Genomic DNA, 72,089 nt, shown 5'->3' with positions numbered 1-72,089 from the left:
CAGTTAGAAGTACCTGCACACATCAGACTCTTGAAGGGAGAGACTTGATCACAATGAATCACAATATTATATGGGTATTTTTCTTTAAAACACTTCTGGGGTCGTTTTAACGTCTACTCGTTTTGTCTGCACCCAAGACAGTTTTTTTCAACTTGCCTGCTTCAATATCTAGAGCTTGTGTTTTTTCAATTACTTTTTCCATTCATTTTATTTAATTGTTACATTTTTATTAAAATGTTGTCATAAAAAAAACTAACAACAAATAAACAATACGGCCCCCTCATGCATTAGGACAATATTTAGTCAACAGAAGCAAGCATGTGTGTCTTCAATGAGTCTTAACACGGTTAAAATGGAGCTTGGCGTTACAATGGCATTGTGGGAATTTATATAGGGAGGGGGCGTGTCTGATTAAAAATGAATACCATCTCTAAATATTGAATCAAGGAACTCTCTTGATTCAATATTTTGTGCACAAAACAAAGCCTGAGTAGATGTTAAAATTGCCCCAGAAGTGTGTTCAAGTGGAATACTCCTTTTTAAGATGTAGCTATAAACGGCTCCATTTTGCCCCAAGGTGTAGACATTACAAACTCCCTAAATGTTTCAAAATCCAGTTCAAAACCTGTATTACTGGTCTCATAGTTATTTCAACCATGAGCTCAGTCAACCAATTTTATAATGAAATGGGGGGGGGGGGGCGCACATTACAGATATCATCCGCATCCAGCTTCAACATGCATTTATTGAAACTGCTGTCTCATACTGTAAAGTTGAAGTATCAACATTATAAGTCCAGTACTCGGGCTGCTGTAATGACCTACAGTACTCGCAAAATCTTAGCTTGGCCTTAAATTTTTGCTGGCATGTTGTGTGCACATCCGAAATTGTAAAACCACGTTCTTGACACTAAAAGGCTAAAGGCAATGAAAAAAAGAATAACGGATATACACACCAACTGGACTGATGCCCCACTTTTTAAGTGATTTAATTCAGAAATATTTCACGCTCCGTTTGCTTCCGCTGCAGCCAGTTATATAGCGTTAGTAAAGACCACTGAACCCCTGGGCCGTGTACACATACATACCCCCAGCTGGTCCAAGGAGTGACCTTAACCTTAACCTCGCACTCGTCTGTCCTCATTTGACTCTTGCCTTGGGCAGAGTGACATGCTTTTTACGGACAGTGATGGCTGTTGGTGTGTGCGTTTGAAAGATCACGGTGTTAAGCCCCTACACGCCCGCACACGCGTGTCCGTCGGGATGCCTTGTGTCGTGTTTTTTTAAGTGTCGTTGAGCAAGACACCCAACGGCCCTGCATGCTCAATCACTGGCTGAGTGGAAGCATCAGCTAGTTGCCTTAAAAAAACGTCAAATGGACAAAGCCGCTGTGGAGGCATTAATAAAGCACAAAGTCGGAGTGTCAGTCCAGTACGCGGCTGTGTTTTGCGATGCCTTTTTAAACTTCTGAAACATTCTACTGTCTAGATGGGATATACGTTGAAATGTTGGGAACCATTGAGAGTGACTGACAATGACTTGAGAAAACATTTTTATAGATACAAACAAGTTTAATAAAGGGTTTTAATACACTTGCTTTAAGAGTATGTTAGCCTTCTCAAGGTGTAAAAGAAGGAAAATAAACCTGACTGAGCCAAGTTCTTAACATTAAAAAACTGTATACTTCAATTGAGTTTATTGTTTTTACCATTCCACTGAAACGTATGGCCACGTGTCCACCGCTGCGTTTTCTTTTCGTCTCTGTCGGGTGGAAACCCCCATATGTCCAAAACGGTTGCTTTTCAGGATTCAAATGCCAAAAATAGCAAAAGGAGCAGATCGACGAGCTCAAAACGCGCCGCTTCGAGTCACGCTTCGAGCTTACAGATCTGCTACTTTTGATACTTTTGTGCGATGCTGTGGTATGATCAAGTAAAACACACACAAAATATGGAGATAAGAGGTTTCTGCCCGACGGCAACATTTTCTTTCTTTCTTTTTTGTTCTTGCCCAAACACCCAGAGCTGAAAACATTTAAATTCTGTGCGACGTGAACGTGCAGCACAGACCAGATGCTCAGTGCATCATCACCAGTGTTACCAGATTTTGCAAGAGAAACAAGCCCACAAGAAGGGACTAGGAGGCCACGTGATCACACACACAAGTGTCCCCAGCAAAACGTGTTAACCCATTAAAACCGGGAAAGCATCTGTGTCACTTTAGATTTTAGCGTTGGCTATTAAAAAAAATAGCAGATATACTTCACAGCGTGTCACTTGGTGCCGCGCTGTGAGCTTGTACATCTGCTATTTTTGTGTGTGAAACGTTTTAACTACACAAATCATAAACAAATGGGAGTACCACAATTTAAACAACATTAGGAAGCAAGCCCAAATAAGCAACTACACTTTAGAAACGAGCGCAAAAAAAAACACAACCCCACAATTACCAATATTTACAAGCAACTTTACAGAAAAACAAGCCCAAAGTTGCTTATATTGTAAGCAGACATGGCAACACTGATCATCACGCTGTTGTTGTTTCCAGTATAGCGTAAATACGCGGCACACCCGTTGAAAACAATTGAAAACGTACGCTGCGCTCAGGAAAAACGCATCAGTGGATACAGCCCCTAAGTTTCTCTTTACACGCTGTGGGTAAATTACTGATTAGCATTTTGTTTGTTGAGCAGAAACCTCTTCTCCATATTCTAACCTTTTTGTGTTTTTTCGTAAATTAACGCTCTACTTGATCATACTACAGCGTCACACAAAAGCATCAAAAGTAGCAGATCTACAAGCTCGAAACACAGCGCGAAGCGACGCGTTTTGAGCTTGTCGATCTGCTGCTTTTGCTATTTTTAAATTTGAATTCTGAAAAGTAAGAGTTTTGGATATATGAGGTTTCCACACGACAGAGACAATTTGGTTGATGGTTTTATTATTTGTCAGACAGCCGAAGCACTAAAATATAATTATTTTGCAAATCGACTTTGTACAGTGTATAAACAAATATTAAAAGCTGAGAGCGAGAGAGAGATCATTAAGTTAATTGTTAATTATTTATACAGAACTGTTGATGTGTTGTTTATAATAAAAATACACGTCCCTTGTCTGTCATCTTGGTTTATTTTTTATAATAGGTGTGTACACAAAAGATGCTGTGAACTCGGTTGTTGATGTTGAAGTTGTACATTTTGGATATATTTCCATATAGATTTAGAGTGCTACCGTTTACAAATTCATTGACACATGGATATTGACCAATGGCCATAAGATAATGCATCTACTGTAGTTAAACGCCATTCACTTGTTTGACTTACAAGAGTAAATGATTGTGAAAGCATAAAAATATGCTCTTAAAAACAGTGTGTCACTTTCAACACATCAGCGTGTTTAACAGTTTGGGACTTCTAAACACAATGGCAACACAAAATGATACGAAATTGCTGTAGCGTTGTTCTGAATTGTAACACCAGTTGTGCTGTAAATGGACACTTACAGATTCGGCCTCATTTAAAATAAACTCCCCTGCCACCCACCGTGTACGCTGCTTTAGGCTCTATGCACAGCAGCCATATTGTGAATAAATTCACAGGTGTTGCCAATAATACTAATGAAGGCTCTGTTCCATTCTGGTCAAACAGACTCAGGGTGCTGATGTTGTGCATGTTGGCTCACTGGAAACACTCTGCTACACCAGTGGGTCTAACATTGGGGTCCAGGCCATGGTTCCTTGAGGGGGTTTCAAATGGCTCCTTACGGGTGTGTAACTCTGAGAGTTATGGGGGTCGTGGAAATTAAAAAGTCTGAGAACCACTGTGCTACTGTACACTAAATGGAACAGAGTCTTCATTAGCATCATTGGTAAAACATGTGAAGGAAGTGACAATATGGCTGCTGTGCATAGAGCCTATTACAATTCCCCTTCATCCCACAGCATAAAGGCTGACTGGTGCTTAGCTATTCCAACAATGCTTTGCTGGCAGTCTTGTTCAAGGGCTGATAAGAATAGCCCACGACACAGGTCCATGGGCTCTGGTGACAAAAGTGAGGTAGGAGCACACTTGGGAGGCGTCTGGATTTGACAGCAGGCTGTGAGAAATCATGTACTTTTGACACGGAGTGTGGGCAGGGGTGAAACCTCTCTACTGGCGTTGGGAGTCCAGTCCACAAGATTTGTGACATTGGAGAAAAGGGATTCGTGGAGACAGTTCAGAGCTGTTTTCTATGGGATTGCCGTTCAACTTGAAACAATGACAAAGATGGGAGCAGTGGAAGTACTGGTCGTCACGATAAGTCACAATGTGTCCTTCATGGGTAGGTACATCAGTGTTTGACTGTATAACAAAAAGAAAATGTTTCTTGTGTGTTAGTGAATCCATCAAAAACAAATTGGCTCAGATCTGATACAAAACTCACAGTAAAATACTGATCATTCAGTGTTAAATGAGTGTAAGTATTTCACAAAAGCAAAAATGCCAAATGTTGCAATAAAATGAAATCTCCTCTATGATTCCAGGTAAGATGTGGTGGATGGTAATGGTAGTCGTGCGACTCTTCGTGGTGCTGCTGGCCGGCTTCACGCTCTTCGGCGACGAGCAGGAGCGCTTTGTGTGCAACACCATCCAGCCGGGCTGCTCCAGCGTCTGCTTCAACGGATTCGCTCCTGTCTCCCTCCTCCGGCTCTGGCTGTTCCACCTCGTCCTCCTCTGTCTCCCTCACGTGACGTTCGCCACGTACGTCACGCACGAAGCTTTGCGGAGCCACCGCGCCGCCGCCGCCGGAGCCTACGGCCGTGACGGCGGTCGGGTGTGCTCTCGTCGCACGTCGACCGAGAACTCGAGCTCCTCGAGAGAGGCCTCCCTCAGCAAGGCGCCTCTTCGGGCGGCGTGCCCGCCGTGTGACTGTGCGGCGGCCAGCTTCCACGGCGCTTACTGCCTGGTCGTGGTCCTCCGGCTCCTCCTGGAAGCTGCGTTCGCCGGGTGCCAGCTCTTCCTCTTTGGTTTCTCTATCCCCGAGAGCTTCCTGTGCTACGAGGCGCCCTGCACCTCGGGAGTCCAGTGCTACGTTTCGAGACCCACCGAGAAGACCCTGATGCTCAACTTCATGCTGGGCGCCGTGGCCGTGTCCGTCCTGCTGAGCCTGCTCGACCTGGTGATCTCCATGAAGACGGAGACGGAGAGACGGAGGGCGCGGGGGGAGAAGCTGATGGAGGAGATGAGCAGAGGAGAGCAGAGCAGCGTTTTCACCAGCATGAGCGGGACGGAAGACACCGACGTTCTTCTCGTTAAAAGAGCCGTCCGCAGCGGGAGCTTAATGAGCGACGGCAAGAGCGGGGAGGCCCACGCCGCAGGCAACGCGGCGAATAGAGTGGTTCCCAGTGCTAGGTTCAACGGTGGGACCAACCTTAAGACTGGTGTTTCTATCGTCGAAAAAGCCTCGATGGGCAGGGATGACAAATTGGAGGCGCCACACCCTTCCAAACCCACGGAAACACCGTCTCTTGGGCGCTTCATGAATCACAACCACCTGAGGCCACCTCTGTCCCCTCAGCAGGGTAGAGGACCTGCACAAAGCTCTGCGGATCCCACGTCAGGTGGCAGAAAGGTGGGCCAGTACGCCTCAGCGAGCATAGATTCAGACCAGCAGTCTGACTACAGCAATATCAGCGATGCTAAAGACAACAGGGCATGGGTGTGATGTGTTCTGGGTCATACCAGAGCACTGGGAGACTGGCCGAGGGTGGTTGTTTATCGAAAAGCACGCATGGTTTCAGTGAGATTATTCTTATTAACCCATTACGGCCTGAGGTTCCCATTCTACAAATGTCTTCTAAATCCTAAAACATTTTTCTGAAAAACGTATGTTGTTATATCAGTGGTTCTCAAACTTTTTCATGTCAATGACGTCCAAAATGATATGTATTTGGGCCGCGGACCCCCATCTCAAAATATTTTGTTCCAGGGACCCCCAGAAGCAAAGATTTGAGTTAAAAATGTTTGCAAGCTCATAGCGTGGCACTTGGTGCCGCGCTATGAGCTTGTATATCTGCTATTTTTGAATAGCCAAAGTATAAAATAATGGTTTAAGTGGTTACACAGATGCTTTCCCGGTTTTAATGTTAACATCTCCTCTTCTCAAAATAAGCGTTATCTGTTATTTTCATGTCAAACTTGAGCCACTCAAAGAAATGCAAGGCTGAGCTCGTTAGAACTGTAGTTACAGTGCTCAGCTGCTGTCTGGCTTTTATGTGACTTCAGTCACAACAGACACACTGACCTGACCTCTGACCCCAGAGTGGCTGTAGCCATGACCTGACCTGACGGAAGCCAAACCTTCTCAGGTGACACAAAGAAGACTCCAAACATAACTTAGTGAGGCCAATGGTTCTCGACCTTTTTTTCTCGACACCTCAGTCACATTAGCATTTTTTCATAAAACTCAGGTCAGGATTTAGAAGACGCTTTTAGAATCCGCCTCAGGTCTAAATAAATACCATGAATCTTTTTTTTTTCTTTTACACGTTTTTTTACACGTCAGATTCAATGTTTTATTTTCACTACTTTTTATTTTCTATATTTCAATTGTTTATCTCTTAACCCTTTAAGACTGGGAACGTGTCTGTGTCATTTTAAGATTTCTTTGGCTATTCAAGTGAAAATTTGTGCAAATCTTTTGAATATATATATATTTTAAAGCGAACATTTTTAACTCTGTTACAACTTCTGGGGGTCCCTGGAACAAAGTATTTTGAGATGGGGGTCCACAGCCAAACACATTTTTTTAAAACTGTTAGGATTTAGAAGACACTTGTAGAATCCCCAGAAGCAAAGATTTGAGTTACAAATATTCACTTTAAAAATATATATATTCAAAGATTTGCACACATTTTCAATATTTTTTTTTTTCAAAAATAGCAGATCTACAAGTAGATCTGCTATTTTTGAATAGCCCAAAGAAGTCTTAAAATGACGGGTTTAAAGTCGGGTTCCCGGATTGAATGGTTTAAGTTGATTGTAAAATTTGAAAACGTAATAAACATTGAGTCATAAAAATAAATAAAAGACAAGACAACAAGACATTCCCTTTGTTATGTTGGCGTGCGAGCATTCCTTTCGTCGTCTCGTTTTACATTGGCATGCAGAGGTGCTGGGGAGGTGAAGAGACACACGTAGGATGACAGGTGAGCAGAGGAAGAACCACTGTGTTGTCAATGGTTGCAGTCCGAGGTGAAAAGGGCAGCTTTTCACAGACAAACAAACCTAGTGACCCTAAACACTCGCATACACACAGTATTTGAGCACACGTGCATAAGCCATACCGGTAGCACTTTACAATAATGACCCGTTATAAAGCATTTATAAACGTTTATAAGTAGTTTGTAGACTATTAACAAATCATTAACAACCTGTTTGTTGACATTCGTAAATGATGAAGGGCGGAGCCAGAGAGGAAGGGGCGGAGCTAGAGAGGAAGGGGTGGAGCTAGAGGGGAAGGGGCGGTGCTAGAGAGACACTATAATATAGACACTGACACTATATATAATATAGACACTATATTATAGTGACACTAACACTATAATATAGAGACACTATAGTATAGTGACACTAACACTATAATATTGACACACTAACACTATAATCTATAATATAGACACCATTAGTAAGTATATCAGTTAGTTATATATTAGTATTAGTAAGTATATTAGTTATGCGATAGTAGTTAGTTATATATTAGTATTAGTAAGTATATTAGTTAGTTATATATTAGTATTAGTAAGTATATTAGTTAGTTATATATTAGTAAGTATATTAGTTAGTTATATATTAGTAAGTATGTTAGTTAGTTATATATTAGTATTAGTAAGTATATAGAAAAACAAGTTAAAACCGTTTCTGTAAAATACATTTTACCGAAACGAAAATAACCAATCAACTCTAAATTGCCTGAAACGTACTCCTAACAGGTTTTTGGAGGGAGTATTTTGGCCTCCACACTTAGTGATTTTTTCGGATTTAACTTTAGTTTCGGTAGTGACAAACTTTCGTTTCGGTAGTGACACAATGGTGAAAAAATAAATGTACTAAGTCCAGAGCTCGATGAATGTTAGGGACCAAATAAAGTCACTACAAAGTTCTACCAATCAACTCTAAATTGCCTGAAACGTACTCCTAACAGGTTTTTGGGGGGACGATTTTGGCCTCCACACTTAGTGACTTTTTCGGATTTAACTTTCGTTTCGGTGGTGACCAACTTTCGTTTCGGTAGTTTCATTACAAAATGTAAGTTGTGTAAAAAATAATCTGTCTATACTAAGTTGTTATTTGTTTGTTTAAGTCAGGCTATACTCTTCTCAGAGTCATAAGTTTACAAAATGTACTAAAGTACAGTGAACGTCTGTGCGGTTTGTCTTCATCACTGAAAATAACGTACATGTAAACTGATATAAAACTGCTGTCATGTGCAGTTGGGGTGAAGAAACACAACCATTTCACTCCTAATAATACCTATTTGATTTGACATCCTGCTGTAGCTGAGGCTTGAACCTGTTACCTGTGGCTCACTAGTCAGTGACTCTATCCATTCACCTACAGCTGTTTCCTTGGAATCTGTGGTTCTGAAACGTTTTGTTGTCAACCCCCCAAATTGACATGTATTTGGGCAGTGGACCCCAATGTGAAAAGATGTAGTGTCAGGGCCCCCCATGAAAAAGATTTATATTTATGCTGTAACGCATTTTTTAAAAGTTATTTGTCTTGTTTGTTGTTCAAGTCAAAGCACCAGGAAGGCTGCACTTGTCAGCCATCTGTTAGCTCAATGGGTTGAGACGCAGTATTCATGATCCAGAGGCCATGAGTTCAAAACCCATTGATGTCTTTCCTATGATTCTTTCCTTTGCAGACTGGCTTCCAGAAGATCAAGTGAAAACTACCAGGAAGGCTATATTTGTCATCCAACTGTTAGCTCAATGGGTTGAGACGCAGTATACATGATCCAGAGGCCATGAGTTCAAATCCCATTGATGTCCTTCCTATGATTCTTTCCTTTGCAGACTGGCTTCCAGAAGATCAACTGAAAACTACCAGGAAGGCTGTACTTGTCAGCCATCTGTTAGCTCAATGGGTTGAGACGCAGTATTCATGATCCAGAGGCCATAAGTTCAAATCCCGTTGATGTCTTTCCTATGATTCTTTCTTTGAGTGGGTTCGATTCCCACTCCGAGTCATGTGTCCCCGGTAACTTGGGGCAACGGATAAATTGACTGATATTCTTTGTGATGCTTCCCTTTGCAGAATAACTTCTAGAAAAACAAGTTAAAACCACCAGGAAACCTGTAACTCTCAGCCAACAGCATAGCTCAACTGGTAGAGCGTCTGTTCAATAACATGACTTGACTTGAGTGGGTTCGATTCCCACTCGAGTCAAGTGTCCCCGGTAACTTGGGGCAATTGATAAATTGACTGATATCCTTAGTGATACTTCCCTTTGCAGACTGACTTCTAGAAAAACAAGTTAAAACCACCAGGAAACCTGTACCTCTCAGCCAACAGCATAGCTCAACTGGTAGAGCGTCTGTCCAATAACATGACTTTTATAACTCTCTAGTTGGAACAGTCTTTTAGGGGAGCAACAGATGGGCCAGTGCAATAGAGCATTTAATTTGCCTTTTTAAACCACACAACTCAATAAAACCTACTCTTCCCCCGGGCCCTACTCCTCCCCCTAGTCTGGGCCCTACTCCTCCCCCTATCCCTACTTCTCCCCCTACTCTGGGCCCTATTCCTACTCCTCCCCCTACTCCTACTCCTCCCCCTACTCTGGGCCCTACTCCTACCCCGGGCCCTATTCCTACTCCTCCCCCTACTCTAGGCCCTACTCCTCCCCCTATTCCTACTCCTCCCCCTACGCTGGGCCCTTCTGGGACCTACTTCTACTCCTACTCCCCGACTATATTCCCTCTTTACTCTACCCCTACTCTACTCACTACTCTACTCCGCCTACTCTACACACCCTCTATCTATCTCAGTAACTGAGACCGAATTGGCCAGATTCGGTTTCAGTTACTAAGGTGGTGACTGGATTTGAACCAGGACACTCCTACAAGTTATTCTACGGATATCAGTCAATTTATCCGCTGCCCCAATTTATCGGGGACTTGACATTAGTGGGAATCGAACCCAGGACCGCTCGGTCCTGGGTTGTACTGGATTTGAACCAGCACACTCCTACAAGTTATTCTACGGATATCAGTCAATTTATCCGTTGCCCCAAGTTACCTGGGACACTTGACTCGAGTGAGAATCGAACCCACTCAAGTCAAGTCAAGTCATGTTATTGGACAGACGCTCTACCAGTCGAGCTATACTGTTGGCTGAGAGGTACAGGTTTCCTGGTGGTTTTAACTTGTTTTCTAGAAGTTAGTCTGCAAAGGGAAGCATCACTAAGGATATCAGTCAATTTATCCGTTGCCCCAAGATACCGGGGACACTTGACTCGAGTGGGAATCGAACCCAGTCAAGTCAAGTCAAGTCATGTTATTGGACAGACGCTCTACCAGTCGAGCTATGCTGTAGGCTGAGAGTTACAGGTTTCCTGGTGGTTTTAACTTGTTTTTCTAGAAGTTAGTCTGCAAAGGGAAGCATCACTAAGGATATCAGTCAATTTATCCATTGCCCCAAATTACCGGGGACACTTGACTCGAGTGGGAATCGAACCCACTCAAGTCAAGTCAAGTCATGTTATTGGACAGACGCTCTACCAGTTGAGCTATGCTGTTGGCTGAGAGTTACAGGTTTCCTGGTGCTTTTAACTTGTTTTTCTAGAAGTTAGTCTGCAAAGGGAAGCATCACTAAGGATATCAGTCAATTTATCCGTTGCCTCAAGTTACCGGGGACACTTGACTCGAGTGGGAATCGAACCCACTCAAGTCAAGTCATGTTATTGGACAGACGCTCTACCAGTTGAGCTAAGCTGTTGACTGAGAGTTACAGGTTTCCTGGTGGTTTTAACTTGTTTTTCTAGATGTTAGTCTGCAAAGGAAAGCATCACAGTAAAGACACCAGTGGGATTTGAACTCATGGCCTCTGGATCATGTATAATGCGTCTCAACCCATTGAGCTAACAGATGGCTGACAAGTACAGCCTTCCTGGTAGTTTTCAGTTGATCTTCTGGAAGCCAGTCTGCAAAGGAAAGAATCATAGGAAAGACATCAATGGGATTTGAACTCATGGCCTCTGGATCATGTATACTGCGTCTCAACCCATTGAGCTAACAGTTGGATGACAAATATAGCCTTCCTGGTAGTTTTCAGTTGATCTTCTGGAAGCCAGTCTGCAAAGGAAAGAATCATAGGAAAGACATCAATGGGATTTGAACTCAAGGCCTCTGGATCATGAATACTGCGTCTCAACCCATTGAGCTAACAGATGGCTGACAAGTACAGCCTTCCTGGTAGTTTTCAGCTGATCTTCTGGAAGCCAGTCTGCAAAGGAAAGAATCATAGGAAAGACATCAATGGGATTTGAACTCAAGGCCTCTGGATCATGAATACTGCGTCTCAACCCATTGAGCTAACAGATGGCTGACAAGTACAGCCTTCCTGGTAGTTTTCAGCTGATCTTCTGGAAGCCAGTCTGCAAAGGAAAGAATCATAGGAAAGACATCAATGGGATTTGAACTCAAGGCCTCTGGATCATGAATACTGCGTCTCAACCCATTGAGCTAACAGATGGCTGACAAGTACAGCCTTCCTGGTAGTTTTCAGCTGATCTTCTGGAAGCCAGTCTGCAAAGGAAAGAATCATAAGAAAGACATCAATGGGATTTGAACTCATGGCCTCTGGATCATGAATACTGCGTCTCAACCCATTGAGCTAACAGATGGCTGACAAGTACAGCCTTCCTGGTGCTTTGACTTGAACAACAAACAAGACAAATAACTTAAAAAAAATGTGTTACAGCATAAATATAAATCCTTTTCATGGGGGGCCCTGACACTACATCTTTTCACATTGGGGTCCACTGCCCAAATACATGTCAATTTGGGGGGTTGACAACAAAACGTTTCAGAACCACAGATTCCAAGGAAACAGCTGTAGGTGAATGGATAGAGTCACTGACTAGTGAGCCGCAGGTAACAGGTTCAAGCCTCAGCTACAGCAGCAAGTCAGGATGTCAAATCAAATAGGTATCATTTAGGAGTGAAATGGTTGTGTTTCTTCACCCCAACTGCACATGACAGCAGTTTTATATCAGTTTACATGTACGTTATTTTCAGTGATGAAGACAAACCGCACAGACGTTCACTGTACTTTAGTACATTTTGTAAACTTATGACTCTGAGTAGAGTATAGCCTGACTTAAACAAACAAATAACAACTTAGTATAGTCAGATTATTTTTTACACAACTTACATTTTGTAATCAAACTACCAAAACGAAAGTTGGTCACCACCGAAACGAAAGTTAAATCCGAAAAAATCACTAAGTGTGGAGGCCAAAATTTAAAGTTGATTGGTAGTGACTTTTTTTTTGGTCCCTAACATTCATCGAGCTCTGGACTTAGTAATTTTTTTTCCGTTTCGGTAGTGACACAACGAAAAAAAAATTGTTCCCCCAAAAACCTGTTAGGAGTACGTTTCAGGCAATTTAAAGTTGATTGGTAGTGACTTTTTTTTTGGTCCCTAACATTCATCGAGCTCTGGACGTAGTAATTATTTTTCCGTTTCGGTAGTGACACTACCGAAACGAAAAAAAAATTGTTCCCCCAAAAACCTGTTGGGAGTACGTTTCAGGCAATTTAAAGTTGATTGGTAGTGACTTTTTTTTTGGTCCCTAACATTCATCGAGCTCTGGACTTGGTAATTTTTTTTCCGTTTCGGTAGTGACACAATGGTGTCACTACCGAAACGAAAAAAAAAATGTTCCCCCAAAAACCTGTTAGGAGTACGTTTCAGGCAATTTAAAGTTGATTGGTAGTGACTTTTTTTTTGGTCCCTAACATTCATCGAGCTCTGGACTTGGTCATTTTTTTCCCGTTTCGGTAGTGACACTACCGAAACGAAAAAAAAAATGTTACCCCAAAAACCTGTTAGGAGTATGTTTCAGGCAATTTAAAGTTGATTGGTAGTGACTTTTTTGTGATTTTTTTTTTTCGTTGAAACGAAAAAAAAATTGTTCCCCCAAAAACCTGTTAGGAGTACGTTTCAGGCAATTTAAAGTTGATTGGTAGTGACTTTTTTTTGGGTCCCTAACATTCATCGAGCTCTGGACTTAGTACATTTTTTTCCGTTTCGGTAGTGACACTACCGAAACGAAAAAAAAAAAATGTTCCCCCAAAAACCTGTTAGGAGTACGTTTCAGGCAATTTAGAGTTGATTGGTAGAGACTTTTTTGTGATTTTTTTCCCCGTTTCGGTAGTGACACTGCCGAAACGAAATAAAAATTGTTCCCCCAAAAACCTGTTAGGAGTACGTTTCAGGCAATTTAAAGTTGATTGGTAGTGACTTTTTTTTTTCCGTTTTGGTAGTGACACTACCGAAACGAAAAAAAAAATGTTCCCCCAAAAACCTGTTAGGAGTACGTTTCAGGCGATTTAGAGTTGATTGGTAGTGACTTTTTTGTGATTTTGTTTTCCCGTTTCGGTAGTGACACTACCGAAACGAAAAAAAAAATGTTCCCCCAAAAACCTGTTAGGAGTACGTTTCAGGCAATTTAGAGTTGATTGGTAGTGACTTTTTTGTGAATTTTTTTCCCCGTTTCGAAACGAAAAAAGAATTGTTCCCCCAAAAACATGTTAGGAGTACGTTTCAGGCAATTTAAAGTTGATTGGTAGTGACTTTTTTGTACATACAATATTTGCCTCTGAGATGTAGTGGAGTACAAGTAAAAGTGCTTAAAAAGAAACTGGAAATACTCCAGTAAAGTAACAGTACAGTAGTACAGTACTTGAGTAAATGTACTTAGTTACTTGACACCACTGGGCACTTATGAGCACTTTAAAGTTAAATAGCTACTGTATACATTGAACAAAACATTTTCAAAACTCTTGCAATAAATTGTGGAATATTTTAAACATTCTAACAACATAAAACATTCATGAAAATGTTTGAGAACCACTCGTTTAAATAATAATGTTTTTTTTGTTTAGGAAATAAGCCTAAACAAGCAACTACACTTTAGAAACTTCGCTTATAATAAGCAGACTTGGCAACGCTGGTCAAAGTATTTCAGGAGCCACCAGGCGCTGTTGGGCTTTGTTGCTTTGTGTCGCCCCCTGGTGGAGAGTAGTGGTGTAGAGTAACCAAGTACATTTACTCAAGTACTGTAGCCTTAGTAGTAGTACCGTGCTTATAAGCACGATTTTGAGATGTTTTTTTTTTACTTTCCTGGAGCATTTCCAGTTTTTCAGTGCTTTTACCTCTACTCCACTACATCTCAGAGGCAAATATTGTACTTTTACTCCACTGCAATTATTGGAAAACTTAGTTACTAGTTACTTTGCAGATGCTGGTGCAGATGCTGGTGACGAAAAAATGCTGGTGACAAAAAATGACGAAAAATGCTGGTGACGAAAAAAATGCTGGTGACGAAAAAATGCTGGTGACGAAAAATGCCGAAAAATGCTGGTGACGAGAAAATGCTGGTGATGAAAAATGACGAAAAATGCTGGTGACGAAAAAATGCTGGTGACGAAAGATGACGATAAATGCTGGTGACGAAAAAATGCTGGTGACGAAAAATGACGAAAAATGCTGGTGACGAAAAATGACGAAAAATGCTGGTGACGAAAAAATGCTGGTGACGAAAAATGACGAAAATGCTGGTGACGAAAAATGACGAAAAATGCTGGTGACGAAAAAATGCTGGTGACGAAAAATGACGATAAATGCTGGTGACGAAAAAATGCTGGTGACGAAAAATGACGAAAAATGCTGGTGACGAAAAATGCTGGTGACGAAAAAATGCTGGTGACGAAAAATGACGAAAAATGCTGGTGACGATAAATGCTGGTGACGAAAAAATGCTGGTGACGAAAAATGACGAAAAATGCTGGTGACGAAAAATGCTGGTGACGAAAAAATGCTGGTGACGAAAAATTACGAAAAATGCTGGTGACAAAAAATGACGAAAAATGCTGGTGACGAAAAAATGCTGGTGACGAAAAATGACGAAAAATGCTGGTGACAAAAAATGACGAAAAATGCTGGTGACGAAAAAATGCTGGTGACGAAAAATGACGAAAAATGCTGGTGACGAAAAATGACGAAAAATGCTGGTGACGAAAAAATGACGAAAAATGCTGGTGACGAAAAAATGCTGGTGACGAGAAATGACGAAAAATGCTGGTGACGAAAAATGACAGAAAGTGCTGGTGACGAAAAAATGCTGGTGACGAAAAATGCTGGTGACGAAAAATGACGAAAAATGCTGGTGACGAAAAATGACGAAAAATGCTGGTGACGAAAAAATGCTGGTGACGAAAAATGACGAAAAATGCTGGTGACGAAAAAATGCTGGTGACGAAAAATGACGAAAAAATGCTGGTGACGAAAAATGACAGAAAGTGCTGGTGACGAAAAAATGCTGGTGACGAAAAATGCTGATGACGAAAAATGACGAAAAATGCTGGTGACGAAAAATGCTGGTGAGGAAAAATGACGAAAAATGCTGGTGACGAAAAATGACGAAAAATGCTGGTGACGAAAAATGACGAAAAATGCTGGTGACGAAAAATGCTGGTGACGAAAAATGCTGGTGACGAAAAATGACGAAAAATGCTGGTGACGAAAAATGACGAAAAATGCTGGTGACGAAAAAATGCTGGTGACGAAAAATGACGAAAAATGCTGGTGACGAAAAAATGCTGGTGACGAAAAATGCTGGTGACGAAAAATGCTGGTGACGAAAAAATGCTGGTGACGAAAAATGACGAAAAATGCTGGTGACGAAAAATGACGAAAAATGCTGGTGACGAAAAATGACGAAAAATGCTGGTGACGAAAAATGACGAAAAATGCTGGTGAAGAAAAAATGCTGGTGACGAAAAATGACGAAAAATGCTGGTGACGAAAAATGACAGAAAGTGCTGGTGACGAAAAAATGCTGGTGACGAAAAATGACGAAAAATGCTGGTGACGAAAAATGCTGGTGACGAAAAATGACAGAAAGTGCTGGTGACGAAAAAATGCTGGTGACGAAAAATGCTGGTGACGAAAAATGACGAAAAATGACGAAAAATGCTGGTGACGAAAAATGACGAAAAATGCTGGTGACGAAAAAATATTGGTGACGAAAAATGACAAAAAATGCTGGTGACGAAAAATGCTGGTGACGAAAAATGACGAAAAATGCTGGTGACGAAAAATGACGAAAAATGCTGGTGACGAAAAATGCTGGTGACGAAAAATGACGAAAAATGCTGGTGACGAAAAATGACGAAAAATGCTGGTGACGAAAAAATGCTGGTGACGAAAAAATGCTGGTGACGAAAAATGACGAAAAATGCTGGTGACGAAAAATGACAGAAAGTGCTGGTGACGAAAAAATGCTGGTGACGAAAAAATGCTGGTGACGAAAAATGCTGGTGACGAAAAATGACGAAAAATGCTGGTGACGAAAAATGCTGGTGACGAAAAATGACGAAAAATGCTGGTGACGAAAAATGATGAAAAATGCTGGTGACGAAAAAATATTGGTGACGAAAAAATGCTGGTGACGAAAAATGACGAAAAATGCTGGTGACGAAAAATGACGAAAAATGCTGGTGACGAAAAAATGCTGGTGACGAAAAATGACTAAAAATGCTGGTGACGAAAAATGACGAAAAATGCTGGTGACGAAGAAATATTGGTGACGAAAAATGACAAAAAATGCTGGTGACGAAAAATGCTGGTGACGAAAAATGACGGAAAATGCTGGTGACGAAAAAATGCTGGTGACGAAAAATGACGAAAAATGCTGGTGACGAAAAATGACGAAAAATGCTGGTGACGAAAAATGCTGGTGACGAAAAATGACGAAAAATGCTGGTGACGAAAAATGCTGGTGACGAAAAATGACTAAAAATGCTGGTGACGAAAAATGACGAAAAATGCTGGTGACGAAGAAATATTGGTGACGAAAAATGACAAAAAATGCTGGTGACGAAAAATGCTGGTGAAGAAAAATGACGGAAAATGCTGGTGACGGAAAAATGACGAAAAATGCTGGTGACGAAAAATGACGAAAAATGCTGGTGACGAAAAATGATGAAAAATGCTGGTGACGAAAAATGCTGGTGACGAAAAATGACGAAAAATGCTGGTGACGAAAAATGCTGGTGACGAAAAATGACGAAAAATGACGAAAAATGCTGGTGACGAAAAAATATTGGTGACGAAAAATGACAAAAAATGCTGGTGACGAAAAATGACGAAAAATGCTGGTGACAAAAAAATGCTGGTGACGAAAAATGACGAAAAATGCTGGTGACGAAAAATGACGAAAAATGCTGGTGACGAAAAATGCTGGTGACGAAAAATGACGAAAAATGCTGGTGACGAAAAATGCTGGTGACGAAAAATGACGAAAAATGCTGGTGACGAAAAATGCTGGTGACGAAAAATGACGAAAAATGCTGGTGACGAAAAATGCCGAAAAATGCTGGTGACGAAAAATGACGAAAAATGCTGGTGACGAAAAATGCTGGTGACGAAAAATGACGAAAAATGCTGGTGACGAAAAATGACGAAAAATGCTGGTGATGAAAAATGACGAAAAATGCTGGTGACGAAAAAATATTGGTGACGAAAAATGACGAAAAATGCTGGCGACGAAAAATGACGAAAAATGCTGGTGACGAAAAAATGTTGGTGACGAAAAATGCTGGTGACGAAAAATGACGAAAAATGCTGGTGACGAAAAATGACGAAAAATGCTGGTGACGAAAAATGACGAAAAATGCTGGTGACGAAAAATGCTGGTGACGAAAAATGCTGGTGACGAAAAATGACGAAAAATGCTGGTGACGAAAAATGACGAAAAATGCTGGTGACGAAAAAATGCTGGTGACGAAAAATGACGAAAAATGCTGGTGACGAAAAAATGCTGGTGACGAAAAATGCTGGTGACGAAAAATGCTGGTGACGAAAAAATGCTGGTGACGAAAAATGACGAAAAATGCTGGTGACGAAAAAATGCTGGTGACGAAAAATGACGAAAAATGCTGGTGACGAAAAATGACAGAAAGTGCTGGTGACGAAAAAATGCTGGTGACGAAAAATGCTGGTGACGAAAAATGACGAAAAATGCTGGTGACGAAAAATGCTGGTGACGAAAAATGACGAAAAATGCTGGTGACGAAAAATGTCGAAAAATGCTGGTGACGAAAAATGCTGGTGACGAAAAATGACGAAAAATGCTGGTGACGAAAAATGTCGAAAAATGCTGGTGACGAAAAAATATTGGTGACGAAAAATGACAAAAAATGCTGGTGACGAAAAATGCTGGTGACAAAAAATGACGAAAAATGCTGGTGACGAAAAAATGCTGGTGACGAAAAATGACGAAAAATGCTGGTGACGAAAAATGACGAAAAATGCTGGTGACGAAAAAATGCTGGTGACGAAAAATGACGAAAAATGCTGGTGACGAAAAATGACGAAAAATGCTGGTGACGAAAAATGACGAAAAATGCTGGTGAAGAAAAAATGCTGGTGACGAAAAATGACGAAAAATGCTGGTGACGAAAAATGACAGAAAGTGCTGGTGACGAAAAAATGCTGGTGACGAAAAATGACGAAAAATGCTGGTGACGAAAAATGCTGGTGACGAAAAATGACAGAAAGTGCTGGTGACGAAAAAATGCTGGTGACGAAAAATGCTGGTGACGAAAAATGACGAAAAATGACGAAAAATGCTGGTGACGAAAAATGACGAAAAATGCTGGTGACGAAAAAATATTGGTGACGAAAAATGACAAAAAATGCTGGTGACGAAAAATGCTGGTGACGAAAAATGACGAAAAATGCTGGTGACGAAAAAATGCTGGTGACGAAAAATGACGAAAAATGCTGGTGACGAAAAATGACGAAAAATGCTGGTGACGAAAAAATGCTGGTGACGAAAAATGACGAAAAATGCTGGTGACGAAAAATGACGAAAAATGCTGGTGACGAAAAAATGCTGGTGACGAAAAATGACGAAAAATGCTGGTGACGAAAAATGACGAAAAATGCTGGTGACGAAAAATGCTGGTGACGAAAAAATATTGGTGACGAAAAATGACAAAAAATGCTGGTGACGAAAAATGCTGGTGACGAAAAATGATGAAAAATGCTGGTGACGAAAAAATGCTGGTGACGAAAAATGACGAAAAATGCTGGTGACGAAAAATGACGAAAAATGCTGGTGACGAAAAATGACGAAAAATGCTGGTGACGAAAAATGACGAAAAATGCTGGTGACGAAAAATGACGAAAAATGCTGGTGACGAAAAATGACGAAAAATGCTGGTGACGAAAAAATGCTGGTGACGAAAAATGACGAAAAATGCTGGTGACGAAAAATGACAAAGTGCTGGTGACGAAAAAATGCTGGTGACGAAAAAATGCTGGTGACGAAAAATGCTGGTGACGAAAAATGACGAAAAATGCTGGTGACGAAAAATGCTGGTGACGAAAAATGACGAAAAATGCTGGTGACGAAAAATGATGAAAAATGCTGGTGACGAAAAAATGCTGGTGACGAAAAATGACGAAAAATGCTGGTGACGAAAAATGACGAAAAATGCTGGTGACGAAAAATGTCGAAAAATGCTGGTGACGAAAAAATATTGGTGACGAAAAATGACAAAAAATGCTGGTGACGAAAAATGCTGGTGACAAAAAATGACGAAAAATGCTGGTGACGAAAAAATGCTGGTGACGAAAAATGACGAAAAATGCTGGTGACGAAAAATGACGAAAAATGCTGGTGACGAAAAAATGCTGGTGACGAAAAATGACGAAAAATGCTGGTGACGAAAAATGACGAAAAATGCTGGTGACGAAAAATGACGAAAAATGCTGGTGAAGAAAAAATGCTGGTGACGAAAAATGACGAAAAATGCTGGTGACGAAAAATGACAGAAAGTGCTGGTGACGAAAAAATGCTGGTGACGAAAAATGACGAAAAATGCTGGTGACGAAAAATGCTGGTGACGAAAAATGACAGAAAGTGCTGGTGACGAAAAAATGCTGGTGACGAAAAATGCTGGTGACGAAAAATGACGAAAAATGACGAAAAATGCTGGTGACGAAAAATGACGAAAAATGCTGGTGACGAAAAAATATTGGTGACGAAAAATGACAAAAATGCTGGTGACGAAAAATGCTGGTGACGAAAAATGACGAAAAATGCTGGTGACGAAAAAATGCTGGTGACGAAAAATGACGAAAAATGCTGGTGACGAAAAATGACGAAAAATGCTGGTGACGAAAAAATGCTGGTGACGAAAAATGACGAAAAATGCTGGTGACGAAAAATGACGAAAAATGCTGGTGACGAAAAAATGCTGGTGACGAAAAATGACGAAAAATGCTGGTGACGAAAAATGACGAAAAATGCTGGTGACGAAAAATGCTGGTGACGAAAAATGACGAAAAATGCTGGTGACGAAAAAATGCTGGTGACGAAAAATGACGAAAAATGCTGGTGACGAAAAATGACAAAGTGCTGGTGACGAAAAAATGCTGGTGACGAAAAAATGCTGGTGACGAAAAATGCTGGTGACGAAAAATGACGAAAAATGCTGGTGACGAAAAATGCTGGTGACGAAAAATGACGAAAAATGCTGGTGACGAAAAATGATGAAAAATGCTGGTGACGAAAAAATATTGGTGACGAAAAAATGCTGGTGACGAAAAATGACGAAAAATGCTGGTGACGAAAAATGACGAAAAATGCTGGTGACGAAAAAATGCTGGTGACGAAAAATGACGAAAAATGCTGGTGACGAAAAATGACGAAAAATGCTGGTGACGAAAAATGCTGGTGACGAAAAATGACGAAAAATGCTGGTGACGAAAAATGCTGGTGACGAAAAATGACTAAAAATGCTGGTGACGAAAAATGACGAAAAATGCTGGTGACGAAGAAATATTGGTGACGAAAAATGACAAAAAATGCTGGTGACGAAAAATGCTGGTGACGAAAAATGACGGAAAATGCTGGTGACGAAAAAATGCTGGTGACGAAAAATGACGAAAAATGCTGGTGACGAAAAATGACGAAAAATGACGAAAAATGCTGGTGACGAAAAATGCTGGTGACGAAAAATGACGAAAAATGCTGGTGACGAAAAATGCTGGTGACGAAAAATGACGAAAAATGCTGGTGACGAAAAATGACGAAAAATGCTGGTGACGAAAAAATATTGGTGACGAAAAATGACAAAAAATGCTGGTGACGAAAAATGACGAAAAATGCTGGTGACAAAAAAATGCTGGTGACGAAAAATGACGAAAAATGCTGGTGACGAAAAATGACGAAAAATGACGAAAAATGCTGGTGACGAAAAATGCTGGTGACGAAAAATGACGAAAAATGCTGGTGACGAAAAATGCTGGTGACGAAAAATGACGAAAAATGCTGGTGACGAAAAATGCCGAAAAATGCTGGTGACGAAAAATGACGAAAAATGCTGGTGACGAAAAATGCTGGTGACGAAAAATGACGAAAAATGCTGGTGACGAAAAATGACGAAAAATGCTGGTGATGAAAAATGACGAAAAATGCTGGTGACGAAAAAATATTGGTGACGAAAAATGACGAAAAATGCTGGCGACGAAAAATGACGAAAAATGCTGGTGACGAAAAAATGTTGGTGACGAAAAATGACGAAAAATGCTGGTGACGAAAAATGACGAAAAATGCTGGTGACGAAAAAATGCTGGTGACGAAAAATGACGAAAAATGCTGGTGACGAAAAAATATTGGTGACGAAAAATGACGAAAAATGCTGGTGACGAAAAATGACAGAAAGTGCTGGTGACGAAAAAATGCTGGTGACGAAAAAATGCTGGTGACGAAAAATGCTGGTGACGAAAAATGACGAAAAATGCTGGTGACGAAAAATGCTGGTGACGAAAAATGACGAAAAATGCTGGTGACGAAAAATGATGAAAAATGCTGGTGACGAAAAAATATTGGTGACGAAAAAATGCTGGTGACGAAAAATGACGAAAAATGCTGGTGACGAAAAATGACGAAAAATGCTGGTGACGAAAAAATGCTGGTGACGAAAAATGACTAAAAATGCTGGTGACGAAAAATGACGAAAAATGCTGGTGACGAAGAAATATTGGTGACGAAAAATGACAAAAAATGCTGGTGACGAAAAATGCTGGTGACGAAAAATGACGGAAAATGCTGGTGACGAAAAAATGCTGGTGACGAAAAATGACGAAAAATGCTGGTGACGAAAAATGACGAAAAATGCTGGTGACGAAAAATGCTGGTGACGAAAAATGACGAAAAATGCTGGTGACGAAAAATGCTGGTGACGAAAAATGACTAAAAATGCTGGTGACGAAAAATGACGGAAAATGCTGGTGACGGAAAAATGACGAAAAATGCTGGTGACGAAAAATGACGAAAAATGCTGGTGACGAAAAATGACGAAAAATGCTGGTGACGAAAAATGCTGGTGACGAAAAATGACGAAAAATGCTGGTGACGAAAAATGCTGGTGACGAAAAATGACGAAAAATGACGAAAAATGCTGGTGACGAAAAAATATTGGTGACGAAAAATGACAAAAAATGCTGGTGACGAAAAATGACGAAAAATGCTGGTGACAAAAAAATGCTGGTGACGAAAAATGACGAAAAATGCTGGTGACGAAAAATGACGAAAAATGCTGGTGACGAAAAATGCTGGTGACGAAAAATGACGAAAAATGCTGGTGACGAAAAATGCTGGTGACGAAAAATGACGAAAAATGCTGGTGACGAAAAATGCTGGTGACGAAAAATGACGAAAAATGCTGGTGACGAAAAATGCCGAAAAATGCTGGTGACGAAAAATGACGAAAAATGCTGGTGACGAAAAATGCTGGTGACGAAAAATGACGAAAAATGCTGGTGACGAAAAATGACGAAAAATGCTGGTGATGAAAAATGACGAAAAATGCTGGTGACGAAAAAATATTGGTGACGAAAAATGACGAAAAATGCTGGCGACGAAAAATGACGAAAAATGCTGGTGACGAAAAAATGTTGGTGACGAAAAATGCTGGTGACGAAAAATGACGAAAAATGCTGGTGACGAAAAATGACGAAAAATGCTGGTGACGAAAAAATGCTGGTGACGAAAAATGCTGGTGACGAAAAATGACGAAAAATGCTGGTGACGAAAAATGTCGAAAAATGCTGGTGACGAAAAAATATTGGTGACGAAAAATGACAAAAAATGCTGGTGACGAAAAATGCTGGTGACAAAAAATGACGAAAAATGCTGGTGACGAAAAAATGCTGGTGACGAAAAATGACGAAAAATGCTGGTGACGAAAAATGACGAAAAATGCTGGTGACGAAAAAATGCTGGTGACGAAAAATGACGAAAAATGCTGGTGACGAAAAATGACGAAAAATGCTGGTGACGAAAAAATGCTGGTGACGAAAAATGACGAAAAATATTGGTGACGAAAAATGACGAAAAATGCTGGTGACGAAAAAATGCTGGTGACGAAAAATGCTGGTGACGAAAAATGCTGGTGACGAAAAAATGCTGGTGACGAAAAATGACGAAAAATGCTGGTGACGAAAAAATGCTGGTGACGAAAAATGACGAAAAATGCTGGTGACGAAAAATGACAGAAAGTGCTGGTGACGAAAAAATGCTGGTGACGAAAAATGCTGGTGACGAAAAATGACGAAAAATGCTGGTGACGAAAAATGCTGGTGACGAAAAATGACGAAAAATGCTGGTGACGAAAAATGTCGAAAAATGCTGGTGACGAAAAAATATTGGTGACGAAAAATGACAAAAAATGCTGGTGACGAAAAATGCTGGTGACAAAAAATGACGAAAAATGCTGGTGACGAAAAAATGCTGGTGACGAAAAATGACGAAAAATGCTGGTGACGAAAAATGACGAAAAATGCTGGTGACGAAAAAATGCTGGTGACGAAAAATGACGAAAAATGCTGGTGACGAAAAATGACGAAAAATGCTGGTGACGAAAAATGACGAAAAATGCTGGTGAAGAAAAAATGCTGGTGACGAAAAATGACGAAAAATGCTGGTGACGAAAAATGACAGAAAGTGCTGGTGACGAAAAAATGCTGGTGACGAAAAATGACGAAAAATGCTGGTGACGAAAAATGCTGGTGACGAAAAATGACGAAAAATGCTGGTGACGAAAAAATGCTGGTGACGAAAAATGACGAAAAATGCTGGTGACGAAAAAATGCTGGTGACGAAAAATGCTGGTGACGAAAAATGCTGGTGACGAAAAAATGCTGGTGACGAAAAATGACGAAAAATGCTGGTGACGAAAAAATGCTGGTGACGAAAAATGACGAAAAATGCTGGTGACGAAAAATGACAGAAAGTGCTGGTGACGAAAAAATGCTGGTGACGAAAAATGCTGGTGACGAAAAATGACGAAAAATGCTGGTGACGAAAAATGCTGGTGACGAAAAATGACGAAAAATGCTGGTGACGAAAAATGTCGAAAAATGCTGGTGACGAAAAAATATTGGTGACGAAAAATGACAAAAAATGCTGGTGACGAAAAATGCTGGTGACAAAAAATGACGAAAAATGCTGGTGACGAAAAAATGCTGGTGACGAAAAATGACGAAAAATGCTGGTGACGAAAAATGACGAAAAATGCTGGTGACGAAAAAATGCTGGTGACGAAAAATGACGAAAAATGCTGGTGACGAAAAATGACGAAAAATGCTGGTGACGAAAAATGACGAAAAATGCTGGTGAAGAAAAAATGCTGGTGACGAAAAATGACGAAAAATGCTGGTGACGAAAAATGACAGAAAGTGCTGGTGACGAAAAAATGCTGGTGACGAAAAATGACGAAAAATGCTGGTGACGAAAAATGCTGGTGACGAAAAATGACAGAAAGTGCTGGTGACGAAAAAATGCTGGTGACGAAAAATGCTGGTGACGAAAAATGACGAAAAATGACGAAAAATGCTGGTGACGAAAAATGACGAAAAATGCTGGTGACGAAAAAATATTGGTGACGAAAAATGACAAAAAATGCTGGTGACGAAAAATGCTGGTGACGAAAAATGACGAAAAATGCTGGTGACGAAAAAATGCTGGTGACGAAAAATGACGAAAAATGCTGGTGACGAAAAATGACGAAAAATGCTGGTGACGAAAAAATGCTGGTGACGAAAAATGACGAAAAATGCTGGTGACGAAAAATGACGAAAAATGCTGGTGACGAAAAAATGCTGGTGACGAAAAATGACGAAAAATGCTGGTGACGAAAAATGACGAAAAATGCTGGTGACGAAAAATGCTGGTGACGAAAAAATATTGGTGACGAAAAATGACAAAAAATGCTGGTGACGAAAAATGCTGGTGACGAAAAATGATGAAAAATGCTGGTGACGAAAAAATGCTGGTGACGAAAAATGACGAAAAATGCTGGTGACGAAAAATGACGAAAAATGCTGGTGACGAAAAATGACGAAAAATGCTGGTGACGAAAAATGACGAAAAATGCTGGTGACGAAAAATGACGAAAAATGCTGGTGACGAAAAATGACGAAAAATGCTGGTGACGAAAAAATGCTGGTGACGAAAAATGACGAAAAATGCTGGTGACGAAAAATGACAAAGTGCTGGTGACGAAAAAATGCTGGTGACGAAAAAATGCTGGTGACGAAAAATGCTGGTGACGAAAAATGACGAAAAATGCTGGTGACGAAAAATGCTGGTGACGAAAAATGACGAAAAATGCTGGTGACGAAAAATGATGAAAAATGCTGGTGACGAAAAAATGCTGGTGACGAAAAATGACGAAAAATGCTGGTGACGAAAAATGACGAAAAATGCTGGTGACGAAAAATGTCGAAAAATGCTGGTGACGAAAAAATATTGGTGACGAAAAATGACAAAAAATGCTGGTGACGAAAAATGCTGGTGACAAAAAATGACGAAAAATGCTGGTGACGAAAAAATGCTGGTGACGAAAAATGACGAAAAATGCTGGTGACGAAAAATGACGAAAAATGCTGGTGACGAAAAAATGCTGGTGACGAAAAATGACGAAAAATGCTGGTGACGAAAAATGACGAAAAATGCTGGTGACGAAAAATGACGAAAAATGCTGGTGAAGAAAAAATGCTGGTGACGAAAAATGACGAAAAATGCTGGTGACGAAAAATGACAGAAAGTGCTGGTGACGAAAAAATGCTGGTGACGAAAAATGACGAAAAATGCTGGTGACGAAAAATGCTGGTGACGAAAAATGACAGAAAGTGCTGGTGACGAAAAAATGCTGGTGACGAAAAATGCTGGTGACGAAAAATGACGAAAAATGACGAAAAATGCTGGTGACGAAAAATGACGAAAAATGCTGGTGACGAAAAAATATTGGTGACGAAAAATGACAAAAAATGCTGGTGACGAAAAATGCTGGTGACGAAAAATGACGAAAAATGCTGGTGACGAAAAAATGCTGGTGACGAAAAATGACGAAAAATGCTGGTGACGAAAAATGACGAAAAATGCTGGTGACGAAAAAATGCTGGTGACGAAAAATGACGAAAAATGCTGGTGACGAAAAATGACGAAAAATGCTGGTGACGAAAAAATGCTGGTGACGAAAAATGACGAAAAATGCTGGTGACGAAAAATGACGAAAAATGCTGGTGACGAAAAATGCTGGTGACGAAAAATGACGAAAAATGCTGGTGACGAAAAAATGCTGGTGACGAAAAATGACGAAAAATGCTGGTGACGAAAAATGACAAAGTGCTGGTGACGAAAAAATGCTGGTGACGAAAAAATGCTGGTGACGAAAAATGCTGGTGACGAAAAATGACGAAAAATGCTGGTGACGAAAAATGCTGGTGACGAAAAATGACGAAAAATGCTGGTGACGAAAAATGATGAAAAATGCTGGTGACGAAAAAATATTGGTGACGAAAAAATGCTGGTGACGAAAAATGACGAAAAATGCTGGTGACGAAAAATGACGAAAAATGCTGGTGACGAAAAAATGCTGGTGACGAAAAATGACGAAAAATGCTGGTGACGAAAAATGACGAAAAATGCTGGTGACGAAAAATGCTGGTGACGAAAAATGACGAAAAATGCTGGTGACGAAAAATGCTGGTGACGAAAAATGACTAAAAATGCTGGTGACGAAAAATGACGAAAAATGCTGGTGACGAAGAAATATTGGTGACGAAAAATGACAAAAAATGCTGGTGACGAAAAATGCTGGTGACGAAAAATGACGGAAAATGCTGGTGACGAAAAAATGCTGGTGACGAAAAATGACGAAAAATGCTGGTGACGAAAAATGACGAAAAATGACGAAAAATGCTGGTGACGAAAAATGCTGGTGACGAAAAATGACGAAAAATGCTGGTGACGAAAAATGCTGGTGACGAAAAATGACGAAAAATGCTGGTGACGAAAAATGACGAAAAATGCTGGTGACGAAAAAATATTGGTGACGAAAAATGACAAAAAATGCTGGTGACGAAAAATGACGAAAAATGCTGGTGACAAAAAAATGCTGGTGACGAAAAATGACGAAAAATGCTGGTGACGAAAAATGACGAAAAATGACGAAAAATGCTGGTGACGAAAAATGCTGGTGACGAAAAATGACGAAAAATGCTGGTGACGAAAAATGCTGGTGACGAAAAATGACGAAAAATGCTGGTGACGAAAAATGCCGAAAAATGCTGGTGACGAAAAATGACGAAAAATGCTGGTGACGAAAAATGCTGGTGACGAAAAATGACGAAAAATGCTGGTGACGAAAAATGACGAAAAATGCTGGTGATGAAAAATGACGAAAAATGCTGGTGACGAAAAAATATTGGTGACGAAAAATGACGAAAAATGCTGGCGACGAAAAATGACGAAAAATGCTGGTGACGAAAAAATGTTGGTGACGAAAAATGACGAAAAATGCTGGTGACGAAAAATGACGAAAAATGCTGGTGACGAAAAAATGCTGGTGACGAAAAAATGCTGGTGACGAAAAATGACGAAAAATGCTGGTGACGAAAAATGACGAAAAATGCTGGTGAAGAAAAAATGCTGGTGACGAAAAATGACGAAAAATGCTGGTGACGAAAAATGACAGAAAGTGCTGGTGACGAAAAAATGCTGGTGACGAAAAATGACGAAAAATGCTGGTGACGAAAAATGCTGGTGACGAAAAATGACAGAAAGTGCTGGTGACGAAAAAATGCTGGTGACGAAAAATGCTGGTGACGAAAAATGACGAAAAATGACGAAAAATGCTGTTGACGAAAAATGACGAAAAATGCTGGTGACGAAAAAATATTGGTGACGAAAAATGACAAAAAATGCTGGTGACGAAAAATGCTGGTGACGAAAAATGACGAAAAATGCTGGTGACGAAAAAATGCTGGTGACGAAAAATGACGAAAAATGCTGGTGACGAAAAATGACGAAAAATGCTGGTGACGAAAAAATGCTGGTGACGAAAAATGACGAAAAATGCTGGTGACGAAAAATGACGAAAAATGCTGGTGACGAAAAAATGCTGGTGACAAAAAATGACGAAAAATGCTGGTGACGAAAAATGACGAAAAATGCTGGTGACGAAAAATGCTGGTGACGAAAAAATATTGGTGACGAAAAATGACAAAAAATGCTGGTGACGAAAAATGCTGGTGACGAAAAATGATGAAAAATGCTGGTGACGAAAAAATGCTGGTGACGAAAAATGACGAAAAATGCTGGTGACGAAAAATGACGAAAAATGCTGGTGACGAAAAATGACGAAAAATGCTGGTGACGAAAAATGACGAAAAATGCTGGTGACGAAAAATGACGAAAAATGCTGGTGACGAAAAATGACGAAAAATGCTGGTGACGAAAAAATGCTGGTGACGAAAAATGACGAAAAATGCTGGTGACGAAAAATGACAAAGTGCTGGTGACGAAAAAATGCTGGTGACGAAAAAATGCTGGTGACGAAAAATGCTGGTGACGAAAAATGACGAAAAATGCTGGTGACGAAAAATGCTGGTGACGAAAAATGACGAAAAATGCTGGTGACGAAAAATGATGAAAAATGCTGGTGACGAAAAAATATTGGTGACGAAAAAATGCTGGTGACGAAAAATGACGAAAAATGCTGGTGACGAAAAATGACGAAAAATGCTGGTGACGAAAAAATGCTGGTGACGAAAAATGCTGGTGACGAAAAATGACGAAAAATGCTGGTGACGAAAAATGCCGAAAAATGCTGGTGACGAAAAATGACGAAAAATGCTGGTGACGAAAAATGCTGGTGACGAAAAATGACGAAAAATGCTGGTGACGAAAAATGACGAAAAATGCTGGTGATGAAAAATGACGAAAAATGCTGGTGACGAAAAAATATTGGTGACGAAAAATGACGAAAAATGCTGGCGACGAAAAATGACGAAAAATGCTGGTGACGAAAAAATGTTGGTGACGAAAAATGACGAAAAATGCTGGTGACGAAAAATGACGAAAAATGCTGGTGACGAAAAAATGCTGGTGACGAAAAAATGCTGGTGACGAAAAATGACGAAAAATGCTGGTGACGAAAAATGACGAAAAATGCTGGTGAAGAAAAAATGCTGGTGACGAAAAATGACGAAAAATGCTGGTGACGAAAAATGACAGAAAGTGCTGGTGACGAAAAAATGCTGGTGACGAAAAATGACGAAAAATGCTGGTGACGAAAAATGCTGGTGACGAAAAATGACAGAAAGTGCTGGTGACGAAAAAATGCTGGTGACGAAAAATGCTGGTGACGAAAAATGACGAAAAATGACGAAAAATGCTGTTGACGAAAAATGACGAAAAATGCTGGTGACGAAAAAATATTGGTGACGAAAAATGACAAAAAATGCTGGTGACGAAAAATGCTGGTGACGAAAAATGACGAAAAATGCTGGTGACGAAAAAATGCTGGTGACGAAAAATGACGAAAAATGCTGGTGACGAAAAATGACGAAAAATGCTGGTGACGAAAAAATGCTGGTGACGAAAAATGACGAAAAATGCTGGTGACGAAAAATGACGAAAAATGCTGGTGACGAAAAAATGCTGGTGACGAAAAAAGACGAAAAATGCTGGTGACGAAAAATGACGAAAAATGCTGGTGACGAAAAATGCTGGTGACGAAAAAATATTGGTGACGAAAAATGACAAAAAATGCTGGTGACGAAAAATGCTGGTGACGAAAAATGATGAAAAATGCTGGTGACGAAAAAATGCTGGTGACGAAAAATGACGAAAAATGCTGGTGACGAAAAATGACGAAAAATGCTGGTGACGAAAAATGACGAAAAATGCTGGTGACGAAAAATGACGAAAAATGCTGGTGACGAAAAATGACGAAAAATGCTGGTGACGAAAAATGACGAAAAATGCTGGTGACGAAAAAATGCTGGTGACGAAAAATGACGAAAAATGCTGGTGACGAAAAATGACAAAGTGCTGGTGACGAAAAAATGCTGGTGACGAAAAAATGCTGGTGACGAAAAATGCTGGTGACGAAAAATGACGAAAAATGCTGGTGACGAAAAATGCTGGTGACGAAAAATGACGAAAAATGCTGGTGACGAAAAATGATGAAAAATGCTGGTGACGAAAAAATATTGGTGACGAAAAAATGCTGGTGACGAAAAATGACGAAAAATGCTGGTGACGAAAAATGACGAAAAATGCTGGTGACGAAAAATGTCGAAAAATGCTGGTGACGAAAAAATATTGGTGACGAAAAATGACAAAAAATGCTGGTGACGAAAAATGACAGAAAGTGCTGGTGACGAAAAAATGCTGGTGACGAAAAATGCTGGTGACGAAAAATGACGAAAAATGACGAAAAATGCTGGTGACGAAAAATGACGAAAAATGCTGGTGACGAAAAAATATTGGTGACGAAAAATGACAAAAAATGCTGGTGACGAAAAATGCTGGTGACGAAAAATGACGAAAAATGCTGGTGACGAAAAAATGCTGGTGACGAAAAATGACGAAAAATGCTGGTGACGAAAAATGACGAAAAATGCTGGTGACGAAAAAATGCTGGTGACGAAAAATGACGAAAAATGCTGGTGACGAAAAATGACGAAAAATGCTGGTGACGAAAAAATGCTGGTGACGAAAAATGACGAAAAATGCTGGTGACGAAAAATGACGAAAAATGCTGGTGACGAAAAATGCTGGTGACGAAAAAATATTGGTGACGAAAAATGACAAAAAATGCTGGTGACGAAAAATGCTGGTGACGAAAAATGATGAAAAATGCTGGTGACGAAAAAATGCTGGTGACGAAAAATGACGAAAAATGCTGGTGACGAAAAATGACGAAAAATGCTGGTGACGAAAAATGACGAAAAATGCTGGTGACGAAAAATGACGAAAAATGCTGGTGACGAAAAATGACGAAAAATTCTGGTGACGAAAAATGACGAAAAATGCTGGTGACGAAAAAATGCTGGTGACGAAAAATGACGAAAAATGCTGGTGACGAAAAATGACAAAGTGCTGGTGACGAAAAAATGCTGGTGACGAAAAAATGCTGGTGACGAAAAATGCTGGTGACGAAAAATGACGAAAAATGCTGGTGACGAAAAATGCTGGTGACGAAAAATGACGAAAAATGCTGGTGACGAAAAATGATGAAAAATGCTGGTGACGAAAAAATATTGGTGACGAAAAAATGCTGGTGACGAAAAATGACGAAAAATGCTGGTGACGAAAAATGACGAAAAATGCTGGTGACGAAAAAATGCTGGTGACGAAAAATGACGAAAAATGCTGGTGACGAAAAATGACGAAAAATGCTGGTGACGAAAAATGCTGGTGACGAAAAATGACGAAAAATGCTGGTGACGAAAAATGCTGGTGACGAAAAATGACTAAAAATGCTGGTGACGAAAAATGACGAAAAATGCTGGTGACGAAGAAATATTGGTGACGAAAAATGACAAAAAATGCTGGTGACGAAAAATGCTGGTGACGAAAAATGACGGAAAATGCTGGTGAAGAAAAAATGCTGGTGACGAAAAATGACGAAAAATGCTGGTGACGAAAAATGACAGAAAGTGCTGGTGACGAAAAAATGCTGGTGACGAAAAATGACGAAAAATGCTGGTGACGAAAAATGACAGAAAGTGCTGGTGACGAAAAAATGCTGGTGACGAAAAATGCTGGTGACGAAAAATGACGAAAAATGACGAAAAATGCTGGTGACGAAAAATGACGAAAAATGCTGGTGACGAAAAAATATTGGTGACGAAAAATGACAAAAAATGCTGGTGACGAAAAATGCTGGTGACGAAAAATGACGAAAAATGCTGGTGACGAAAAAATGCTGGTGACGAAAAATGACGAAAAATGCTGGTGACGAAAAATGACGAAAAATGCTGGTGACGAAAAAATGCTGGTGACGAAAAATGACGAAAAATGCTGGTGACGAAAAATGACGAAAAATGCTGGTGACGAAAAAATGCTGGTGACGAAAAATGACGAAAAATGCTGGTGACGAAAAATGACGAAAAATGCTGGTGACGAAAAATGCTGGTGACGAAAAATGACGAAAAATGCTGGTGACGAAAAATGCTGGTGACGAAAAATGACGAAAAATGCTGGTGACGAAAAATGACGAAAAATGCTGGTGACGAAAAAATATTGGTGACGAAAAATGACAAAAAATGCTGGTGACGAAAAATGACGAAAAATGCTGGTGACAAAAAAATGCTGATGACGAAAAATGCTGGTGACGAAAAATGACGAAAAATGACGAAAAATGCTGGTGACGAAAAATGCTGGTGACGAAAAATGACGAAAAATGCTGGTGACGAAAAATGCTGGTGACGAAAAATGACGAAAAATGCTGGTGACGAAAAATGCCGAAAAATGCTGGTGACGAAAAATGACGAAAAATGCTGGTGACGAAAAATGCTGGTGACGAAAAATGACGAAAAATGCTGGTGACGAAAAATGACGAAAAATGCTGGTGATGAAAAATGACGAAAAATGCTGGTGACGAAAAAATATTGGTGACGAAAAATGACGAAAAATGCTGGCGACGAAAAATGACGAAAAATGCTGGTGACGAAAAAATGTTGGTGACGAAAAATGACGAAAAATGCTGGTGACGAAAAATGACGAAAAATGCTGGTGACGAAAAAATGCTGGTGACGAAAAAATGCTGGTGACGAAAAATGACGAAAAATGCTGGTGACGAAAAATGACGAAAAATGCTGGTGAAGAAAAAATGCTGGTGACGAAAAATGACGAAAAATGCTGGTGACGAAAAATGACAGAAAGTGCTGGTGACGAAAAAATGCTGGTGACGAAAAATGACGAAAAATGCTGGTGACGAAAAATGCTGGTGACGAAAAATGACAGAAAGTGCTGGTGACGAAAAAATGCTGGTGACGAAAAATGCTGGTGACGAAAAATGACGAAAAATGCTGGTGACGAAAAATGACAGAAAGTGCTGGTGACGAAAAAATGCTGGTGACGAAAAATGACGAAAAATGCTGGTGACGAAAAATGCTGGTGACGAAAAATGACGAAAAATGCTGGTGACGAAAAAATATTGGTGACGAAAAATGACAAAAAATGCTGGTGACGAAAAATGCTGGTGACGAAAAATGACGAAAAATGCTGGTGACGAAAAAATGCTGGTGACGAAAAATGACGAAAAATGCTGGTGACGAAAAATGACGAAAAATGCTGGTGACGAAAAAATGCTGGTGACGAAAAATGACGAAAAATGCTGGTGACGAAAAATGACGAAAAATGCTGGTGACGAAAAAATGCTGGTGACGAAAAATGACGAAAAATGCTGGTGACGAAAAATGACGAAAAATGCTGGTGACGAAAAATGCTGGTGACGAAAAAATATTGGTGACGAAAAATGACAAAAAATGCTGGTGACGAAAAATGCTGGTGACGAAAAATGATGAAAAATGCTGGTGACGAAAAAATGCTGGTGACGAAAAATGACGAAAAATGCTGGTGACGAAAAATGACGAAAAATGCTGGTGACGAAAAATGACGAAAAATGCTGGTGACGAAAAATGACGAAAAATGCTGGTGACGAAAAAATGCTGGTGACGAAAAATGACGAAAAATGCTGGTGACGAAAAATGACAAAGTGCTGGTGACGAAAAAATGCTGGTGACGAAAAAATGCTGGTGACGAAAAATGCTGGTGACGAAAAATGACGAAAAATGCTGGTGACGAAAAATGCTGGTGACGAAAAATGACGAAAAATGCTGGTGACGAAAAATGATGAAAAATGCTGGTGACGAAAAAATATTGGTGACGAAAAAATGCTGGTGACGAAAAATGACGAAAAATGCTGGTGACGAAAAATGACGAAAAATGCTGGTGACGAAAAATGTCGAAAAATGCTGGTGACGAAAAAATATTGGTGACGAAAAATGACAAAAAATGCTGGTGACGAAAAATGCTGGTGACAAAAAATGACGAAAAATGCTGGTGACGAAAAAATGCTGGTGACGAAAAATGACGAAAAATGCTGGTGACGAAAAATGACGAAAAATGCTGGTGACGAAAAAATGCTGGTGACGAAAAATGACGAAAAATGCTGGTGACGAAAAATGACGAAAAATGCTGGTGACGAAAAATGACGAAAAATGCTGGTGAAGAAAAAATGCTGGTGACGAAAAATGACGAAAAATGCTGGTGACGAAAAATGACAGAAAGTGCTGGTGACGAAAAAATGCTGGTGACGAAAAATGACGAAAAATGCTGGTGACGAAAAATGCTGGTGACGAAAAATGACGAAAAATGCTGGTGACGAAAAAATGCTGGTGACGAAAAATGACGAAAAATGCTGGTGACGAAAAATGACGAAAAATGCTGGTGACGAAAAATGCTGGTGACGAAAAAATATTGGTGACGAAAAATGACAAAAAATGCTGGTGACGAAAAATGCTGGTGACGAAAAATGATGAAAAATGCTGGTGACGAAAAAATGCTGGTGACGAAAAATGACGAAAAATGCTGGTGACGAAAAATGACGAAAAATGCTGGTGACGAAAAATGACGAAAAATGCTGGTGACGAAAAATGACGAAAAATGCTGGTGACGAAAAATGACGAAAAATGCTGGTGACGAAAAATGACGAAAAATGCTGGTGACGAAAAATGACAGAAAGTGCTGGTGACGAAAAAATGCTGGTGACGAAAAATGACGAAAAATGCTGGTGACGAAAAATGACGAAAAATGCTGGTGACGAAAAATGACGAAAAATGCTGGTGACGAAAAATGACGAAAAATGCTGGTGACGAAAAAATGCTGGTGACGAAAAATGACGAAAAATGCTGGTGACGAAAAATGACAAAGTGCTGGTGACGAAAAAATGCTGGTGACGAAAAAATGCTGGTGACGAAAAATGCTGGTGACGAAAAATGACGAAAAATGCTGGTGACGAAAAATGCTGGTGACGAAAAATGACGAAAAATGCTGGTGACGAAAAATGATGAAAAATGCTGGTGACGAAAAAATATTGGTGACGAAAAAATGCTGGTGACGAAAAATGACGAAAAATGCTGGTGACGAAAAATGACGAAAAATGCTGGTGACGAAAAATGTCGAAAAATGCTGGTGACGAAAAAATATTGGTGACGAAAAATGACAAAAAATGCTGGTGACGAAAAATGCTGGTGACGAAAAATGACGAAAAATGACGAAAAATGCTGGTGACGAAAAATGACGAAAAATGCTGGTGACGAAAAAATATTGGTGACGAAAAATGACAAAAAATGCTGGTGACGAAAAATGCTGGTGACGAAAAATGACGAAAAATGCTGGTGACGAAAAAATGCTGGTGACGAAAAATGACGAAAAATGCTGGTGACGAAAAATGACGAAAAATGCTGGTGACGAAAAAATGCTGGTGACGAAAAATGACGAAAAATGCTGGTGACGAAAAATGACGAAAAATGCTGGTGACGAAAAAATGCTGGTGACGAAAAATGACGAAAAATGCTGGTGACGAAAAATGACGAAAAATGCTGGTGACGAAAAATGCTGGTGACGAAAAAATATTGGTGACGAAAAATGACAAAAAATGCTGGTGACGAAAAATGCTGGTGACGAAAAATGATGAAAAATGCTGGTGACGAAAAAATGCTGGTGACGAAAAATGACGAAAAATGCTGGTGACGAAAAATGACGAAAAATGCTGGTGACGAAAAATGACGAAAAATGCTGGTGACGAAAAATGACGAAAAATGCTGGTGACGAAAAATGACGAAAAATTCTGGTGACGAAAAATGACGAAAAATGCTGGTGACGAAAAAATGCTGGTGACGAAAAATGACGAAAAATGCTGGTGACGAAAAATGACAAAGTGCTGGTGACGAAAAAATGCTGGTGACGAAAAAATGCTGGTGACGAAAAATGCTGGTGACGAAAAATGACGAAAAATGCTGGTGACGAAAAATGCTGGTGACGAAAAATGACGAAAAATGCTGGTGACGAAAAATGATGAAAAATGCTGGTGACGAAAAAATATTGGTGACGAAAAAATGCTGGTGACGAAAAATGACGAAAAATGCTGGTGACGAAAAATGACGAAAAATGCTGGTGACGAAAAAATGCTGGTGACGAAAAATGACGAAAAATGCTGGTGACGAAAAATGACGAAAAATGCTGGTGACGAAAAATGCTGGTGACGAAAAATGACGAAAAATGCTGGTGACGAAAAATGCTGGTGACGAAAAATGACTAAAAATGCTGGTGACGAAAAATGATGAAAAATGCTGGTGACGAAGAAATATTGGTGACGAAAAATGACAAAAAATGCTGGTGACGAAAAATGCTGGTGACGAAAAATGACGGAAAATGCTGGTGAAGAAAAAATGCTGGTGACGAAAAATGACGAAAAATGCTGGTGACGAAAAATGACAGAAAGTGCTGGTGACGAAAAAATGCTGGTGACGAAAAAATGCTGGTGACGAAAAATGACGAAAAATGACGAAAAATGCTGGTGACGAAAAATGACGAAAAATGCTGGTGACGAAAAAATATTGGTGACGAAAAATGACAAAAAATATTGGTGACGAAAAATGACAAAAAATGCTGGTGACGAAAAATGCTGGTGACGAAAAATGACGAAAAATGACGAAAAATGCTGGTGACGAAAAATGACGAAAAATGCTGGTGACGAAAAAATATTGGTGACGAAAAATGACAAAAAATGCTGGTGACGAAAAATGCTGGTGACGAAAAATGACGAAAAATGCTGGTGACGAAAAAATGCTGGTGACGAAAAATGACGAAAAATGCTGGTGACGAAAAATGACGAAAAATGCTGGTGACGAAAAAATGCTGGTGACGAAAAATGACGAAAAATGCTGGTGACGAAAAATGACGAAAAATGCTGGTGACGAAAAAATGCTGGTGACGAAAAATGACGAAAAATGCTGGTGACGAAAAATGACGAAAAATGCTGGTGACGAAAAATGCTGGTGACGAAAAAATATTGGTGACGAAAAATGACAAAAAATGCTGGTGACGAAAAATGCTGGTGACGAAAAATGATGAAAAATGCTGGTGACGAAAAAATGCTGGTGACGAAAAATGACGAAAAATGCTGGTGACGAAAAATGACGAAAAATGCTGGTGACGAAAAATGACGAAAAATGCTGGTGACGAAAAATGACGAAAAATGCTGGTGACGAAAAATGACGAAAAATTCTGGTGACGAAAAATGACGAAAAATGCTGGTGACGAAAAAATGCTGGTGACGAAAAATGACGAAAAATGCTGGTGACGAAAAATGACAAAGTGCTGGTGACGAAAAAATGCTGGTGACGAAAAAATGCTGGTGACGAAAAATGCTGGTGACGAAAAATGACGAAAAATGCTGGTGACGAAAAATGCTGGTGACGAAAAATGACGAAAAATGCTGGTGACGAAAAATGATGAAAAATGCTGGTGACGAAAAAATATTGGTGACGAAAAAATGCTGGTGACGAAAAATGACGAAAAATGCTGGTGACGAAAAATGACGAAAAATGCTGGTGACGAAAAAATGCTGGTGACGAAAAATGACGAAAAATGCTGGTGACGAAAAATGACGAAAAATGCTGGTGACGAAAAATGCTGGTGACGAAAAATGACGAAAAATGCTGGTGACGAAAAATGCTGGTGACGAAAAATGACTAAAAATGCTGGTGACGAAAAATGACGAAAAATGCTGGTGACGAAGAAATATTGGTGACGAAAAATGACAAAAAATGCTGGTGACGAAAAATGCTGGTGACGAAAAATGACGGAAAATGCTGGTGAAGAAAAAATGCTGGTGACGAAAAATGACGAAAAATGCTGGTGACGAAAAATGACAGAAAGTGCTGGTGACGAAAAAATGCTGGTGACGAAAAATGACGAAAAATGCTGGTGACGAAAAATGACAGAAAGTGCTGGTGACGAAAAAATGCTGGTGACGAAAAATGCTGGTGACGAAAAATGACGAAAAATGACGAAAAATGCTGGTGACGAAAAATGACGAAAAATGCTGGTGACGAAAAAATATTGGTGACGAAAAATGACAAAAAATGCTGGTGACGAAAAATGCTGGTGACGAAAAATGACGAAAAATGCTGGTGACGAAAAAATGCTGGTGACGAAAAATGACGAAAAATGCTGGTGACGAAAAATGACGAAAAATGCTGGTGACGAAAAAATGCTGGTGACGAAAAATGACGAAAAATGCTGGTGACGAAAAATGACGAAAAATGCTGGTGACGAAAAAATGCTGGTGACGAAAAATGACGAAAAATGCTGGTGACGAAAAATGACGAAAAATGCTGGTGACGAAAAATGCTGGTGACGAAAAATGACGAAAAATGCTGGTGACGAAAAATGCTGGTGACGAAAAATGACGAAAAATGCTGGTGACGAAAAATGACGAAAAATGCTGGTGACGAAAAAATATTGGTGACGAAAAATGACAAAAAATGCTGGTGACGAAAAATGACGAAAAATGCTGGTGACAAAAAAATGCTGGTGACGAAAAATGACGAAAAATGCTGGTGACGAAAAATGACGAAAAATGACGAAAAATGCTGGTGACGAAAAATGCTGGTGACGAAAAATGACGAAAAATGCTGGTGACGAAAAATGCTGGTGACGAAAAATGACGAAAAATGCTGGTGACGAAAAATGCCGAAAAATGCTGGTGACGAAAAATGACGAAAAATGCTGGTGACGAAAAATGCTGGTGACGAAAAATGACGAAAAATGCTGGTGACGAAAAATGACGAAAAATGCTGGTGATGAAAAATGACGAAAAATGCTGGTGACGAAAAAATATTGGTGACGAAAAATGACGAAAAATGCTGGTGACGAAAAATGACGAAAAATGCTGGTGACGAAAAAATGCTGGTGACGAAAAAATGCTGGTGACGAAAAATGACGAAAAATGCTGGTGACGAAAAATGACGAAAAATGCTGGTGAAGAAAAAATGCTGGTGACGAAAAATGACGAAAAATGCTGGTGACGAAAAATGACAGAAAGTGCTGGTGACGAAAAAATGCTGGTGACGAAAAATGACGAAAAATGCTGGTGACGAAAAATGCTGGTGACGAAAAATGACAGAAAGTGCTGGTGACGAAAAAATGCTGGTGACGAAAAATGCTGGTGACGAAAAATGACGAAAAATGCTGGTGACGAAAAATGACAGAAAGTGCTGGTGACGAAAAAATGCTGGTGACGAAAAATGACGAAAAATGCTGGTGACGAAAAATGCTGGTGACGAAAAATGACGAAAAATGCTGGTGACGAAAAAATATTGGTGACGAAAAATGACAAAAAATGCTGGTGACGAAAAATGCTGGTGACGAAAAATGACGAAAAATGCTGGTGACGAAAAAATGCTGGTGACGAAAAATGACGAAAAATGCTGGTGACGAAAAATGACGAAAAATGCTGGTGACGAAAAAATGCTGGTGACGAAAAATGACGAAAAATGCTGGTGACGAAAAATGACGAAAAATGCTGGTGACGAAAAAATGCTGGTGACGAAAAATGACGAAAAATGCTGGTGACGAAAAATGACGAAAAATGCTGGTGACGAAAAATGCTGGTGACGAAAAAATATTGGTGACGAAAAATGACAAAAAATGCTGGTGACGAAAAATGCTGGTGACGAAAAATGATGAAAAATGCTGGTGACGAAAAAATGCTGGTGACGAAAAATGACGAAAAATGCTGGTGACGAAAAATGACGAAAAATGCTGGTGACGAAAAATGACGAAAAATGCTGGTGACGAAAAATGACGAAAAATGCTGGTGACGAAAAATGACGAAAAATGCTGGTGACGAAAAAATGCTGGTGACGAAAAATGACGAAAAATGCTGGTGACGAAAAATGACAAAGTGCTGGTGACGAAAAAATGCTGGTGACGAAAAAATGCTGGTGACGAAAAATGCTGGTGACGAAAAATGACGAAAAATGCTGGTGACGAAAAATGCTGGTGACGAAAAATGACGAAAAATGCTGGTGACGAAAAATGATGAAAAATGCTGGTGACGAAAAAATATTGGTGACGAAAAAATGCTGGTGACGAAAAATGACGAAAAATGCTGGTGACGAAAAATGACGAAAAATGCTGGTGACGAAAAATGTCGAAAAATGCTGGTGACGAAAAAATATTGGTGACGAAAAATGACAAAAAATGCTGGTGACGAAAAATGCTGGTGACAAAAAATGACGAAAAATGCTGGTGACGAAAAAATGCTGGTGACGAAAAATGACGAAAAATGCTGGTGACGAAAAATGACGAAAAATGCTGGTGACGAAAAAATGCTGGTGACGAAAAATGACGAAAAATGCTGGTGACGAAAAATGACGAAAAATGCTGGTGACGAAAAATGACGAAAAATGCTGGTGAAGAAAAAATGCTGGTGACGAAAAATGACGAAAAATGCTGGTGACGAAAAATGACAGAAAGTGCTGGTGACGAAAAAATGCTGGTGACGAAAAATGACGAAAAATGCTGGTGACGAAAAATGCTGGTGACGAAAAATGACGAAAAATGCTGGTGACGAAAAAATGCTGGTGACGAAAAATGACGAAAAATGCTGGTGACGAAAAATGACGAAAAATGCTGGTGACGAAAAATGCTGGTGACGAAAAAATATTGGTGACGAAAAATGACAAAAAATGCTGGTGACGAAAAATGCTGGTGACGAAAAATGATGAAAAATGCTGGTGACGAAAAAATGCTGGTGACGAAAAATGACGAAAAATGCTGGTGACGAAAAATGACGAAAAATGCTGGTGACGAAAAATGACGAAAAATGCTGGTGACGAAAAATGACGAAAAATGCTGGTGACGAAAAATGACGAAAAATGCTGGTGACGAAAAATGACGAAAAATGCTGGTGACGAAAAATGACAGAAAGTGCTGGTGACGAAAAAATGCTGGTGACGAAAAATGACGAAAAATGCTGGTGACGAAAAATGCTGGTGACGAAAAATGACGAAAAATGCTGGTGACGAAAAAATGCTGGTGACGAAAAATGACGAAAAATGCTGGTGACGAAAAATGACGAAAAATGCTGGTGACGAAAAATGCTGGTGACGAAAAAATATTGGTGACGAAAAATGACAAAAAATGCTGGTGACGAAAAATGCTGGTGACGAAAAATGATGAAAAATGCTGGTGACGAAAAAATGCTGGTGACGAAAAATGACGAAAAATGCTGGTGACGAAAAATGACGAAAAATGCTGGTGACGAAAAATGACGAAAAATGCTGGTGACGAAAAATGACGAAAAATGCTGGTGACGAAAAATGACGAAAAATGCTGGTGACGAAAAATGACGAAAAATGCTGGTGACGAAAAATGACAGAAAGTGCTGGTGACGAAAAAATGCTGGTGACGAAAAATGACGAAAAATGCTGGTGACGAAAAATGCTGGTGACGAAAAATGACGAAAAATGCTGGTGACGAAAAAATGCTGGTGACGAAAAATGACGAAAAATGCTGGTGACGAAAAATGACGAAAAATGCTGGTGACGAAAAATGCTGGTGACGAAAAAATATTGGTGACGAAAAATGACAAAAAATGCTGGTGACGAAAAATGCTGGTGACGAAAAATGATGAAAAATGCTGGTGACGAAAAAATGCTGGTGACGAAAAATGACGAAAAATGCTGGTGACGAAAAATGACGAAAAATGCTGGTGACGAAAAATGACGAAAAATGCTGGTGACGAAAAATGACGAAAAATGCTGGTGACGAAAAATGACGAAAAATGCTGGTGACGAAAAATGACGAAAAATGCTGTTGACGAAAAAATGCTGGTGACGAAAAATGACGAAAAATGCTGGTGACGAAAAATGCTGGTGACGAAAAATGACGAAAAATGCTGGTGACGAAAAAATGCTGGTGACGAAAAATGACGAAAAATGCTAGTGACGAAAAATGACGAAAAATGCTGGTGACGAAAAATGCTGGTGACGAAAAAATATTGGTGACGAAAAATGACAAAAAATGCTGGTGACGAAAAATGCTGGTGACGAAAAATGATGAAAAATGCTGGTGACGAAAAAATGCTGGTGACGAAAAATAACGAAAAATGCTGGTGACGAAAAATGACGAAAAATGCTGGTGACGAAAAATGACGAAAAATGCTGGTGACGAAAAATGACGAAAAATGCTGGTGACGAAAAATGACGAAAAATGCTGGTGACGAAAAAATGCTGGTGACGAAAAATGACGAAAAATGCTGGTGACGAAAAATGACAAAGTGCTGGTGACGAAAAAATGCTGGTGACGAAAAAATGCTGGTGACGAAAAATGCTGGTGACGAAAAATGACGAAAAATGCTGGTGACGAAAAATGCTGGTGACGAAAAATGACGAAAAATGCTGGTGACGAAAAATGATGAAAAATGCTGGTGACGAAAAAATATTGGTGACGAAAAAATGCTGGTGACGAAAAATGACGAAAAATGCTGGTGACGAAAAATGACGAAAAATGCTGGTGACGAAAAAATGCTGGTGACGAAAAATGACGAAAAATGCTGGTGACGAAAAATGACGAAAAATGCTGGTGACGAAAAATGCTGGTGACGAAAAATGACGAAAAATGCTGGTGACGAAAAATGCTGGTGACGAAAAATGACGAAAAATGCTGGTGACGAAAAATGCTGGTGACGAAAAATGACGAAAAATGCTGGTGACGAAAAATGCTGGTGACGAAAAATGACGAAAAATGCTGGTGACGAAAAATGCCGAAAAATGCTGGTGACGAAAAATGACGAAAAATGCTGGTGCTGGTGACGAAAAAATGCTGGTGACGAAAAATGACGAAAAATGCTGGTGACGAAAAATGACGAAAAATGCTGGTGACGAAAAAATGCTGGTGACGAAAAATGACGAAAAATGCTGGTGACGAAAAATGACAAAGTGCTGGTGACGAAAAAATGCTGGTGACGAAAAAATGCTGGTGACGAAAAATGCTGGTGACGAAAAATGACGAAAAATGCTGGTGACGAAAAATGCTGGTGACGAAAAATGACGAAAAATGCTGGTGACGAAAAATGATGAAAAATGCTGGTGACGAAAAAATATTGGTGACGAAAAAATGCTGGTGACGAAAAATGACGAAAAATGCTGGTGACGAAAAATGACGAAAAATGCTGGTGACGAAAAAATGCTGGTGACGAAAAATGACGAAAAATGCTGGTGACGAAAAATGACGAAAAATGCTGGTGACGAAAAATGCTGGTGACGAAAAATGACGAAAAATGCTGGTGACGAAAAATGACGAAAAATGCTGGTGACGAAAAAATATTGGTGACGAAAAATGACAAAAAATGCTGGTGACGAAAAATGCTGGTGACGAAAAATGACGAAAAATGCTGGTGACGAAAAAATGCTGGTGACGAAAAATGACGAAAAATGCTGGTGACGAAAAATGACGAAAAATGCTGGTGACGAAAAAATGCTGGTGACGAAAAATGACGAAAAATGCTGGTGACGAAAAATGACGAAAAATGCTGGTGACGAAAAATGACGAAAAATGCTGGTGAAGAAAAAATGCTGGTGACGAAAAATGACGAAAAATGCTGGTGACGAAAAATGACAGAAAGTGCTGGTGACGAAAAAATGCTGGTGACGAAAAATGACGAAAAATGCTGGTGACGAAAAATGCTGGTGACGAAAAATGACAGAAAGTGCTGGTGACGAAAAAATGCTGGTGACGAAAAATGCTGGTGACGAAAAATGACGAAAAATGACGAAAAATGCTGGTGACGAAAAATGACGAAAAATGCTGGTGACGAAAAAATATTGGTGACGAAAAATGACAAAAAATGCTGGTGACGAAAAATGCTGGTGACGAAAAATGACGAAAAATGCTGGTGACGAAAAAATGCTGGTGACGAAAAATGACGAAAAATGCTGGTGACGAAAAATGACGAAAAATGCTGGTGACGAAAAAATGCTGGTGACGAAAAATGACGAAAAATGCTGGTGACGAAAAATGACGAAAAATGCTGGTGACGAAAAATGACGAAAAATTCTGGTGACGAAAAATGACGAAAAATGCTGGTGACGAAAAAATGCTGGTGACGAAAAATGACGAAAAATGCTGGTGACGAAAAATGACAAAGTGCTGGTGACGAAAAAATGCTGGTGACGAAAAAATGCTGGTGACGAAAAATGCTGGTGACGAAAAATGACGAAAAATGCTGGTGACGAAAAATGCTGGTGACGAAAAATGACAAAAAATGCTGGTGACGAAAAATGATGAAAAATGCTGGTGACGAAAAAATATTGGTGACGAAAAAATGCTGGTGACGAAAAATGACGAAAAATGCTGGTGACGAAAAATGACGAAAAATGCTGGTGACGAAAAAATGCTGGTGACGAAAAATGACGAAAAATGCTGGTGACGAAAAATGACGAAAAATGCTGGTGACGAAAAATGCTGGTGACGAAAAATGACGAAAAATGCTGGTGACGAAAAATGCTGGTGACGAAAAATGACTAAAAATGCTGGTGACGAAAAATGACGAAAAATGCTGGTGACGAAGAAATATTGGTGACGAAAAATGACAAAAAATGCTGGTGACGAAAAATGCTGGTGACGAAAAATGACGGAAAATGCTGGTGAAGAAAAAATGCTGGTGACGAAAAATGACGAAAAATGCTGGTGACGAAAAATGACAGAAAGTGCTGGTGACGAAAAAATGCTGGTGACGAAAAATGACGAAAAATGCTGGTGACGAAAAATGACAGAAAGTGCTGGTGACGAAAAAATGCTGGTGACGAAAAATGCTGGTGACGAAAAATGACGAAAAATGACGAAAAATGCTGGTGACGAAAAATGACGAAAAATGCTGGTGACGAAAAAATATTGGTGACGAAAAATGACAAAAAATGCTGGTGACGAAAAATGCTGGTGACGAAAAATGACGAAAAATGCTGGTGACGAAAAAATGCTGGTGACGAAAAATGACGAAAAATGCTGGTGACGAAAAATGACGAAAAATGCTGGTGACGAAAAAATGCTGGTGACGAAAAATGACGAAAAATGCTGGTGACGAAAAATGACGAAAAATGCTGGTGACGAAAAAATGCTGGTGACGAAAAATGACGAAAAATGCTGGTGACGAAAAATGACGAAAAATGCTGGTGACGAAAAATGCTGGTGACGAAAAATGACGAAAAATGCTGGTGACGAAAAATGCTGGTGACGAAAAATGACGAAAAATGCTGGTGACGAAAAATGACGAAAAATGCTGGTGACGAAAAAATATTGGTGACGAAAAATGACAAAAAATGCTGGTGACGAAAAATGACGAAAAATGCTGGTGACAAAAAAATGCTGGTGACGAAAAATGACGAAAAATGCTGGTGACGAAAAATGACGAAAAATGACGAAAAATGCTGGTGACGAAAAATGCTGGTGACGAAAAATGACGAAAAATGCTGGTGACGAAAAATGACAAAAAATGCTGGTGACGAAAAATGCTGGTGACGAAAAATGACGAAAAATGCTGGTGACGAAAAAATGCTGGTGACGAAAAATGACGAAAAATGCTGGTGACGAAAAATGACGAAAAATGCTGGTGACGAAAAAATGCTGGTGACGAAAAATGACGAAAAATGCTGGTGACGAAAAATGACGAAAAATGCTGGTGACGAAAAAATGCTGGTGACGAAAAATGACGAAAAATGCTGGTGACGAAAAATGACGAAAAATGCTGGTGACGAAAAATGCTGGTGACGAAAAATGACGAAAAATGCTGGTGACGAAAAATGCTGGTGACGAAAAATGACGAAAAATGCTGGTGACGAAAAATGACGAAAAATGCTGGTGACGAAAAAATATTGGTGACGAAAAATGACAAAAAATGCTGGTGACGAAAAATGACGAAAAATGCTGGTGACAAAAAAATGCTGGTGACGAAAAATGACGAAAAATGCTGGTGACGAAAAATGACGAAAAATGACGAAAAATGCTGGTGACGAAAAATGCTGGTGACGAAAAATGACGAAAAATGCTGGTGACGAAAAATGCTGGTGACGAAAAATGACGAAAAATGCTGGTGACGAAAAATGCCGAAAAATGCTGGTGACGAAAAATGACGAAAAATGCTGGTGACGAAAAATGCTGGTGACGAAAAATGACGAAAAATGCTGGTGACGAAAAATGACGAAAAATGCTGGTGATGAAAAATGACGAAAAATGCTGGTGACGAAAAAATATTGGTGACGAAAAATGACGAAAAATGCTGGCGACGAAAAATGACGAAAAATGCTGGTGACGAAAAAATGTTGGTGACGAAAAATGACGAAAAATGCTGGTGACGAAAAATGACGAAAAATGCTGGTGACGAAAAAATGCTGGTGACGAAAAAATGCTGGTGACGAAAAATGACGAAAAATGCTGGTGACGAAAAATGACGAAAAATGCTGGTGAAGAAAAAATGCTGGTGACGAAAAATGACGAAAAATGCTGGTGACGAAAAATGACAGAAAGTGCTGGTGACGAAAAAATGCTGGTGACGAAAAATGACGAAAAATGCTGGTGACGAAAAATGCTGGTGACGAAAAATGACAGAAAGTGCTGGTGACGAAAAAATGCTGGTGACGAAAAATGCTGGTGACGAAAAATGACGAAAAATGCTGGTGACGAAAAATGACAGAAAGTGCTGGTGACGAAAAAATGCTGGTGACGAAAAATGACGAAAAATGCTGGTGACGAAAAATGCTGGTGACGAAAAATGACGAAAAATGCTGGTGACGAAAAAATATTGGTGACGAAAAATGACAAAAAATGCTGGTGACGAAAAATGCTGGTGACGAAAAATGACGAAAAATGCTGGTGACGAAAAAATGCTGGTGACGAAAAATGACGAAAAATGCTGGTGACGAAAAATGACGAAAAATGCTGGTGACGAAAAAATGCTGGTGACGAAAAATGACGAAAAATGCTGGTGACGAAAAATGACGAAAAATGCTGGTGACGAAAAAATGCTGGTGACGAAAAATGACGAAAAATGCTGGTGACGAAAAATGACGAAAAATGCTGGTGACGAAAAATGCTGGTGACGAAAAAATATTGGTGACGAAAAATGACAAAAAATGCTGGTGACGAAAAATGCTGGTGACGAAAAATGATGAAAAATGCTGGTGACGAAAAAATGCTGGTGACGAAAAATGACGAAAAATGCTGGTGACGAAAAATGACGAAAAATGCTGGTGACGAAAAATGACGAAAAATGCTGGTGACGAAAAATGACGAAAAATGCTGGTGACGAAAAATGACGAAAAATGCTGGTGACGAAAAAATGCTGGTGACGAAAAATGACGAAAAATGCTGGTGACGAAAAATGACAAAGTGCTGGTGACGAAAAAATGCTGGTGACGAAAAAATGCTGGTGACGAAAAATGCTGGTGACGAAAAATGACGAAAAATGCTGGTGACGAAAAATGCTGGTGACGAAAAATGACGAAAAATGCTGGTGACGAAAAATGATGAAAAATGCTGGTGACGAAAAAATATTGGTGACGAAAAAATGCTGGTGACGAAAAATGACGAAAAATGCTGGTGACGAAAAATGACGAAAAATGCTGGTGACGAAAAATGTCGAAAAATGCTGGTGACGAAAAAATATTGGTGACGAAAAATGACAAAAAATGCTGGTGACGAAAAATGCTGGTGACAAAAAATGACGAAAAATGCTGGTGACGAAAAAATGCTGGTGACGAAAAATGACGAAAAATGCTGGTGACGAAAAATGACGAAAAATGCTGGTGACGAAAAAATGCTGGTGACGAAAAATGACGAAAAATGCTGGTGACGAAAAATGACGAAAAATGCTGGTGACGAAAAAATGCTGGTGACGAAAAATGACGAAAAATGCTGGTGACGAAAAATGACGAAAAATGCTGGTGACGAAAAATGCTGGTGACGAAAAATGACGAAAAATGCTGGTGACGAAAAATGCTGGTGACGAAAAATGACGAAAAATGCTGGTGACGAAAAATGCTGGTGACGAAAAATGACGAAAAATGCTGGTGACGAAAAATGCTGGTGACGAAAAATGACGAAAAATGCTGGTGACGAAAAATGCCGAAAAATGCTGGTGACGAAAAATGACGAAAAATGCTGGTGCTGGTGACGAAAAAATGCTGGTGACGAAAAATGACGAAAAATGCTGGTGACGAAAAATGACGAAAAATGCTGGTGACGAAAAAATGCTGGTGACGAAAAATGACGAAAAATGCTGGTGACGAAAAATGACAAAGTGCTGGTGACGAAAAAATGCTGGTGACGAAAAAATGCTGGTGACGAAAAATGCTGGTGACGAAAAATGACGAAAAATGCTGGTGACGAAAAATGCTGGTGACGAAAAATGACGAAAAATGCTGGTGACGAAAAATGATGAAAAATGCTGGTGACGAAAAAATATTGGTGACGAAAAAATGCTGGTGACGAAAAATGACGAAAAATGCTGGTGACGAAAAATGACGAAAAATGCTGGTGACGAAAAAATGCTGGTGACGAAAAATGACGAAAAATGCTGGTGACGAAAAATGCTGGTGACGAAAAATGACGAAAAATGCTGGTGACGAAAAATGACGAAAAATGCTGGTGACGAAAAAATGTTGGTGACGAAAAATGACAAAAAATGCTGGTGACGAAAAATGCTGGTGACGAAAAATGACGAAAAATGCTGGTGACGAAAAAATGCTGGTGACGAAAAATGACGAAAAATGCTGGTGACGAAAAATGACGAAAAATGCTGGTGACGAAAAAATGCTGGTGACGAAAAATGACGAAAAATGCTGGTGACGAAAAATGACGAAAAATGCTGGTGACGAAAAATGACGAAAAATGCTGGTGAAGAAAAAATGCTGGTGACGAAAAATGACGAAAAATGCTGGTGACGAAAAATGACAGAAAGTGCTGGTGACGAAAAAATGCTGGTGACGAAAAATGACGAAAAATGCTGGTGACGAAAAATGCTGGTGACGAAAAATGACAGAAAGTGCTGGTGACGAAAAAATGCTGGTGACGAAAAATGCTGGTGACGAAAAATGACGAAAAATGACGAAAAATGCTGGTGACGAAAAATGACGAAAAATGCTGGTGACGAAAAAATATTGGTGACGAAAAATGACAAAAAATGCTGGTGACGAAAAATGCTGGTGACGAAAAATGACGAAAAATGCTGGTGACGAAAAAATGCTGGTGACGAAAAATGACGAAAAATGCTGGTGACGAAAAATGACGAAAAATGCTGGTGACGAAAAAATGCTGGTGACGAAAAATGACGAAAAATGCTGGTGACGAAAAATGACGAAAAATGCTGGTGACGAAAAAATGCTGGTGACGAAAAATGACGAAAAATGCTGGTGACGAAAAATGACGAAAAATGCTGGTGACGAAAAATGCTGGTGACGAAAAAATATTGGTGACGAAAAATGACAAAAAATGCTGGTGACGAAAAATGCTGGTGACGAAAAAATGCTGGTGACGAAAAATGACGAAAAATGCTGGTGACGAAAAATGACGAAAAATGCTGGTGACGAAAAAATGCTGGTGACGAAAAATGACGAAAAATGCTGGTGACGAAAAATGACGAAAAATGCTGGTGACGAAAAAATGCTGGTGACGAAAAATGACGAAAAATGCTGGTGACGAAAAATGACGAAAAATGCTGGTGACGAAAAATGCTGGTGACGAAAAAATATTGGTGACGAAAAATGACAAAAAATGCTGGTGACGAAAAATGCTGGTGACGAAAAATGATGAAAAATGCTGGTGACGAAAAAATGCTGGTGACGAAAAATGACGAAAAATGCTGGTGACGAAAAATGACGAAAAATGCTGGTGACGAAAAATGACGAAAAATGCTGGTGACGAAAAATGACGAAAAATGCTGGTGACGAAAAATGACGAAAAATGCTGGTGACGAAAAATGACGAAAAATGCTGGTGACGAAAAAATGCTGGTGACGAAAAATGACGAAAAATGCTGGTGACGAAAAATGACAAAGTGCTGGTGACGAAAAAATGCTGGTGACGAAAAAATGCTGGTGACGAAAAATGCTGGTGACGAAAAATGACGAAAAATGCTGGTGACGAAAAATGCTGGTGACGAAAAATGACGAAAAATGCTGGTGACGAAAAATGATGAAAAATGCTGGTGACGAAAAAATATTGGTGACGAAAAAATGCTGGTGACGAAAAATGACGAAAAATGCTGGTGACGAAAAATGACGAAAAATGCTGGTGACGAAAAATGTCGAAAAATGCTGGTGACGAAAAAATATTGGTGACGAAAAATGACAAAAAATGCTGGTGACGAAAAATGCTGGTGACAAAAAATGACGAAAAATGCTGGTGACGAAAAAATGCTGGTGACGAAAAATGACGAAAAATGCTGGTGACGAAAAATGACGAAAAATGCTGGTGACGAAAAAATGCTGGTGACGAAAAATGACGAAAAATGCTGGTGACGAAAAATGACGAAAAATGCTGGTGACGAAAAATGACGAAAAATGCTGGTGAAGAAAAAATGCTGGTGACGAAAAATGACGAAAAATGCTGGTGACGAAAAATGACAGAAAGTGCTGGTGACGAAAAAATGCTGGTGACGAAAAATGACGAAAAATGCTGGTGACGAAAAATGCTGGTGACGAAAAATGACAGAAAGTGCTGGTGACGAAAAAATGCTGGTGACGAAAAATGCTGGTGACGAAAAATGACGAAAAATGACGAAAAATGCTGGTGACGAAAAATGACGAAAAATGCTGGTGACGAAAAAATATTGGTGACGAAAAATGACAAAAAATGCTGGTGACGAAAAATGCTGGTGACGAAAAATGACGAAAAATGCTGGTGACGAAAAAATGCTGGTGACGAAAAATGACGAAAAATGCTGGTGACGAAAAATGACGAAAAATGCTGGTGACGAAAAAATGCTGGTGACGAAAAATGACGAAAAATGCTGGTGACGAAAAATGACGAAAAATGCTGGTGACGAAAAAATGCTGGTGACGAAAAATGACGAAAAATGCTGGTGACGAAAAATGCTGGTGACGAAAAAATATTGGTGACGAAAAATGACAAAAAATGCTGGTGACGAAAAATGCTGGTGACGAAAAATGATGAAAAATGCTGGTGACGAAAAAATGCTGGTGACGAAAAATGACGAAAAATGCTGGTGACGAAAAATGACGAAAAATGCTGGTGACGAAAAATGACGAAAAATGCTGGTGACGAAAAATGACGAAAAATGCTGGTGACGAAAAATGACGAAAAATGCTGGTGACGAAAAATGACGAAAAATGCTGGTGACGAAAAAATGCTGGTGACGAAAAATGCTGGTGACGAAAAATGACAAAGTGCTGGTGACGAAAAAATGCTGGTGACGAAAAAATGCTGGTGACGAAAAATGCTGGTGACGAAAAATGACGAAAAATGCTGGTGACGAAAAATGCTGGTGACGAAAAATGACGAAAAATGCTGGTGACGAAAAATGATGAAAAATGCTGGTGACGAAAAAATATTGGTGACGAAAAAATGCTGGTGACGAAAAATGACGAAAAATGCTGGTGACGAAAAATGACGAAAAATGCTGGTGACGAAAAAATGCTGGTGACGAAAAATGACGAAAAATGCTGGTGACGAAAAATGACGAAAAATGCTGGTGACGAAAAATGTCGAAAAATGCTGGTGACGAAAAAATATTGGTGACGAAAAATGACAAAAAATGCTGGTGACGAAAAATGCTGGTGACAAAAAATGACGAAAAATGCTGGTGACGAAAAAATGCTGGTGACGAAAAATGACGAAAAATGCTGGTGACGAAAAATGACGAAAAATGCTGGTGACGAAAAAATGCTGGTGACGAAAAATGACGAAAAATGCTGGTGACGAAAAATGACGAAAAATGCTGGTGACGAAAAATGACGAAAAATGCTGGTGAAGAAAAAATGCTGGTGACGAAAAATGACGAAAAATGCTGGTGACGAAAAATGACAGAAAGTGCTGGTGGCGAAAAAATGCTGGTGACGAAAAATGACGAAAAATGCTGGTGACGAAAAATGCTGGTGACGAAAAATGACAGAAAGTGCTGGTGACGAAAAAATGCTGGTGACGAAAAATGCTGGTGACGAAAAATGCTGGTGACGAAAAATGACGAAAAATGCTGGTGACGAAAAATGACGAAAAATGCTGGTGACGAAAAATGCTGGTGACGAAAAATGACGAAAAATGCTGGTGACGAAAAATACTGGTGACGAAAAATGACTAAAAATGCTGGTGACGAAAAATGACGAAAAATGCTGGTGACGAAGAAATATTGGTGACGAAAAATGACAAAAAATGCTGGTGACGAAAAATGCTGGTGACGAAAAATGACGGAAAATGCTGGTGACGAAAAAATGCTGGTGACGAAAAATGACGAAAAATGCTGGTGACGAAAAATGACGAAAAATGACGAAAAATGCTGGTGACGAAAAATGCTGGTGACGAAAAATGACGAAAAATGCTGGTGACGAAAAATGCTGGTGACGAAAAATGACGAAAAATGCTGGTGACGAAAAATGACGAAAAATGCTGGTGACGAAAAAATATTGGTGACGAAAAATGACAAAAAATGCTGGTGACGAAAAATGCTGGTGACGAAAAATGACGAAAAATGCTGGTGACAAAAAAATGCTGGTGACGAAAAATGACGAAAAATGCTGGTGACGAAAAATGACGAAAAATGCTGGTGACGAAAAATGCTGGTGACGAAAAATGACGAAAAATGCTGGTGACGAAAAATGCTGGTGACGAAAAATGACGAAAAATGCTGGTGACGAAAAATGCTGGTGACGAAAAATGACGAAAAATGCTGGTGACGAAAAATGCCGAAAAATGCTGGTGACGAAAAATGACGAAAAATGCTGGTGACGAAAAATGCTGGTGACGAAAAATGACGAAAAATGCTGGTGACGAAAAATGACGAAAAATGCTGGTGATGAAAAATGACGAAAAATGCTGGTGACGAAAAAATATTGGTGACGAAAAATGACGAAAAATGCTGGCGACGAAAAATGACGAAAAATGCTGGTGACGAAAAAATGTTGGTGACGAAAAATGACGAAAAATGCTGGTGACGAAAAATGACGAAAAATGCTGGTGACGAAAAAATGCTGGTGACGAAAAAATGCTGGTGACGAAAAATGACGAAAAATGCTGGTGACGAAAAATGACGAAAAATGCTGGTGACGAAAAATGCTGGTGACGAAAAATGACGAAAAATGCTGGTGACGAAAAATGCTGGTGACGAAAAATGACGAAAAATGCTGGTGACGAAAAATGCTGGTGACGAAAAATGACGAAAAATGCTGGTGACGAAAAATGCCGAAAAATGCTGGTGACGAAAAATGACGAAAAATGCTGGTGACGAAAAATGCTGGTGACGAAAAATGACGAAAAATGCTGGTGACGAAAAATGACGAAAAATGCTGGTGATGAAAAATGACGAAAAATGCTGGTGACGAAAAATATTGGTGACGAAAAATGACGAAAAATGCTGGCGACGAAAAATGACGAAAAATGCTGGTGACGAAAAAATGTTGGTGACGAAAAATGACGAAAAATGCTGGTGACGAAAAATGCTGGTGACGAAAAAATGCTGGTGACGAAAAAATGCTGGTGACGAAAAATGACGAAAAATGCTGGTGACGAAAAATGACGAAAAATGCTGGTGACGAAAAATGCTGGTGACGAAAAATGACGAAAAATGCTGGTGACGAAAAATGCTGGTGACGAAAAATGACGAAAAATGCTGGTGACGAAAAATGCTGGTGACGAAAAATGACGAAAAATGCTGGTGACGAAAAATGCCGAAAAATGCTGGTGACGAAAAATGACGAAAAATGCTGGTGACGAAAAATGCTGGTGACGAAAAATGACGAAAAATGCTGGTGACGAAAAATGACGAAAAATGCTGGTGATGAAAAATGACGAAAAATGCTGGTGACGAAAAAATATTGGTGACGAAAAATTACGAAAAATGCTGGCGACGAAAAATGACGAAAAATGCTGGTGACGAAAAAATGTTGGTGACGAAAAATGACGAAAAATACTGGTGACGAAAAATGACGAAAAATGCTGGTGACGAAAAAATGCTGGTGACGAAAAATGACGAAAAATGCTGGTGACTAAAAATGACGAAAAATGCTGGTGACGAAAAATGCTGGTGACGAAAAAATATTGGTGACGAAAAATGACAAAAAATGCTGGTGACGAAAAATGCTGGTGACGAAAAATGACGAAAAATGCTGGTGACGAAAAATGCTGGTGACGAAAAATGACGAAAAATGCTGGTGACGAAAAATGACGAAAAATGCTGGTGATGAAAAATGACGAAAAATGCTGGTGACGAAAAAATATTGGTGACGAAAAATGACGAAAAATGCTGGCGACGAAAAATGACGAAAAATGCTGGTGACGAAAAAATGCTGGTGACGAAAAATGACGAAAAATGCTGGTGACGAAAAATGACGAAAAATGCTGGTGACGAAAAAATGCTGGTGACGAAAAATGACGAAAAATGCTGGTGACGAAAAATGACGAAAAATGCTGGTGACGAAAAATGCTGGTGACGAAAAAATATTGGTGACGAAAAATGACAAAAAATGCTGGTGACGAAAAATGCTGGTGACGAAAAATGACGAAAAATGCTGGTGACGAAAAATGCTGGTGACGAAAAATGACGAAAAATGCTGGTGACGAAAAATGCTGGTGACGAAAAATGACGAAAAATGCTGGTGACGAAAAAATGCTGGTGACGAAAAATGACGAAAAATGCTGGTGACGAAAAAATGCTGGTGACGAAAAATGCTGGTGACGAAAAAATGCTGGTGACGAAAAATGACGAAAAATGCTGGTGACGAAAAAATGCTGGTGACGAAAAATGCTGGTGACGAAAAATGCTGGTGACGAAAAAATGCTGGTGACGAAAAATGACGAAAAATGCTGGTGACGAAAAAATGCTGGTGACGAAAAATGACGAAAAATGCTGGTGACGAAAAATGACGAAAAATGCTGGTGACGAAAAAATGCTGGTGACGAAAAATGACGAAAAATGCTGGTGACGAAAAAATGCTGGTGACGAAAAATGACGAAAAATGCTGGTGACGAAAAATGACGAAAAATGCTGGTGACGAAAAAATGCTGGTGACGAAAAATGCTGGTGACGAAAAATGACGAAAAATGCTGGTGACGAAAAAATGCTGGTGACGAAAAATGACGAAAAATGCTGGTGACGAAAAAACGCTGGTGACCAAAAATGACAAAAAATGCTGGTGACGAAAAAAATGTTCCCCCAAAAACCTGTTAGGAGTACGTTTCAGGCAATTTAAAGTTGATTGGTAGTGACTTTTTTGTGATTCTTTTTTTTCGTTTCGGTAGTGACACTACCGAAACGGAAAAAAAAATTGTTCCCCCAAAAACCTGTTAGGAGTACGTTTCAGGCAATTTAGAGTTGATAGGTAGTGACTTTTTTGTGATTTTTTTTCCCGTTTCGGTAGTGACACTACCGAAACGAAAAAAAAATTGTTCCCCCAAAAACCTGTTAGGAGTACGTTTCAGGCAATTTAGAGTTGATTGGTAGTGACAATGTACTAAACAGCACACAGGTAGACGAATCTTGGCTTGGTTTCAAAACCAAATTCATTCAAATTTTGGACAGTGTGGCTCCCATGAAAACCATCAGGGTCAAAACCCGCTCGGTTCCATGGATGAATTCGGATATCCTTACTACCATGAAAGTCAGAGACAAAAAGTGTTCTGACTATCATAAAAGTAGGATCAAACTTGCCAAAAGCTTCAACAAAGGTCTCGAATCCCACGTAGCGAAACTCAAAAAAGAGAAAAACATGCTAAGAAACAAGGTTAATGGCATGCTGTTGTTAGCAGAAAAAAGCTACCTCGATGGCAAAATTGAGGAAAATCAAAACAAACCACGTGAGCTCTGGAAGCTATTCAACAACCTACTAGGCTGCAGCAAGAAATTGAAAACCAGGTTTACAAACATAAACCTCAAGGTGAATGACACTCTCATTTCATCCAAACGGGAAGTGAGTAAAATCCTCAACATATTCTTCACGACCGTGGCCTCAGAGTTAGTTGAAAAACTACCCCCTCACTCTGGGAGTCATGGTGGAGAGTATGTTGATTCATTTTACGACAAACAGGGTGTACGCAAAGATGATTTTAAACTCTCCCCTGTGTCAACAGATGAGGTGTTTAAAAAATTGAGTGCACTCCAACAACACAGAGCCACAGGTCCCGACAACATCCCCGCTAAATTTCTAAAAGACTCAGCCACCTCCATTGCTCCAATCATTACCCACATAATAAACCTCTCCATCATACAGGGACGGGTCCCTAACGACTTCAAAAAAGCAAGAGTGACCCCTCTGTACAAAAAAGGAAACCAATTAGACCCTGGCAACTACCGCCCTATTTCTATTCTTAGCTCCATCTCGAAAGTCATGGAAAAAATAGTCTACGAACAGGTTGATAAGTACCTTGCCGAAAAATATTTAATTTACGAATTCCAATCTGGTTTCAGAACAAACCACTCCACTGACACATGCCTTCTCTATTTGAACGACTCTATCAAACAAGATGTCGACAAGGGCAAATATTGCGGCATGGTCATGCTGGACCTCCAGAAGGCTTTTGACACCGTTAATCACCCAATTATGATCAATAAACTCAAAGCAATAGGCTTTGATGACACGTCGGTGAAATGGATGAGATCCTACCTGGAAGGGAGGGAGCAAGTGGTGGAAGTAAACGGCACCCAGTCCCCTCCCCTCCCAGTGACTTGTGGTGTTCCTCAAGGAAGCATACTAGGACCACTACTGTTCCTGATATATGTGAATGATATGTCTTCAGCTTGCGACTGCAAACTGTTCCTGTTCGCAGATGACTCGGCTCTGCTGGTCTCGGACAGGGACAGGCTGCAGGTTGAGAAAACTCTCAGCACTGAACTCAACAAGATCTGCATCTGGCTCTCCGACAACAAGCTCTCATTACACCTGGGTAAAACTGAATCCATCCTCTTTGGGTCCAACCCTAACCTTAGAAAGGCTGAGAGTTTCACGATCAAAGTGGGTGATAATGTTATCACAAGAAAGGAGGAAATTACCTACCTGGGTTCCATCTTGGAGGCAAACCTCTCAGGTGACAAAAACGCTGAAAAGACGATCAAAAAGGTCCACAAAATAACACGGAGGATGTGGAAGCTTGTTCGTAAAGTCAGTAAAAATACTCTGAAGATTCTTGTAGGGGCCCTCATACATTATGTCATTATGATTATGCATGCACTTCATGGTATCACAACACCTCCAAGGCCCTAAAAACAAGGCTCCAAACATCCCAAAACAAACTTGTAAGGCTACTTCTTGGCCTCAATTACAAAACCCATCTAACCCCTGATCATTTTGCTAGGATTGGATGGCTTAGGGTTGAGGACAGAGTACAGCAACTTGCTATGGGCCTGGTCTTCAAGATACACCACAACATTGGGATCCCCCTGTATTTGTCAAAATACTTCCAAAATGTTAATCAAGTCCATGATCATAACACCAGAGGCAGCTCCACAAACCATGTTCAACCCAGATTTGGCACAACAAAGGGAATGAACTCTTTCTCATGCTATTCATCTAAAATGTGGAATGCCCTACCAAAAGGAGTAAAGGAGTGTAAAACCCTACTCACTTTCAAAAATGCCCTAAAGATACACCTTCAGGAGGCTGCAATTCAAAAATGGCCCCTGTCCAAGTCCTAACCTACCCCATGTCCTAACCTAACCTTTTTTGTACATATTTTTCACTCTTCATACCAGTAACCTGTAAACTGATTGTATGACATTCTGTATAGTAGTGTGTATATCTGTCTGTCTCTTATATGTCATCATGATTTGTGTGCGTGGGGATCTCATCTTAAACAAGCTACGTGCTTAACTGAGCTATCCAGTTTAGTAGACCTTGTATTGCGAATTTGTACTTCCATGTACTGTTATGTACTGTCATGTACTGTTCTCATGTCTTACTAAATAAAGTACATCAATCAATCAATCAAACTTTTTTGTGATTTTTTTTTTCCGTTTCGGTAGTGACACTACCGAAACGGAAAAAAAAATTGTTCCCCCCAAAAACCTGTTAGGAGTACGTTTCAGGCTATTTAAAGTTGATTGGTAGTGACTTTTTTGTGATTTTTTTTTTCCGTTTCGGTAGTGACACTACCGTTTCGGTAGTGACACTACCGAAACGAAAAAAAAAATGTTCCCCCAAAAACCTGTTAGGAGTACGTTTCAGGCAATTTAGAGTTGATTGGTAGTGACTTTTTTGTGATTTTTTTTTTCCGTTTCGGTAGTGACACTAGTGACACGAAAAAAAAAATGTTCCCCCAAAAACCTGTTAGGAGTACGTTTCAGGCAATTTAGAGTTGATTGGCAGTGACTTTTTTGTAATTTTTTTTTTCCGTTTCGGTAGTGACACTACCGAAACGAAAAAAAAATTGTTCCCCCAAAAACCTGTTTGGAGTACGTTTCAGGCAATTTAAAGTTGACTGGTAGTGACTTTTTTGTGATTTTTTTTTTCCGTTTCGGTAGTGACACTACCGAAACGAAAAAAAAACTGTTCCCCCAAAAACCTGTTAGGAGTACGTTTCAGGCAATTTAGAGTTGATTGGTAGTGACTTTTTTGTGATTTTTTTTCCCCGTTTCGGTAGTGACACTACCGAAACGGAAAAAAAAATTGTTCCCCCCAAAAACCTGTTAGGAGTACGTTTCAGGCAATTTAAAGTTGATTGGTAGTGACTTTTTTGTGATTTTTTTTTTCCGTTTCGGTAGTGACACTACCGAAACGGAAAAAAAAATTGTTCCACCCAAAAACCTGTTAGGAGTACGTTTCAGGCAATTTAAAGTTGATTGGTAGTGACTTTTTTGTGATTTTTTTTTTCCGTTTCGGTAGTGACACTACCGTTTCGGTAGTGACACTACCGAAACGAAAAAAAAATTGTTCCCCCAAAAACCTGTTAGGAGTACGTTTCAGGCAATTTAGAGTTGATTGGCAGTGACTTTTTTGTAATTTTTTTTTTCCGTTTCGGTAGTGACACTACCGAAACGAAAAAAAAATTGTTCCCCCAAAAACCTGTTAGGAGTACGTTTCAGGCAATTTAAAGTTGACTGGTAGTGACTTTTTTGTGATTTTCTTTTTCCGTTTCGGTAGTGACACTACCGAATCGAAAAAAAAATTGTTCCCCCAAAAACCTGTTAGGAGTACGTTTCAGGCAATTTAGAGTTGATTGGTAGTGACTTTTTTGTGTTTTTTTTTCCCCGTTTCGGTAGTGACACTACCGAAACGGAAAAAAAAATTGTTCCCCCCAAAAACCTGTTAGGAGTACGTTTCAGGCAATTTAAAGTTGATTGGTAGTGACTTTTTTGTGATTTTTTTTTTCCGTTTCGGTAGTGACACTACCGAAACGGAAAAAAAAATTGTTCCCCCCAAAAACCTGTTAGGAGTACGTTTCAGGCAATTTAAAGTTGATTGGTAGTGACTTTTTTGTGATTTTTTTTTTCCGTTTCGGTAGTGACACTACCGTTTCGGTAGTGACACTACCGAAACGAAAAAAAAATTGTTCCCCCAAAAACCTGTTAGAAGTACGTTTCAGGCAATTTAGAGTTGATTGGTAGTGACTTTTTTGTGATTTTTTTTTCCCGTTTCGGTAGTGACACTAGTGACACGAAAAAAAAAATGTTCCCCCAAAAACCTGTTAGGAGTACGTTTCAGGCAATTTAGAGTTGATTTGCAGTGACTTTTTTGTAATTTTTTTTTTCCGTTTCGGTAGTGACACTACCGAAACGAAAAAAAAATTGTTCCCCCAAAAACCTGTTAGGAGTACGTTTCAGGCAATTTAAAGTTGACTGGTAGTGACTTTTTTGTGATTTTTTTTTTCCGTTTCGGTAGTGACACTACCGAAAGGAAAAAAAACTGTTCCCCCAAAAACCTGTTAGGAGTACGTTTCAGGCAATTTAGAGTTGATTGGTAGTGACTTTTTTGTGATTTTTTTTCCCCGTTTCGGTAGTGACACTACCGAAAGGGAAAAAAAAATTGTTCCCCCCAAAAACCTGTTAGGAGTACGTTTCAGGCAATTTAAAGTTGATTGGTAGTGACTTTTTTGTGATTTTTTTTTTCCGTTTCGGTAGTGACACTACCGAAACGGAAAAAAAAATTGTTCCACCCAAAAACCTGTTAGGAGTACGTTTCAGGCAATTTAAAGTTGATTGGTAGTGACTTTTTTGTGATTTTTTTTTTCCGTTTCGGTAGTGACACTACCGTTTCGGTAGTGACACTACCGAAACGAAAAAAAAATTGTTCCCCCAAAAACCTGTTAGGAGTACGTTTCAGGCAATTTAGAGTTGATTGGCAGTGACTTTTTTGTATTTTTTTTTTTCCGTTTCGGTAGTGACACTACCGAAACGAAAAAAAAATTGTTCCCCCAAAAACCTGTTAGGAGTACGTTTCAGGCAATTTAAAGTTGACTGGTAGTGACTTTTTTGTGATTTTTTTTTTCCGTTTCGGTAGTGACACTACCGAAACGAAAAAAAAATTGTTCCCCCAAAAACCTGTTAGGAGTACGTTTCAGGCAATTTAGAGTTGATTGGTAGTGACTTTTTTGTGTTTTTTTTTCCCCCCAAAAACCTGTTAGGAGTACGTTTCAGGCAATTTAAAGTTGATTGGTAGTGACTTTTTTGTGATTTTTTTTTTCCGTTTCGGTAGTGACACTACCGAAACGGGAAAAAAAATTGTTCCCCCCAAAAACCTGTTAGGAGTACGTTTCAGGCAATTTAAAGTTGATTGGTAGTGAATTTTTTGTGATTTTTTTTTTCCGTTTCGGTAGTGACACTACCGTTTCGGTAGTGACACTACCGAAACGAAAAAAAAATTGTTCCCCCAAAAACCTGTTAGGAGTACGTTTCAGGCAATTTAGAGTTGATTGGTAGTGACTTTTTTGTGATTTTTTTTTTCCGTTTCGGTAGTGACACTACCGACACGAAAAAAAAATTGTTCCCCCAAAAACCTGTTAGGAGTACGTTTCAGGCAATTTAGAGTTGATTGGCAGTGACTTTTTTGTGATTTTTTTTTTCCGTTTCGGTAGTGACACTACCGAAACGAAAAAAAAATTGTTCCCCCAAAAACCTGTTAGGAGTACGTTTCAGGCAATTTAAAGTTGACTGGTAGTGACTTTTTTGTGATTTTTTTTTTTCCGTTTCGGTAGTGACACTACCGAAACGAAAAAAAAATTGTTCCCCCAAAAACCTGTTAGGAGTACGTTTCAGGCAATTTAGAGTTGATTGGTAGTGACTTTTTTGTGATTTTTTTCCCCCGTTTCGGTAGTGACACTACCGAAACGGAAAAAAAATTTGTTCCCCCCAAAAACCTGTTAGGAGTACGTTTCAGGCAATTTAAAGTTGATTGGTAGTGACTTTTTTGTGATTTTTTTTTTCCGTTTCGGTAGTGACACTACCGAAACGGAAAAAAAAATTGTTCCCCCCAAAAACCTGTTAGGAGTACGTTTCAGGCAATTTAAAGTTGATTGGTAGTGACTTTTTTGTGATTTTTTTCTTTTCCGTTTCGGTAGTGACACTACCGAAACGAAAAAAAAATTGTTCCTCCAAAAACCTGTTAGGAGTACGTTTCAGGCAATTTAGAGTTGATTGGTAGTGACTTTTTTGTGTTTTTTTTTTTCCGTTTCGGTAGTGACACTACCGACACGAAAAAAAAAATGTTCCCCCAAAAACCTGTTAGGAGTACGTTTCAGGCAATTTAGAGTTGATTGGCAGTGACTTTTTTGTGATTTTTTTTTTCCGTTTCGGTAGTGACACTACCGAAACGAAAAAAAAATTGTTCCCCCAAAAATCTGTTAGGAGTACGTTTCAGGCAATTTAAAGTTGACTGGTAGTGACTTTTTTGTGATTTTTTTTTCCGTTTCGGTAGTGACACTACCGAAACGAAAAAAAAATTGTTCCCCCAAAAACCTGTTAGGAGTACGTTTCAGGCAATTTAAAGTTGACTGGTAGTGACTTTTTTGTGATTTTTTTTTTCCGTTTCGGTAGTGACACTACCGAAACGAAAAAAAAATTGTTCCCCCAAAAACCTGTTAGGAGTACGTTTCAGGCAATTTAGAGTTGATTGGTAGTGACTTTTTTGTGATTTTTTTTTCCCGTTTCGGTAGTGACACTACCGAAACGGAAAAAAAAATTGTTCCCCCCAAAAACCTGTTAGGAGTACGTTTCAGGCAATTTAAAGTTGATTTGTAGTGACTTTTTTGTGATTTTCTTTTCCGTTTCGGTAGTGACACTACCGAAACGAAAAAAAAAATGTTCCCCCAAAAACCTGTTAGGAGTACGTTTCAGGCAATTTAGAGTTGATTGGTAGTGACTTTTTTGTGATTTTTTTTTTCTCGTTTCGGTAGTGACACTACCGAAACGAAAAAAAAATTGTTCCCCCAAAAACCTGTTAGGAGTACGTTTCAGGCAATTTAAAGTTGATTGGTAGTGACTTTTTTTTCGGTCCCTAACATTCATCGAGCTCTGGACTTAGTAATTTTTTTTCCGTTTCGGTAGTGACACAATGGTGTCACTACCGAAACGAAAAAAAAATTGTTCCCCCAAAAACATGTTAGGAGTACGTTTCAGGCAATTTAAAGTTGATTGGTAGTGACTTTTTTTTTGGTCCCTAACATTCATCGAGCTCTGGACTTGGTAATTTTTTTTCCGTTTCGGTAGTGACACAATGGTGTCACTACCGAAACGGAAAAAAAATTGTTCCCCCAAAAACCTTAGTCCTTGGGCCAAACCCCAAAATCTCACATATCGCTACCACCTGGGATGGCAAATTCTAGTTGGGATTTTTTTATTCCTATACATCCCTAGATATTATTTTTGTATGATAGACCTTCCTGAGGCCCAGCTAAATTGGGGTTATCAGCTGCTAAAGTTATCACCCCCCATTGAAAAATGGCATTTTAGACACATGTGCATATCTTGGTATTGGCTCACGTTCAGGGCATATTACAATGTTTTATATTTTATGTTTGGTATCATTTTTAAGGGGACACTTTGAGCTTTCATTCGAGCCCTTTGGTGACTATGTATGATAAGTACAGTGGTCACTGGAGCTCTTCAAACCTTTAATAACCTTTTTTTTCTCACAATTTCCGCCTAAACCATATATTTTATTTTAGTTCTGTGGCATCAAGAAACATCAGAGACACAAAACACAACAACTGGAATACTGACATGACCCTAAGGATTCAGGAAATGTATAATTTACCCATAGTATTTCATTCTGGGGTGGTCATTTTCAGCCTTATCTTAAACAAGCACTTTTTATGAGAAATAGACCGGTCAATAGGCATATAAGAAAGAGTACCACTAAACCTCCCTAAACATTGATACAAAAGGGTTTTCAATTGATTCTGGTACCTTTAGGCATGCTTGAGAACATCCCAAATATCCAGGAAAATATACTTAACAGAAAGGCATCATTTTCAAGATGCCATCCAAGATGGTTGCCAGGAGCTTAGAATGTACAGTAGTAGACCTATATCTCAATTACCATTCAACCTAGAAAGGTGGTTTTGGTGTCGTAACCCTAGGTTTTGGGACTCAAGGAATGCGATCAGTGAAATTACCATAGAAGTAGATGTACAATAATTACAGATGAATAGCAGCATAATAAGACAACTTTAATATGATACTAAATAATGTACAACGCATACACTATATATAATAATCCTGTCTGGTGCAGGGCAAGATGACACTGGCCCCAAAAAAGTTGGAAAAAATATATATATACAGATGTATGCATTCTATACAATCATGTGTGAAGCAAAACATATATTAGAGTAACAAGGCAATCCTAGTTATGACATCAGCACAAGCTAAACCACAGGCGACATAATGACAACAGAAAGAATGTTACAATGTCACTTAACATAATAGTGCCACTAAGTCAATTCAGAGGGTCAATTACCATAGGCCTTTACAGTAATCATATATTAATTAACAGCAGTTAATCAATATCAATATCTTCATCTTCATCTACTTCTGAGTCTGTCAGCTGTGCAGGGTCTTCTTCCTCACTGCATTGGTTGGTACATGTTTGTAATCTGCACAGGTTTGTGCACTTCAGCCCATTGTTGAGACATGTGCACTCTGGTAGTTTGCATGACCTCACAAACTTGCAGGATAGAAACTGCAAGACAGCATCTGGTGCTGGGGAACCACGCATCCACTGTATTTCCAGCTGGCCTTCATCATTTGTGGACCACCCATGGTCCTTGGGGCTTGGTACAGATGGCTGGGTTTGAAGAGACCGTATCCAGATAGCAGCCTGATAGTTGGCACGAATCGAATGCATAAATAGGCAATCCTGACATGGTGGAAGCTGGCTGGACTATCTGCCCACGTCTGGTGCAGAAAAGCTGGTAGCGAAGAAGATTGACATCTGTAGTGTGCGTAGAGGGTACATACATGCGGCAAGTGATTTCCTCCAGCTTCTTGAAGAGCTCATCGGAGACAGTCCAAGCACGGCCCAGCTCAAGGAAGGCTTCTTGGTATGTTTTGAACTGGAGCCCCATGTGTGCACCTCTGTTTGCCCTTTCTGAATCTTTGATGACATGTCCTTGTAAACATCAAAGACAACGTCAATCCGTTCACTATCGCCACCTTCATGCAAGACCTTGGCTAGGATTGATTCTGCCAGCTGTGCAAATGTCTTGACGTTCCGTTTCATTTTTTGCACCAGGCTCATTCCATCGATGATGGTTGTTGATGGTTTGGGGATTTCTTCTGCTGGAGCAACACTCCTCTCCAACTCTCTGGCAAGAGCTGCCTTGTTTGTCTTTCGAAGAGATCCATCCCCATTAGCTAGGGTCCATGGCACTGGTCCAAGGGGATGTGCCAACACATCTCTCATGTGTAGTTCTCGGCTCTGGGCCACCAGAACCATGTGGCCAAACAGATTCCTATCAGCCTTCAGAACTACTTCCTTTGCTTGCCCTTTGCTGCGTGTTTTTTTCCCGATCTCTGAGAATGTTTTCAGCTTCTTCTTTGTGATCTTGTAATAAAACTTTGTAGTTGGTGGAGTTGTCTCAAGACGTTCATGTTTGAAGGCTTGATAGGCTTGCTCTCCTATCTTATGAGCATCAAGTAGGTCATTCCCCACATCTGGTGGGGCAACAGCTGCTGTTGACAAGCTGACAAACTCACTTTGGTCTGGACTGAATGGATTCAGCCAGCAGTTGTCCAGGACATCAACTATGGACTCAACATCAGCCTCATCTCTTCTGATCCTGGGCAGCTGTAAGTCTGGATGATTAAATTGAGAATCTCCTTGACCCACCATCTCCCTCAGCTGCCTCAGGAAGGCACTGCGGTACTCTGAGGTTAAGTAGTACTTGTAGACAGTTGCAGTCTTGAGGCTGAAGCCTTTTGTTCCGCCAGATGTTTGTGTGTCCTTATTAACAGTCTCCTCAATGGTCTGGTCAACAGGAATTTGTCCAAAAGGATTTCTACTGCCAAGTTGGACGGAGAAGCCTCCTTGCAGGAAGTGGGCATGCACTTCCGGGTGATTTGCAGGCAGCTGTGTCATTGTGGCATAATAGTATGACAGGTAGCGGGCATAGTTTTGTTTGTCATATGCAAAACACCAAGGGATCATCTTTCGGATGCATGCAAGGTGCAACATCCAGTTCCCTTCTATAGAAGCACGAATTAAGCCCAACATGATATCTGGGGCGGCAGTGGCTCAGGGGTAGAGTGGCCGGGTAGTGTGAACTGGAAAACCGCAAGGTTCCCAGTTCGATCCCGGGCTGGGGCGCTCCCCTAGAGTTAGTGTCGAAGTGTCCTTGAGCAAGACGCTGAACCCCTAATTGCTCCCGATGAGCAGGCTGGTGCCTTGCATGGTTTCCTCCGCCATCGGTGTATGAATGTGTGTGTGAATGGGTTAATGGCACAATCAATGTAAAGCGCTTCGGATAGAAGCGCTATATAAATGCACCATTTACCATTTATATCTGTCATATCCAGGTAGGACATCCAAAAAGCTGAAAGATCTTGTTGGTTTCGGAGAGAGTCCAGGTAGACCTGGAATAGCTGTAAGGTGAGGGTGAATGAATCATTTTCAAGAAGCTCTGTGAGTGATGCCTGACAGATATCACCTTGGAAGCTATCAATGCTCCTCAGGGCTTCTTCCATATGGCACATCTCTGTTGGATGTTTCTCCTTTAGCCATAGAAGGAAGCCTTTCCAGGCTAGCCTCATCAATGCTTCATAGACAAGCTTGTGCAACCTGACAGCTTGATTGTATCTTCTGCCTTCCATCACACCAGTTACTGACCCTTCCGCAATAACACCAGACTCCACACAGAGATCCCTCAACCCTGCATCTTGGAATCGTTTCCCCATAATGGAAAGCAGAATACAAATCGTGTGGAACACACCCATCCTGATGATAATGTTTTTGAATTTATCATGCTTCCACATTATTTCTGCTGCCTTGGCGTACAGTGCTTGGTCAAACACACAGACAATTGTCTTTAACTGCAGGGACTCCATGATGCCTAATGCTTGGTTTAGCATCTCATACACTGTAGACAGTTCTGTAGCTGGAGCATTTATTGTTGGCAGGTAGCCTAGAGTGTCCTGGACCACTGTGACATTGTTGCAGACCTGAATGTTAAAGCCAGTCCAGCTGCTCACGGACTGAGCTTCTGGTGCTGACATTCGAGCAAGCAGCCAGACAAGGTTCTTTGCCTTTGCATCCTGGACTTGTGTGGTAGTGTCAACATCTACACTTGGGGTATTTGGTGTTCCCACTCTCTGTCCAGAATTGTAGGTAGGTAGCAGCAATGGTTTGGGGCTGATACTCCTCTTCTTTGACTTGGGGACTATAGGCATGGTCCTTTGAGGTGCATGTCCCATGCATTTTGCCTGGACAGCTATGCCATTGACTCGGTGAGAGGTTCCTGCTCCACTACATGTTTCCTCTAGCCGGTCTATGTTGTCATAAGCCAGGGTGGTGAAAACATTTTGGTAAATGTTTGCTGGTAGTGGTAGGTCATCTCTCGACAGTTCCATCTTCTGCAGACACAGTGCTGTGTCAATCTCTTCAAACTGTGAATAGGACACACAATGTCCAAGCCGGTTCAGAGTGTGCACCAATTCCGTGTTTCCTGTCAAGGACTTCACAGCAAAGGGCAGAAGTACATGTTTTGGTGGCTTGATTCTGCCACAGGTGACTGCAAAGACAAAGTCACTGCCAAAGGAGGTGACAAGTCGTTCTACTCTTTCAGATGGGCTGTTGCAGTTTCCACTCAGTAGCATTTGTAAGAACTGAATAATGGATTTGGGAATTAAGAATTCACTTTGATCTACATCAGGTGGCCACACTTGTTTGGTGTCTTGTTTTTTTATGTAATTTCTCATCCACAAAGCTGCCTTTGTTACAACATCATCAGAGTTCAGAGATTTGGTATGTTGTAGTTCGTTTTTCAAGGAGAATGCTGTGTCTTTGATAGACTGTCTGGGTATAGAAGAAGCTTTCCATTTTCATCAGGAAAGATATGAATGGATCCGCCAAGCTCAGTTTCCATCCTACGGCGAATATGATTCTTGGTTGAGTCCTTGATCTGGCTGACACCAAGAGACTTCATGGATGATTGTAGTCTTGATGAGAGGTTTGTCATGAGTAATACTTCTGGATTGGGAAAGAGTTCATTCCTAATGTATGAAAACAGTTCCTCATAGGCTTTTTTTTCAGCTACCTCATACTGTTTTTCTGCATCTCCACTTTCTTCCCTTGACTTAGAGCAGGCAGCAGGTTTCCCAATTGTGTATGTACGGTAGCAGGACCTACAGTATGATAACGGCCCTCAGCAGCAACAAGCTCTCTACTAGTGATAGCAAGCATCCTCTGGTCCAGTTTGGTGACTGCTGCTTTTCTGATCCGGTCATCTGCGCGCAACTCTGAACATTGTATGAGAGGTTCCCTCGTATCTTGGCCCTTCATATATTTACTGGATTTTTCGCAGAAGATACACTTCTTATCATACACTAAAGATGTGCTTGGTGCATCTCTAGATGGTCTTTTTAAACTTCCTTCTGCTGCTTCAGAGGCAGATGGTTTTTTTTCACTGATTTTTTTTGTGATAGAGTCTAGGGTTTTCTTCAATGTAAAAATACTACGGCATCGGCGATGATATTGCACTGGTGGAATTTCTCCCTCACCTAAGTCTTTGGCTAAGTCCAAGATTGGGATATGTTTTCTGATTTCTGCCGCCCTCAGCAAAGTTTTCCATGACTCCAAGTTTTGGGGTGACACCAGGTTTGAATCGGAATCCCCGCCAGAGCAGTGAATGATACATTTCCCCAGCGTGTTGCTGCTACCTTCAACTGGATTCATTTTTACACGATGACATGAATCTCTGAAATAGACAAATGAATATTTTGTTTTTAATTAGCTTGTAGATCGGCTAATTTTGGCTAATGTTCAGATTTTTTGTCAAGAGAAAAAGTGGTATAGATGTGGTCCCCCACTTCTAAAAGTAGCACTACAGACCTGCATAATACCTTCTGTTACTGCCCTCATGCAATGAAAAGAATATACAGCTAGTCTCAAAATAAGTCTCTAAACAATGCAACAGGCTTCTTTAAATACTCATGCACATGCATGTATATTGCATTTTCATAACCCTTAACATGTAAAAAAAAAAATAGTTGGATTGTTCTTACCAGTCAGCTGTGACAGCTGTCCCCTTCAGCTTTGATTCCTGAAAAAACTGCTCCACCACCAAATAATAGGCCACACCCACTTCATCAACTACTTTAATTGGACACAGGTTTGTTTAATTTATAAAAAAAAAGGAGCAGTGTGATGTCCAAAAAGTGTGTTATATAACTTTTAATATGTTGTTGGCTATGAATGAAAATCCGCCTATAGAGAAAAATAACATGTCAAAAAATATAAAAAGCTGCTCCTATGGAAAGTCTATCATATTTTTATTTACTTATATTGGCCCAAAAAACAATTTAGTATAGGTAAGGTTTTGCCAACTTAGTGGTAGCGATATCTCGTCTGGCCCAAGGACTAAAGACAAAGGCCAAACTACTACAATATTCTGGTAGCCATGCTGTGAGGACAACTTGCCATGTGTGCATCCAAGTGTTCATGTATTATTTGAATGTTTCCTCATTGTCCAATCATTTGTGGATTCAAATAAAGAGTATAACAATGCACGCACGCACACGCGCACACGCACACGCACACACACACACACACACACACACACACACACACACACACACACACACACACACACACAATTTGTCAGTTATTTGTCCTTGGCAGAATTCCAGACAGCGTGTCAGTTTACTGGCATAGTAAGGACCTCATACAAGCTGTTTTCCTGCCATTTGCTTTCAATGCTATATTTAACTATGCAGTAAACCAGATGTAAATAGGCTTAACTAATCCTTTGCTTTTGACAAAGAAAGAAAGTGTTGCTATACCAATCAAAAATACATTTTTAAAATAAATAATTGCGCAGTTTACTGTTTTTGATGTACTGTTGCCTTTACTTACCTCTGGTGGTGAAATGTGTGTAGTGCAGATGATAGAGACATTGTAGAGACCTGTAAAACTTATTCTACTTTACATATTTGACCAAAACGGATATATAACTTTATAAGTTCATCATCTGTGACGTTATGATTTTTGGAAAAACATATCTAGCGCAAATATGCTCATGTACCACAAATGAAGAGGTCCATTATAATCTAATCTATATACATAAAAACAAACGAGTAAATAAACAAATAAATACATAATTTTAACAATTCCATATTTCCAGAATAGAGCAATAGTTCAAGGACCATGATACTGACCATGATACTTGTAGATCTGCTATTTTCACTAGTCATGAGCAAAGAAAATATGTTTTTGGAAACGTTCAAAATGACAATACAGCAAAGCATTGATATCAAAAAGAAAACGTACTTTGCAATTTGCACTTGAGTATATACTTTGTCCACCACTGAATTTAGGTTACAATTGTGCACCATCCATGTCCAAAGTTAACACACCAAGACAGCACACCAATCCAAAACCACTACAACACAACCCAATGTCATGGTGACACGAGAAATCAACATTGAGCTCAACAGCACATCAGAGGAGATGTCAGAGGCATCAAAACTATCGATCAGTCTGCATCCTTTTCACCTCCGAGACCGGAGCGCGGGGAATTGTGGTTCCGATGTCTCCGGTGAGTATAGCAGGGGGGGTGGGGGGATCCATTTTCTCATTCTTTGATGTTAATGGAGGAAAAAAGAGGTGAGCCAGGCCTTGAAGGCTGACGGTGTGTAAAGGCATACGCATCCAATGGGTTATCTGACTTGTTTTTGGGGCTTTGAGGTCAGGTAATGTGTATTGAGCTGGTTCAAGGTCAGAAGCGCCAGTAGATGAAGTGGTGCTAGGATTTACTGAAATAACTAAAAGCCACACACCGGACTCCTGTTTTTCCTGAAAAGGTTTTTGTACTGTATTTCTTTATTTCTTTTTCAACTGAGATCAAAATCTCTTTTACAAGAGAGACTGTATAAAATCATTACATATCAAGATCCAACCCAACACCACATCCTTTATGGTGCCCTTAAATTCATGTGTGTATTTGTAGTTGTAGGTAAGACCTCTTGTTTTGAATTAACTTAAACCAACGATACAAATGGCTACTTCCTTAGCCTTAATATGCTTTCTCTCTCTCTCACGCACACGCACACACACACACACACACACACACACACACACACACACACACACACACACACACACACACACACACACACACACACACATGCACGCACACGCGGAAAGAGAATGACGGAATGTGACCTTCGCCCCTCACCCCACATAACATGACAGACATGTCATTGTTGTTTTTGTATCTATAATATAGGCCGTTTTCTTTCTCAGGACCAAATGTTACGTCTCTGTTCTCTCACTTTACCATCACTACCATCACTGTGCTGGCCTCCTATAGTGTAGAATCAACATTGTCTTTAAGATTTGGAGAATCAAGATGATAAACATGAAATCATTTCATCTGCCAATTCATATAGCCTACTGTCTTTTGAAAAACATTTTATTATCTTTTCTCAGTCAGACACGTTGTGCGTTGTGAGCTTGTAGATCTGCTATTTTCAAATACAATCTTGCGGGGAAATTATAATCAGCAGATCTGGCA

Source organism: Gymnoscopelus microlampas, assembly GCF_963454915.1.
Source record: "Gymnoscopelus microlampas genome assembly, chromosome: 5".
NCBI classification, from domain to species: domain Eukaryota; kingdom Metazoa; phylum Chordata; class Actinopteri; order Myctophiformes; family Myctophidae; genus Gymnoscopelus; species Gymnoscopelus microlampas.
This window is presented reverse-complemented; position numbering follows the sequence as displayed.